This window comes from Meles meles, chromosome 5 (genome assembly GCF_922984935.1).
Source record: "Meles meles chromosome 5, mMelMel3.1 paternal haplotype, whole genome shotgun sequence".
Classification (NCBI taxonomy): Eukaryota; Metazoa; Chordata; class Mammalia; order Carnivora; family Mustelidae; genus Meles; species Meles meles.
This window is the reverse complement of record NC_060070.1, coordinates 97,869,869-97,941,957: the sequence shown is the minus strand read 5'-3', so window position 1 is coordinate 97,941,957 and position 72,089 is coordinate 97,869,869. Positions and strand designations below refer to the sequence as shown.

Sequence of the window (72,089 nt, the reverse complement as noted above, 5' to 3'; positions counted from 1 at the left end):
TTTTTTGTTCTGGAGGATAAAATTACCTTTTGAGATTGCCATTACCTTTATAATTTTTTGAGAATGGAGGCTTCCATTGTCTGTGAAAAATAAATTTCTCATTAAAATATTCACAGGCTCGGCCCCTTGAGGTTAATAATTTCTTTTAAACATCACCACGTAAGTGTGAGCATGGTTTTTAATGTAGAAATACCTGAAACTAATGTAATATTGTGTAGCAAGTATACCTCAGGAAAAATTGGATTTTTTACAGTATTTATAATATTTAATGCTTGAGTGTAGAAATTCAAGAAAATATAAAATTATCTCTGCACCTTCCTTTTGGTGTCTTAATTAAAGAAGGCTTTTCCTTATACCTATAATTTAGATTACCCTTTTGCAGAGTCCTTAGAGGTGCTACATCTTGAAACAATTCACCATTCAAGATGTACAAGAGACACTTTGTAGAAACTTAAGGAAGGCAAATCAGCACAAAGTTTCAATCAACACAAAATCAGCAAGAATCTGTAGATACAGTCTCAGAAAGATCATTTTTAGGAAAGAGTACACACATGGCATTGGAGGATTCCCATAAAACTACATGGATCTACACTTCTCTCAAAACTATTCATCTAGTCCTGTTACATTCACTACATTTTGGAAAACACCATTGTCAGTGGTCCAAACTGATCTATTTCTGTTTCATACATGTGATTATATCCACATGTGCATCAGTGAATGTTAACAAACCACTTATTTAGCTACAAGAATTTAGATTCAGAAATGAATGAAGAATGGCAGAGGAAAAAAACTATTTAGCAAACAGAACAGTCTTAGATTTAGTGCTCAGTGAGGAAACTGAAGATCTATAGGACATGAGAAATTAGAATTGTTCCCTTCAAACTGACATAAACTATGCCTATGAATTTTTTGGAGTGCTAAAATATCCAAAATAAATAACTAGTTGTCCTCTAGGAGTGTGTCCTGTGGTTCTAAGAAGTTCATGATGATTGAGGTTTCCTAGGTTGGAAAGAACATTGTAACTAGTACAGACTTGATTACATGCTTAGGAGGATTAAGAATTTCAAATCTGGGGGAGTCAAGATGGCGGGGAAGTAGGAGGAGGCACCATTTCAACCTGTACCCTAAAGTGAGCTGATTACCTACCAAAGAACTCCGACCACCCATGAAATCAGCCTGAGATCAGAATTATACACGTCTGGATCTCTACTGGAGCAGAAGACGACAGTGGCAGGTAAAGCAGACTGGGAGCATCGGACTGATATCGGAAGATAAACAAAAGGGGGAGGGAGCCACCAGAGGTGACCGATTGGAAAGTAACACCCCAACACGAGAGTGCTCTGCATCTGGGGACCAGCATTAACTTGGAGTCTGGTTGAAAGCACTCAAAAAACAAACAGCAAAGGATCGCGGGGGGTAATAGTGGGAACCTGGGCAGTTAGGATCAGGGACCTAAGTCCCCGGACCCAGGACAGCCTCCCCTGGCACTGAGCCAGAGAGAGTGCGGCGGAGAAATCAGGTCTCCGTCCCTGAGCCGCCAGTGCACCTGAATGCCAGCGCGCCCGAGAACGAGTGGGGTCTGGCTCCCGTGAGGGGCTGGGAGCCCGGCCAGACGGCAATCCTGAAACGCGCGCGTCCCACACCCTCCCTTGGGATAGGTGCTCATAGGCGCTAGCCTGGAGCTCTGGCAGCCGGAAAAACCAGACATTCCCAGCCCGGGACAGCGGGAAAATCTCAGTGTGCGATCTCTGCTCAGAACATCTCTGGCGGTCTGGAGCTGCCTAGACAGCCACCGCTGCCCTGGTTTTGGGTACAACGAGGAGCTCCTGCATCCCCAGGGACAGTGACTCAGAACCGACTCTGCCAGCAGCTTTTGCAAAACAGTCTGAGGCTTCTCTCTGAGAGGGAGGTTGGGGTGCTGTTTGCTCTCCTCTAAACATCCAAAAACCATCAAAAGCTGTCAAGGTGAGAGAAAGCAGATGAAAGAACATAAAAACCCCCAGAGAACAAAAGGCTGAAAAAAACAGTTTCCTGAAAAAAAAAAAAAAAAAAAAAAAAAGAGCTCACCCCCTTGAGGGGAGCAGGAGGACCTAACTCAGGGAACATCATTGTCTGAAAACCCACGTGGCAGGTCCCTCCCCCAGAAAACCAACCAGGAAGGAAGAAGAAAAAAAAAAAAAAAAAAGACTACAAGAGAACAATCACCACTACTTCATAAATACAACTTTTATTTTTAACTCTTTACCAATATTCTGGTTCTTTTTTTATATACATACAGATAATTTTTTAACCTATTTACCATCACACTGAGATGTCCAGTACATCAAATTCTTTAATAACCTTCTAACCTGAACTTTTTGATACATACACCCGTGTTTTTTTTTTTCTATTTTTTTAATTCTTTTTTAATTTTAACTTAGTTTAGTCTAGTTTATTCTTTTTTTAATTTTTATTTTCTATTATACATATAGAGTTAAACTTCAAGGTAATCCCCTTTCCCCAATCAATGCTACCCCTATAGGCAAACCAGTTTCTAATACCCCTGTAACTTAGGAAAGTTGAGTCCCTTAACAAAAACATCAAGATACCTTCAGGAAGAATCAAAATAACCTTCCTCACCCACACTGAGAATCTATAACCATTCTCCCAATTTTTCCTTCTGTCAGTGTTTCTGTGAATTTGTGTTTGTCCTGATAATATATAAATCTTATACTTGGGGTTCTTTCTGATGAGGTTCTTCCCTTTTTTTTTTTTTGCTTATATATACATATTTTTTTCTCTTGTCATATACTTTTATCATTCTTTTTGTCTGTCTGTTTTTGTTTGTATACTCCACAAATCTTACCTTGTGGCCCATTTGGGCTGAGCCTTCTCTTTTATCTTCCCTTTTTTTCCTATCTCTCTCTCTCTTTTTTTTTTCCTTTTTTCTTTCCCCTTTTTTTTTCTTTCTTCTTCTCTATTTCTTTTTCTTTTCCTTTTTCTCTCATTTGGGTGGGGAATCCTGATTGCACAGAAGCGTTCCAGGGTGCACATTGACTGCACCACAATCGATAAGTCCAGCTGCATCTGTTTAGTCATCTCTTACCAAAATGACTAGGAGGAGGAATACCCAACAGAAGAAAAATACAGAGGATGGGCCTTCTGCAACAGAGCTAATGGCTATCGACATAGACAATATGTCAGAAAAGGAATTCAGACTAACAATTATCCAGGCAATAGCTAGGTTGGAGAAAGCCATGGATGACCAAACAATTGATTAGGGCAGAACTGAAAGCCACCAGGGATGATGTTCACAATGTTAGGGCAGAACTGAAAGCCACCAGGGATGATGCTCAAAATGCTCTCAATGAGTTCCAATCCAATCTAAATTCTCTAAAAGCTAGGGTAACTGAGACAGAAGATAGAATTAGTGATCTGGAGGACAAACAGATAGAGAGAAAGGATCAGGAGGAAGCCTGGAACAAACAGCTCAGAAGCCACGAAAACAGAATCAGGGAAATAAACGATGCCATGAAACGTTCCAACGTCAGAATTATTGGAATCCCTGAAGGGGAAGAAAAAGAAAGAAGTCTAGAAGATATAGTGGAAGAGGTTGTCTATGAAAAATTTCCCAATCTCACGAAAGGAAACAACGTTCATGTACTAGAGGCAGAAAGATTTCCTCCCAAGATTTTAGATTCTCAAAAGTCCTCACAGCACCTTATAGTTAGAATGGGGAATTATGTTTCAAGAGAGACCCTCTTAAAAGCAGCTAGGACAAAGAAGCTTCTTACATACAGAGGAAAGCCCATTAGAATAACGTCAGACCTTTCCACAGAGACCTGGAAAGCCAGGAAGGGCTGGCAAAATATATTCAGAGTACTAAATGAGAAGAACATGCAACCAAGAATACTCTATTCAGCAAGACTGACATTTAAAATGGATGGAGAGATAAAGAGTTTCCAAGACCGGCAAGGCTTAAAAGACTATGCAACCACCAAGCCGACACTGCAGGAAATATTAAGGGGGGTCCTATAAAAGAGAAAAAATCCTAAGAATATCATTGAACTGAAATATAAAAACAATCTATAGACAGAAAGACTTCAAAGGCAGCACGATGTCAATAAAAACCTATCTCTCAATAATCACTCTCAATGTGAATGGCCTAAATGTGCCCATAAAACGACACAGGGTTGCAGATTGGATAAAACGAGAGGACCCATCCATATGTTGTCTACAAGAGACCCATTTTGAACCTAAGGATACACCCAGACTGAAAGTGAAGGGATGGAGAAGCATCTTTCATGCCAATGGGCCTCAAAAGAAGGCCGGGGTAGCGATTCTCATATCAGATAAATTAGATTTTAAACTAAAGACTGTAGTCAGAGATACAGAAGGACACTACATAATTCTTAAAGGGACTATACGCCAAGACGATCTAACAATTGTGAATATCTATGCCCCCAATATGGGAGCACCCAATTACATAAGAAAACTATTAATCAAGATAAAGAGTCATATTGATATGAATACAATAATAGTAGGAGATCTTAATATGCCTCTCTCAGAAATAGACAGATCATCGAAGCAGAAAATTAATAAAGAAATAAGAGCATTGAATGAAACATTGGACCAGATGGACCTCATCGACGTATACAGAACATTCCACCCTAAAACAACAGAATACTCATTCTTCTCAAGTGCACATGGAACCTTCTCCAGAATAGACCACATACTGCGTCACAAAGCAGGACTCAACCGATACCAAAAGACTGACATTATTCCCTGCATATTCTCCGATCACAATGCTTTGAAACTGGAGCTCAATCACAAGGAAAAGTTCAGAAGGAACTCAAACACCTGGAAGCTAAAGACAACCTTGCTTAAGAATGCTTGGATCAACCAGGAGATCAAAGACGAACTTAAACAATTCATGGAAACCAATGAGAATGAAGACACCTCGGTCCAAAACCTATGGGATACACCAAAGGCGGTTCTAAGGGGGAAATACATAGCCATCCAAGCCTCCCTCAAAAACATTGAAAAATCCAGAATACACCAGCTGTCTCTACACCTTAAAGAACTGGAGAATCAACAACAAATCAAACCAACTCCACATGCAAAAAGGGAAATAATCAAGATTAGAGCAGAGATCAATGAGGTAGAAACGAGAGATACAGTAGAACGTATCAATGAAACTAGAAGCTGGTTTTTTGAAAGAATCAATAAGATCGATAAACCATTGGCCACACTAATCCAAAAGAAAAGAGAGAAAGCCCAAATTAATAAAATTATGAATGAAAAGGGAGAGATCACAACTAACACCAAGGAAATAGAAACAATCATCAGAAATTATTACCAACAGTTATATGCCAATAAGCTAAGCAACCTAGATGAAATGGATGCATTCCTGGAAAGCTACAAACTCCCAAAATTGAATCAGGAAGAAATTGACAACCTGAATAAACCGATATCTAGTAATGAGATTGAAGCAATGATCAAAAACCTCCCAAAAAACAAGAGCCCAGGACCTGACAGATTCCCTGGGGAATTCTACCAAACTTTCAAAGAAGAATTAACACCAATTCTCCTGAAGCTGTTCCAAAAAATTGAAGCAGAAGGAAAACTTCCAGATTCTTTTTATGAAGCCAGTGTTACCCTGATCCCCAAACCAGACAAAGACCCTACCAAAAAGGAGAATTTCAGACCAATATCACTGATGAATATGGATGCAAAGATTCTCAACAAGATCCTAGCACACAGGATCCAGCAGCACATTAAAAAGATTATCCACCATGACCAGGTGGGATTCATCCCTGGGTTGCAAGGTTGGTTCAACATTCGCAAATCAATCAGTGTGATAGAACACATCAATAAGAGAAGAGAGAAGAACCACATGGTCCTCTCAATTGATGCAGAAAAAGCATTTGACAAAATCCAGCATCCGTTCCTGATGAAAACGCTTCAAAGTATAGGGATAGAGGGAATATTCCTGAACTTCATAAAATCTATCTATGAAAGACCCACAGCAAATATCATCTTCAATGGGAAAAAGCTTGCAGCCTTCCCGTTGAGATCAGGAACACAAGGATGCCCACTCTCACCACTCTTGTTCAACATAGTATTAGAAGTTCTAGCAAGGGCAATCAGACAACAAAGAGAAATAAAAGGTATCCAAATTGGCAAGGAAGAAGTCAAACTCTCTCTCTTCGCAGATGACATGATTCTTTATATGGAAAACCCCAAAGACTCCACCCCCAAACTACTAGAACTCATACAGCAATTCAGTAACGTGGCAGGATACAAAGTCAATGTACAGAAATCAGTGGCTTTCTTATACAGCAACAATGAAAATACAGAAAGGGAAATTAGAGAATCGATTCCATTTACTATAGCACCAAGAACCATAAGATACCTGGGCATAAACCTAACCAAAGAGGTAAAGGACCTGTACTCGAGGAACTACAGAACACTCATGAAAGAAATTGAAGAAGACACAAAAAGATGGAAGACTGTTCCATGCTCTTGGATTGGAAGAATAAACATTGTTAAAATGTCTATACGGCCTAGAGCAATCTATACTTTTAATGCCATTCCGATCAAAATTCCACCGGTATTTTTCAAAGAGCTGGAGCAAATAATCCTAAAATTTGTATGGAGTCAGAAGAGACCCCGAATTGCTAAGGAAATGTTGAAAAACAAAAACAAAACTGGCGGCATCACGTTACCCGATTTCAAGCTTTACTACAAAGCTGTGATCACCAAGACAGCGTGGTACTGGCATAAAAACAGACACATAGACCAGTGGAACAGAGTGGAGAGCCCAGATATGGACCCTCAACTCTATGGTCAAATAATCTTCGACAAAACAGGAAAAAATATTCAGTGGAAAAAAGACAGTCTCTTCAATAAATGGTGCTGGGAAAACTGGACAGCGATACGTAGAAGAATGAAACTCGACCATTCTCTTATACCATACACAAAGATAAACTCGAAATGGATAAAAGACCTCAACGTGAGACAGGAATCTATCAGAATCCTAGAGGAGAACATAGGCAGTAACCTCTTCGATATCAGCCACAGCAACTTCTTTCAAGATATGTCTCCAAAGGCCAAGGAAACAAAAGCAAAAATGAACTTTTGGGACTTCATCAAGATCAAAAGCTTCTGCACAGCAAAGGAAACAGTCAACAAAACAAAGAGGCAACCGACGGAATGGGAGAAGATATTTGCAAATGACAGTACAGACAAAAGGTTGATATCCAGGATCTCTAAAGAACTCCTCAAACTCAACACACACAAAACAGAGAATCATATCAAAAAATGGGCAGAAGATATGAACAGACACTTCTCCAATGAAGACATACAAATGGCTATCAGACACATGAAAAAATGTTCATCATCACTAGCCATCAGGGAGATTCAAATTAAAACAACATTGAGATACCACCTAACACCAGTTAGAATGGCCAAAATTAGCAAGACAGGAAACAACGTGTGTTGGAGAGGATGTGGAGAAAGGGGAACCCTCTTACACTGTTGGTGGGAATGCAAGTTAGTGCAGCCACTTTGGAGAACAGTGTGGAGATTCCTGAAGAAATCAAGAATATAGCTTCCCTATGACCCTGCAATTGCACTGCTGGGTATTTACCCCAAAGATACAGATGTAGTGAAAAGAAGGGCCATTTGTACCCCAATGTTTATTGCAGCAATGGCTACGGTCGCCAAACTGTGGAAAGAACCAAGATGCCCTTCAATGGATAAGGAAGATGTGGTCCATATACACAATGGAGTATTATGCCTCCATCAGAAAGGACGAATACCCAACTTTTGTAGCAACATGGACGAGACTGGAAGAAATTATGCTGAGCGAAATAAGTCAAGCAGAGAGAGTCAAGTGTCATATGGTCTCACTTATTTGTGGAGCATAACAAATAACATGGAGGACATGGGGAGATGGAGAGGAGAGGGAGTTGAGGGAAACTGGAAGGGGAGATGAACCATGAGAGACTATGGACTCTGAAAAACAACCAGAGGGTTATGAAGGGGCGGCGGGGGGGTGGGGGGGGTGGGAGGTTGAGGAACCAGGTGGTGGGTAATAGGGAGGGCACGTACTGCATGGAGCACTGGGTGTGATGCCAAAACAATGAACACTGTTATGCTGTAAATAAACAAATAAAAATAAATAAATAAATAAAAAGAAGTTCAAATCTGAAGGTGATACTCAGCAGAAAATCTTGCCAACAAGACAGAAATAATTTGAAAGGAGGTGATCTAGAGTTATTATTTTGCAGGAGATATTCCAAACAGAAATCCACACTTCCACTATCCTACTTGGAGCAGGGTGAAACTGAGAAGGTAAGCCAAACTTCGTTAAATATACCAAGATTCTGCAGACAGAGCCAAGACTACAGTGGGAACAAGATAAAAAATAACTGAGAGGCTTGAATGATACTAAAAATGAATTTAGAGCATTTAGAACATTTACTCCTAACGTGTTGATATTTGGGTTGTGAACATCTTGGAGGCACCCAGTGGTGTTTCAGAACTCAATCTTGCAATCACTTATAATAATATAAGAAATTGTTTCTTAGTTTATATTCTGAACTCTTGATACATGCTTACACATTACACTATAATGACAGTATTACATGTGTATAAATCATTAATGTTGGTGTCATTTCATCTCATTTCTTAGGTATGGAGATACTCTCTATTTCAGCAGTGGACTCCAAGTGGAACTAACTAAAAAAAACACTGTCTTCCTTCCTGAGTCAACCACACTGTTTAAGTACTAGTATAATGATTTTATAGGACCACAGTATTACACACATCTGAAAACATGTTTATGCTAAACTATGAAGTACCATTTATACCTCCTTTCCTTCTTTCTGTATGATTTGCATTATATAACCGAGGCTGGAATGCACTAGATGGTATAGTATAAGGTCAATTATATAGTTTGAGGCAACATTTCTGTCTGCAGAAACTTATAAGTGTTTGTACCTCCCACATTTCTATCTAAACAGGAACAAAATATTCTGAAGAGTAATGCCAGTAGTTCTTTAGAAGATATACCAAACTTGGAAAGTCCCAAAATAATGGCAAAATTCAGCCAGATTCACTAAACACATGGGAAAGGCCAGAAAATTTTATAAAAGTGTATTTTTTGCAAGAATATGACATACTATTTTACCTGATCAATGATTAATGATAATTGTTCAAAGAATCACAAGGCTTCTAAGCTCAAGGCCATTTTCTACAACTGGGACAAGAAAGAGACTAAAGAGAGAATCAAATCAGACAATTATTTGTCTAGATCTTCAGATTCACATATATAAAGAACAGTTTATTTCATTTATTTCCACAAAGAATTTTCAATAACTGGAAATTATCCTTATCTAAAAGTAGAATAATTAATATCATGAAGAACATCATATCCTGAAGACAAAACAAATCTTCATTATTTTTCTTTTGTGTTTTACCACCAGTTCTTAAAAATATTTTCATTTGAATAAAAACAAATTATGCAAATAACATTTTTTTATGATTTTAAAAATAATGCATAGTTTCTTATCATGTGCAATGAGTACTGTATGCTAGTAATAAGCTAGCAATTAAATAATTTTCAGGAAAGCTCAGGGTTTAAAAGTTAATAGACTATCTGTGAGTTAGGCATCCCTTAGCTGAATCTCTGATTCTACTGTCTATACAAGACCAGAATGAACAAGAAAACTGGGAGATATTTGAACCTTTGTCCCATACCACCTCTTTTAAAATTTTTAATCATTAGCCCCTGTCAACTTTCTAATAATACAATACAGACTGTCTTGCTAGAGTTGGAGATCATACTCAATCTTATTTGGATACCATCTCAAGCGAAGTGTCACACAAATTCTCCATAGCCACCTGAATTACTGTTTATTTTTCTAACCTATCCTACAGTCCCCATTACCTCTTCAAGAATAAGGTTTACAAGGTTGTTTAAAATACCAGAGACTCTGTGAAGTGGATAAACCTGGCAATTCACAGACCTGTATCCCTGGGGCTAATAATACATTATATGTTAATTAAAAAAAAAAAAAAAAACAAACCACCAGAGACTGAGATTGTGCCTGGACATGTGCTGGAATTCCAAGATAACAGGTAAAAGTATTGGGATGCTTCCTCAATTCCATTCCATATGTAAAGGGTGGGGAAACCACCAAAAGCAGAGAATGGGAACTGGGCCCATAAAGAAACTGGTTTGGCTTGAGCACTCTTCCAAAGTGGTACTGAAGACCATTCCAGGAACAGGAAGGAGCCTTAGAATTTTCACTTCAAAGCACAGTGGTACCCTGAGACTTATGTCATAGCACAGTTATTTTAACAATGCATTTATAAATAATGCTGAGTTCACGTATAAGAAATTCTTATTTTTCATTTCTTCAGTTTGCCAGTCTTTAATTTGTCTTGCCACATAATCATAAATTCATTAAGTTTATTTACCTCTTTCTTTGATCATATACTGATATATCAGGTTCCTTATTAACTATTCCAACTATATTTTGTTTTGGTGTCCATCTATACAACTGTTCTTTCATTTCCTATACTCTTTGTACTGAATGGCTGATGATGTTCTTATTCTTTTAACTCCAAATGTATTCCTCAAAAGAGGCTGAGATCATCTGACAATTTCATTAAGTCTTCTGGTATAGCCACACATCAAAATTTTTGTATTGAAATATGTGTAATTTATTATGAATAATTTTATTTTCCTGTTACATTATACATAGGCATTATTAATAACAATCTCCTAAAACATTATGCCTAGAAATATGGTTGATACTATTTTTAGACATGGGCTGGCAGGGTTCCTGCCCCATGGATGTATTTTAATTGGGTCTCAAGGGTGCTCCTGTGGTATAGAGTAACACCCTTGAAAATATCTAAGTCTCCCAGAAGTGTGGGCCCTACTACTTATTACTCCCCTATGAGCTGTAATGCTTCATTACAGGCAATTTCCAATGCTCAGCCCCATACATGGGGTATAGGTGCCCCCTAAAGAAACACAACTGAACACGTAGGGTGCCTCATGCTCCATGGCAAGGCCTTAGTTCCAGGTGAGCTGTCTGGTGAATAGATAGCTCCCACCAGTCAGTGTAGTTTTTTTTTTTTTTTTTTTTTTTTTACAGGATCAAATGATATTGGGCCAATAGAATGGTGTTTACATGCTGATTTTAGGTGAGCTGAATGGTTTATGTAGAAAGGGGTCCCACACAAAGTATTTTCTCAGGGCTTCGCATACTCTAGGGGAAACCCTCCCTGAATATGTTATTCCCTGAATTTCTTTTAAAATAATAAAGGAGATGTTTAAAAAAAAAAGACTTTGTGATAAAAGGGAAGCATTGGAAATAAAGAGAACATATTTCTAGTTATAAAATAAGTAAGTAAAGGAAATATAATGTACAAAAAAAATAAACAAAATGGGAGCATTGGTTCCAATAGGGTTAAGAACCACTGTATCAGACTATGCATTACTGAAATTTCTGTAGGAAGATTTTGCTTCTTATTTATTCAGTCTTTTTTTCTCCAACCCCCAAAGTGGTCAAATTGTGCATTTTTTTGTTTTATTTTATTTATTTTCAGTATTCCAGAATTCACTGTTTATGCACCATACCCAGTGCCCCATGCAATATGTGCCCTTCATAATTCCCACCAAGAGGCTCACCGAACCCCCATCCCCTTCCCCTCCAAAACCCTCAGTTTGTTTCTCAGAGTTCAGTCTCTCATGGTTTGTCTCCCCCTCCGATTTCTCACAACTTACTTCTCCTCACCATCTCCCAATGTCCTCCGTGTTTTTCCTTATCCTCTACAAGTAAGTGAAACCATATGATAATTGACTCCCTCTGCTTGACTTATTTTACTCAGCAGAATCTCTTCTAGTCCAGTCTATGTTGATATAAAAGTTGGGTATTCATCCTTTCAGATGGAGGCATAATACTCCATTGGATATATTGACCATATCTTCTTTATCCATTCGTCCGTTGAAGGGCATCTTGGTTCTTTCCACAGTTTGGTGACTTTGGCCATTGCTGCTATGAACATTGGGATACAGGTGGCCCTTCTTTTCACTACATCAGTATCTTTGGGGCAAATACCCAGTAGTGAAATTGCAGGGTCATAGGGAAGCTCTATTTTTTTATTTCTTAAGGAATATCCACACTGTTCTCCAAAGTGGCAGCATCAACTTGCATTCCCACCAACAGTGTAAGAGGGTTCCCCTTTCTCCACATCCTCTCCAACACTTGTTTATTGTCTCGTTAATTTTGTCCATTCTAAGTGGTGTAAGGTGGTGCCTCAATGTGTTTTTTTTCTAATTTTATTTTATTTTATTTATTTTATTTGTTTATTTTCAGCGTAACAGTGTTCATTGTTTTTGCACCACACCCAGTGCGCCATGCAGTACATGCCCTCCCTATTACCCACCACCTGGTTCCTCAACCTCCCACCCCCCCGCCACTTCAAAACCCTCTGGTTGTTTTTCAGAGTCCATAGTCTCTCATGGTTCATCTCCCCTTCCAGTTTCCCTCAGCTCCCTCTCCTCTCCATCTCCCCATGTCCACCGTGTTCTTTGTTATGCTCCACAAATAAGTGAGACCATATGATACTTGACTCTCTCTGCTTGACTTATTTCGCTTAGCATAATCTCTTCCAGTCCCGTCCATGTTGCTACAAAAGTTGGGTATTCATCCTTTCTGATGGAGGCATAATACTCCATTGTGTATATGTACCACATCTACCTTATCCATTCATCCGTTGAAGGGCATCTTGGTTCTTTCCACAGTTTGGCGACCGTGGCCATTGCTGCAATAAACATTGGGGTACAGATGGCTCTTCTTTTCACTACATCTGTATCTTTGGGGTAAATACCCAGCAGTGCAATTGCAGGGTCATAGGGAAGCTCTATTCTTAATTTCTTGAGGAATCTCCACACTGTTCTCCAAAGTGGCTGCACCAACTTGCATTCCCACCAACAGTGGAAGAGGATTCCCGTTTCTCCACAACCTCTCCAACACACGTTGTTTCCTGTCTTGCTACTTTTGGCCATTCTAACTGGTGTCAGGTGGTATCTCAATGTAGTTTTAATTTGAATCTCCCTGATGGCTAGTGATGATGAACATTTTTTCATGTGTCTGATAGCCATTTGTATGTCTTCATTGGAGAAGTGTCTGTTCAAATCGTCTGCCCATTTTTTGATATGATTCTCTGTTTTGTGTGTGTTGAGTTTGAGGAGTTCTTTAGAGATCCTGGATATCAACCTTTTGTCTGTACTGTCATTTGCAAATATCTTCTCCCATTCCGTGGGTTGCCTCTTTGTTTTGTTGACTGTTTCCTTTGCTGTGCAGAAGCTTTTGATCTTGATGAAGTCCCAAAAGTTCATTTTCGCTTTTGTTTCCTTGGCCTTTGGAGACATATCTTGAAAGAGGTTGCTGTGGTTGATATCGAAGAGGTTACTGCCTATGTTCTCCTCAAGGATTCTGATGGATTCCTGTCTCACATTGAGGTCTTTTATCCATTTCGAGTTTATCTTTGTGTATGGTGTAAGAGAATGTTCGAGTTTCATTCTTCTACATATCGCTGTCCAGTTTTCCCAGCACCATTTATTGAAGAGACTGTCTTTTTTCCATTGTATATTTTTTCCTGTTTTGTCGAAGATTATTTGACCATAGAGTTGAGGGTCCATATCTGGGCTCTCCACTCTGTTCCACTGGTCAATGTGTCTTTTTTATGCCAGTACCACACTGTCTTGGTGATCACAGCTTTGTAGTAAAGCTTGAAATCGGGTAACGTGATGCCGCCAGTTTTGTTTTTGTTTTTCAACATTTCCTTAGCAATTCGGGGTCTCTTCTGATTCCATACAAATTTTAGGATTATTTGCTCCAGCTCTTTGAAAAATACCGGTGGAATTTTGATCAGAATGGCATTAAAAGTATAGATTGCTCTAGGCAGTATAGACATTTTAACAATGTTTATTCTTCCAATCCAAGAGCATGGAACGGTCTTCCATCTTTTTGTGTCTTCTTCAATTTCTTTCATGAGTGTTCTGTAGTTCCTCGAGTACAGGTCCTTTACCTCTTTGGTTAGGTTTATGCCCAGGTATCTTATGGTTCTTGGTGCTATAGTAAATGGAATCGATTCTCTAATTTCCCTTTCTGTATTTTCATTGTTAGTGTATAAGAAAGCAATGGATTTCTGTGCATTGACTTTGTATCCTGCCACAGTACTGAATTGCTGTATGAGTTCTAGTAGTTTGGGGGTGGAGTCTTTGGGGTTTTCTATATAAAGAATCATGTCATCTGCGAAGAGAGAGTTTGACTTCTTCCTTGCCAATTTGGATACCTTTTATTTCTCTTTGTTGTCTGATTGACATTGCTAGGACTTCTAATACTATGTTGAACAAGAGTGGTGAGAGTGGGCATCCTTGTCATGTTCCTGATCTCAACGGGAAGGCTGCAAGCTTTTCCCCATCGAGTATAATATTTGCTGTGGGTCTTTCATAGATAGATTTTATGAAGTTCAGGAATGTTCCCTCTATCCCTATAATTTGAAGCGTTTTAATCAGGAACAGATGCTGGATTTTGTCAAATGCTTTTTCTGCATCAATTGAGAGGACCATGTGTTTCTTCTCTCTTCTCTTATTGATTTGTTCTATCACATTGATTCATTCTTCTCAAGTGCACATGGAACCTTCTCCAGAATAGACCACATACTGCGTCACAAAGCAGGACTCAACCTATATCAAAAGACTGACATGATTCCCTGCATATTTTCAGATCACAATGCTTTGAAACTGGAACTCAATCACAAGGAAAAGTTCAGAAGGAACTCAAACACCTGGAAGCTAAAGACCACCTTGCTTAAGAATGCTTGGATCAACCAGGAGATCAAAGAAGAACTTAAACAATTCATGGAAACCAATGAGAATGAAGACACTTCGGTCCAAAACCTATGGGATACAGCAAAGGCGGTTCTAGGGGGGAAATACATAGCCATCCAAGCCTCCCTCAAAAAAATTGAAAAATCCAGAATACACCAGCTGTCTCTACACCTTAAAGAACTGGAGAATCAACAACAAATCAAACCAACTCCACACACAAGAAGGGAAATAATCAAGATTAGAACAGAGATCAATGAGGTAGAAACCCGAGATACAGTAGAACATATCAATGAAACTAGAAGCTGGTTTTTTGAAAGAATCAATAAGATCGATAAACCATTGGCCACACTAATCCAAACGAAAAGAGAGAAAGCCCAAATTAATAAAATTATGAATGAAAAGGGAGAGATCACAACTAACACCAAGGAAATAGAAACAATCATCAGAAATTATTACCAACAGTTATATGCCAATAAGCTAAGCAACCTAGATGAAATGGATGCATTCCTGGAAAACTATAAACTCCCAAAACTGAACCAGGAAGAAATTGACAACCTGAATAGACCGATATCTAGTAATGAGATTGAAGCAGTGATCAAAAACCTCCCAAAAGACAAGAGCCCAGGACCTGACGGATTCCCTGGGGAATTCTACCAACCTTTCAAAGAAGAAATAACACCAGTTCTCCTGAAGCTCTTCCAAAAAATTGAAGCAGAAGGAAAACTTCCAGATTCTTTTTATGAAGCCAGTGTTACCCTGATCCCCAAACCAGGCAAAGACCCTACCAAAAAGGAGAATTTCAGACCAATATCACTGATGAATATGGATGCAAAGATTCTCAACAAGATCCTAGCACACAGGATCCAGCAGCACATTAAAAAGATTATCCACCATGACCAGGTGGGATTCATCCCTGGGTTACAAGGTTGCTTCAACATTCTCAATGTGGTTTTGATTTGAATCTCCCTGATGGCTAATGATGATGAACATTTTTTCATGTGTCCGTTAGCCATTTGTATGTCTTCTTTGAAGAAGTGTCTGCTTATGCCTTCTGCCCATTTTTTGACGTGATTATTTGTTTTGTGTGTGTTGAGTTTGAGGAGTTTTTTATAGATCTTGGATCTCAGCCCTATATCTGTAGTGTCATTTGTGAATATGTTCTCCCATTCCATGATTTGCCTCATTGTTTTATTGACTGTTTCGTTTGCTGTGCAGAAGGTTTTATCTTGATGAAGTCCCAAAAGTTCATTTTTGCTTTTGTTTCCTTTGCCTTTGGAGATGTATTTTGAAAAAATTTGCTGTGGCCGATGTAGAAAAAGTTACTGTCAATGTTCTCCTCTAGGATTTTGATAGATTCCTCCCTCACATTGAGGTCTTTTGTCCATATTGAGTTTATCTTTGTGTATTGTGTAAGAGAATGGTTGGGTTTCATTCTTCTACACGTAGCTGTCCAATTTTCCCAGCACCATTTATTGAAGAGACTGTCTTTTAACCACTGTATACTTTTTCCTGCTTTGTCGAAGATTATTTGACCATAGAGTTGAGAGTCCATATCTGGGTTCTCTACTCTGTTCCACTGGCCTATGTATCTATTTTTGTGCCAGTACCATGCTGTCTTGGTGATCACAGCTTTGTAGTAAAGCTTGAAATCAGGCAACCTGATGCCCCCAGTTTTGTTTTTCTTTTTCAACATTTCCTTAGCAATTCAGCGTCTCTTCTGGATCCATACAAATTTTGGGATTGTTTTTTCCAGCTCTTTGAAAAATGCCAGTGGAATTTTGATTGGTATGGCATTGAAAGTACAGATTGCTCTAGGCAGTATAGACATTTTAACGATGTTTATTCTTCTGATTCATGAACATGGAATGCTCTTCCATCTTTTTGTGTCTTCTTCAATTTCTTTTATGAGTGTTCTGTAGTTCCTCGAGTACAGATCCTTTACCTCTTTGATTAGGTTTATTCCCAGGTATCTTATGGTTCTTGATTCTATAGTAAATGGAATCAATTCTCTAATTTCCCTTTCTATATTTTCATTGTTAGTGTATAAGAAAGCAATGGATTTCTGTACATTGATTTTGTATCCTGCCACATTACTGAATTGCTGTATGAGTTCTAGTAGTTTGGGGTGGAGTCTTTTGGGTTTTCCATATAAATTATCATTTCATCTGTGAAGAGAATGAGTTTGAGTTCTTCATTGCCAATTTGAATACCTTTTATTTCCCTTTGTTGTCTGATTGCTGTTGCTAGGACCCCTAGTACTATGCTGAACAAGAGTGGTGAGAGTGGGCAACCTCCTCATGTTCCTGATCTCAAAGGGAAGGTTGCCAGCTTTTCCCCATTGAGGATGATATTCAGTGTGGGTTTTTCATGGATAGATTTTATAAAGTTGAGGAATGTTCCCTCTATCCCTATACTTTGAATATTTTAATCAGGAACGGATGCTGTTCCTGATTCCAAATGCTTTTTCTGCATCAATTGAGAGGACCGTGTGGTTCTTCTCTCTTCTCTTATTGATTAGTTCTATATACAATCTTATTAAAGATTTCAGGGAAAGTTAGAGCATGAGGAAGAAAGTTTCTGAGTATAAAGTCTCTAAGGAGAACATAATCACTGCTCTTCCCTTCATACCAGGAATCCTAGCAATTCCCTTGCAAATAGAGCCAAACCATGGAAATGGGCCAAGAATTCTTTCTACAAGGTACAGCATTGGCATCTGCCAGTGAACTCTATTCTCCTGATTGAAGACCTCAATATTCAAAATGTAATTACATATTAGTTAAATCCATGAGCAAGATCTACTTTTTAGCAATGCGAAGAGAAAAAAGCAAACATAACCCTAGTAAAACAAATTATGAAAAGTTACAAACCCACACTGTATAGAATAGTTCTAAGTGCAGAAAATTTCTTGTCTCTGTATAAAGTGACAAGAAGGACTGTGCTTATTCATGTTAAGAACTGGGTTAGAAATCAGATGATTGGTGGCTCCTGGGTAGCTCAATTGGTTAAGCATCTGCCTTCTGCTCAGGTCATGATCTCAGGGTCCTGAGATGGAGTTCTGTATCAGACTCCCTGCTTAGTGGGGAGTCTGCTTCTCCCTCTTACTCTTCCTCTGTGCCCCCTCTTTCTCAAATAAATAAATAAATCAGATGATAGTTAATGCCCTTTTTAAAAATGCCTTTTTAATCACTGAAATATGATTTTACTTAAGTTCTGATGTATTTCACAGTGAGACCTTATTCTTTTGCAACTTAAAATTGCAAAACAAATTCAGGATCAGTTAGATGCATTCTAACACTTCTGGTTTAGGGCTGGCTGCAACCTCAGAAGAAAAGTGCCAAGGGCCACGCCATGTTCAACCAAGTGTCTAAAGATTAAAAATAAAGAAGAACTCTTCTTTCATACAATTAATGATGGAAGGCCCGAAAAATTAATTACAGAGAAAACTGTCACATATATTGTACTTTTAGTGTTTTCTCAAGAGGAAGGAAAATCTTTATTAAACATATACAATTATACTTATAACAATGATGACAATAATCATAAGAGTTTTCATGTCTTAAACTATGTTCTGAAAAAGATTTACATGTATAGACTAGTTTAATTCTCACAACACCCCATGAAATATGTACATAATTAACCCCAGTTAGAGAAAAAAAAAAAAAACTGAAGCATGGAGTTAGCAGTTGGTGGTCGAACTGAGAAGAGGCTACACAGAGTTGCATGGAAGGCTGAACATTTGGTGTCTTGCAGCAGGAAAGGAATTTGAATATCCATCCATGAAAATGTGCAACTGTGAGAATTACCATTCACCTAATGTTGCTGATATTTTACCTATAGATCACACAACTTAAGTCAGGGGACTCCAATATGTCACAGAAGACATTAAATTTGGAGATGAGAGTATGCTTCAACATCCAACTTTTTTTATTTATTACTGTATGATCTTAATACTTTATTTTACTTTTCTGAGCCTCCATTTTTTTATGAAATGGAGAGAGCAACACTTTTCCATCATGGAGGTTCAAAAATTCAGATGATGTATGCATGTAGGGTGCTTTGTGAACTGTTAAGTGCTAAACAAAGGTGGAAAATCAATATGTATTTCTGACCTTCTCATCTCATCCACACATTTCCAGTACTTTCAACATCTTTCCATTTTCTCAAATATGACATTTTTAATACCAGATTTGACTAGTCGCTTATCCAACAAATTTATATTTAGCCTGTATGTGCAGAAGAGTCTACAGGAGTCAATAAAGGCCTTTCTAAAAAACTAATATTTGAGCTAAAAGCTGAAAGACAGGAGGCAGCTAGTCATGAAGCTATGACTAGGGGGTAGGACCAGGCCAGAGCAATCCAAGCAGAGAGCCCAGAAGGCGTAAAGTGTCTAGTGTGGAAATGAACTTTTATCCTGAAGTGTTAGGAACTCTCATGTGGCTGGAGCATCACCACGAGAGGGAGTGTGATTTTCGTGGGAATCACATGTGCTGTTAGTAGAAGAGAAGCCTTCTGAGTTTGGGGTTAATGGAGGGAAAGTCTGGAAAAAAAATCGGATTAGGCAATAAAATGAAGAGGAGCAATGGGTAATTTAAAAGTTGGCTCAGAACTAATCTTGAGAAACATGGGTAGTAAAGTCGTGTCCTACTCAATCTTTCCCTAGGCTTGGGGTGGGGATGGAGGTAGTATCCTTCAAGCAGTAAAAGCACATGGATAAATAACTAAGAATAGCTGGAGACCCAACTCAAGACAGAGGGAAATCCAGAATACTAGAGAACAGCATGTGGTAATTATATCTATAAACTTGTCCTGCAGGCAGAACAGAAGTGTCCTTACCCCAGGTCAGAAGGAAATTTGTCTAGGACAGTATCACTTGAGTAAATAACATAATCTGAATCCACTCAAAGGGATTAGTATTAATTATTCATATGAGTAAACCTATAATTATAGTTTGTTTTCTAATCCCAGTCTAGGATCCCATATGCTTAAAAACTTTTGCTTTTGCTTAAGATGAAATGAAATGAGCATAGGTCCTTACAATTTTGTATAACTAGGGAGAAAAAATAAAATTTCGGACTAGAATTTATTTAACCTGATCAAGACTGGATTGCTTTCACTCTGAGTATTCTAGAGACAATTTCTAACCTTAGAAAGGTAGAAATAATAATATAGACAACTGCAATTATTCTATAAGCTTCATATTAAAAGCAGATGAGGTATTTTCCTGAATGAGAGAATCAGAAATATGGTTTTGTAATCGTAAGAACTGGGTTCTGCTGAGTCACAGGTGATCTTTAAACACCAGTGAATTATTAAACCTAGCATAGAAAGGTCACATGGCAAAGAGCAAGAAACTGTGCCAGGGGTAGCAAATCCACATAAGTCACTAAATGGATTTCTTTATTCCTTGGGCCTTAATTTAGAGGGATTAACATTTGACAAAGAACCATTTGCTTAAGGAACAATAAACCAGCAGGCCCAAGCAGCCATCAGTTGACCTTTGAGTGAATATAATGAACTCAAAGAGTTCATTATGAGTGCACAGAAAGATTAGTTAATACTTAACACGGATTTGCATCCTTTTGGGACACAGATGATGACATTGTATGGTCTTGGAACCAAGCCCCAGAGAAGAATAAACTTCCAATTGTTACAAATCCAAGTCTATTGTGAGGAGATAAAGCTTTTGGATTTACTGGTTCTAGTAGTATGGCTCTAAACTCCTCAAACTGACATACAATGTTTTGAGATAATTCTCTTCCTTCTCTACCATTTGCTTACTAACCCAGTGTTGCCATTCTCCACTCACCTATGTCCTCATTTCTCTTCCTGTGCTTTGCTTTTGTTGGTCGCCTCATTGGGAACATGAATCACCCTCATCTCCAGCCCTTCATATCCCTTACTCCTTCAAAGTTCAGCTCAAAATGCATCACATTCATGAAAACCTCACTGACAAATCTTAACCAACTTTTAAAAAAAAATTGTGTATTCTTTCCAATAAACATTCTTTATTTATTAATTCTTTATTATTATTTTTTTGGTCAATATATGGTGACATATACTACATGCAGTAAAAGAGCTAAGAACTGGGGACAAATATATTTGAAAATCCAAGGGTCAAGATTATTACTGTTTAGAAAGGAAATGAACATTTATATAAAAAGCCACATTTAAAAATTATTGAGTTAGAGGTATGTACAAAATAAGATGGGAGCATAGGATACATTTGAAATATGCCTACAGGACCTACTGAAGACCATCACACACACACACACACACACACACAAAATTAAGCTAGGATACAAACAATAAGTAAGAGTTTGGGAAGAATGTAAGTAGGGAAAGAGAGTGGTCCACAAAGCAGGTGCACAAGCATGAAGACTTGGGAGAAGATGTGGCTTTTCAGAGCAGTGAAGCAGACTGGGAGAGTTGGACCCTCAAGCACATGAGGTATGAAGGAGCCAAATCATGAAGAACTGTATATCATGAAAAGATTGTTCTAAGTGTATCACACAGGCACTGACCTATTAGAGCTCTTTGAGGCTATAACAGGGGAGCCGGATCCAAGAAGACATTGCCATGCCATGCCAGGCCTAGCCTTGTTTATCACCAGATTGTGGGAATGTCCACATGGGCTCTGAAGGCAGATGTTAAGAAAGTTCTGCAGTGGAGCAAGGAGCACTTGAAAGAGTAAGAGGAGTGGTAATTTGCTAACTGGTATGTCAAGTTTTGGTTTACAATGGCTAAATAAGTGTTCCCTTTAACACTGCATAATTTCTTGTTCATGTCAAAATTATTATGGCATGTATTTTATTTTTTAGTCTGTTTATTATTATAGTTTAGATCGTATAGAAACATGAACAAATTCCAAGCATGATAATAAAATAATCATTTATGCATCTTTATTGTGACATCAGATGGGAAGACAGAATGGAAGAAAGACAAACATGGAGAGCGAGAGCAGTTATAAGGCCAAAACCATGATCTAGAAGCTAAATGAAGGCTTGATCTAGAAGCTAAATGAGGGCTTGATCTAGAATAGTGGTACTGGGAATGCAGTTGATGATCTGGGAGTAGCAATAGCTGGGAGGGGAAATATGCTGTTCTAACTCGATACGAGTCAGGATAATATGGAGCTAACAGTTTAGGATACATTTCAAAATTTTTAATCTGTCCTGGATTTTATATTCAAAACATGTGCCTTAGTATTCAGCTCTTACTAGAACAATAGTACTTCTTGGTCTAGGAAGTCCCTGATATACATAGCTTGCCCTGAACAAATATTTTTAATATTGTCCTCTTTTAGCTTCAAAGTATCATAAATTATATGATTCTAACCAGCTTTAGAAAACTTTTCAAGTGACTCCCCATATGTATGGACTTTGAAAGAGTTCCTAAAATGTAAGAATCACTTAGGAAGCTTATCAAAAATGCTGAACTATGAACTCCACTTCCAGAGATTCTGATTCTGTATGTTGAGGATGAAATAAAGCAAAACAAAACATACAACAGTACACAAATGTATAAGCTTTTTTCAAAAAAAAAATCAGTGTCCTTGTTAATTGTGATTATATCATTAGGAACACTGGATGAATATGTCCAAATGGATTGTCTACTATCTTTTCTCTTTCACCCCACAGAAGATGGAATAACTTATACCTACAATAGGTGCTCACTATATCATATATTGCTTTTATTGCTTAGGTATTTGTGCATGTATTGAACAAAATAACCAAGAATTGAAGTGTCCCTGGGGAAATAATTATGACCTGACCATTTGTGTCATGCCACATAGAAAGCTTCAAGGACATTGTAATTATTCTCTTGCAGCTTGGGAAGTTAAGTGAGGACAACAGGAAGAATGACAAGATGGAGTGGGGGGAACTCAAGGAGATGAAGAGATTTAGTGAGTAATGTGTGAATTGCAGACAATTCCACATGCCTTTTTTTTTTTTAGCCGACTTATAGAAACTGGCTAGAAAACAAAATCTTCCTTGAGAAATTGTTTGAAATTACTTTTGTGTAATTGTCATAGTAATCTACATGGCTATGACTGTTCATTAAACTGTACCACTACCTGTGGTGACCAAATGGACTGGTACCATTGGAAAGAACATAAGATGTCAGGTCACCTGAGCATATTCTGAACATGACCACTCTTCCTCAGGAAATGTAATGAAGTGACATATGTCAGAGTCAAAGGACCCAAGCAGGGAAAAAGCAGAATGTGGACTGTCCTTGACTGAAATGATTGAGGAGGCTCTAATGACACCAAGGCAGTGTCAGAGTTTTCAGAAATATTCCAGACGACTCTGGGAACTATTACTTACTGCAGTGGAAAATCCTCTATCCTAACTAAGCACTCTGCTTTGAATGACTTGGATTTAACTACATCTAAGAAGGACAGGATGAGCATAAATGTGGTGTTTTTCAGGCAGAAGTAGCTGAAAGAGCAAACTGTCATGTCAGGATTGCACATATTTTAATATGTACAAAAAGAATGACCTGTAGAGAAAAGATTACTGTCTATGGCGGTGCCTTTTCCCTTTGAGGGAAAAAAATTAAGTATCTGTAATTTTAATCTGATGGACTAGTTTCTTATTGTGTAACACTGCCCAGTAACATCTACCTTTTCTAATCTGAAATTATAGTTTTATGAAATAACTACTTTCACACATCTTTTTTCTTAGTGTAATAACCTGAGAAATTAGGAATACTATTCATAGTACAATTCATAGATAAGTGACTTAATAGTCAAAATTAAAAAAAAAACCATGGTTTTAAATCCAAACATTTTGACCCAATTACCCCTCAGTGCATCTTTGTCATCCATGCTCCACGACTCTGTCCCCAATGGACGATGAACAGTTGTGCTCTCTTTTAAGGGACTTTCAAACGTAAAGTATGTCAAGCATCTATAAGTTAATATGTTAGATACTATGGAGGCCCACTTAGCTTTTCTAAGCACTTCTGAAATCTCAAAATACAAAAAGTTTACTATGAAATTACTAATGTATAATCATGAAAGTCTTTTTAAATTGTTTGACTGCTATGACCTATGACTTTTTATGAAAAGAAGTATGTGCTCAGCAATGGGAAGCCCATATATGCTAGTGAAGAGGATAGAGGATGAACAAGCTATCCCCCCCACACTCTCTTAGTCTTCCTGTACACCAGAAAAACCTTCCCTGTATTTAGGTTGTTTATTTATCTTCCTCAACATCTTCTAAGACAAAGGAAAGTCTAAGGAAAGGAAACTTCTAAGACAAAGTCACTACAGGTGATTATTTGCAACATGTCTCTATTTATTAAATAATGCTAATTTTAAAATGCACCTATGTCTATGGCCCTCAGTTTCTTAGCAAGAACACAGAGATGATCATTCATTTTCTTAATGGTCTCTAATAGAATTGGGCCATAAACACTTGAACTTCTTACTAAATTATACAGATTCTTTCCTATGACATCTAAAAGAAGAAACTGTTCTTATAAATACCCCTGCATTAACTGTTCAACCAAATGAAATGCATTTATGGAAATATTTTATGTGTTCAGTAAATATTTTATGTGGTCAGCAAATATCACACTTGAGAGAAGATAATAAATATGTTTATTTGTTAAGTATTACATGTCAGGGATTGTCTTAAAAGTTTTATGTACAATAAATTTTTTAATCATCAAAGCAACCTATCATATGAAAATCTACATTTTACAGAAGAGAAAAACTGAGGCTTGGAGATTTCTTAAAGCTGACAGTTTCTAAAGATTCTGCTTTCAGTCAGTAAGCTATAGGTAGTTGTTTACTGAGATGTGAAAGTCATAGAGAGTTGGCCCAGGAGAGGTCATCTTTCAGGTAGGAATCCTATTCATCTTTCCAGTGGTTAGTTAGTTTCTGTGATAAGCACAGAAATGACAATGCAGTTGTCATTGTGACTAAGATGAAAGGAGGGCTGGTCAGGGATGGAGGGAAGCTCTGCTTTATTTATTTTATGTTACAGCCAATCCAGTTAGAGTATACTGAGTAAAACCCAAGAATAGAAGATTAATTTTAAGGAGTAAGAAATGCAACATTCTCTAAACAAGATGTAGTGTTTAATAGCAATGGTCACTAAGATACTCTATTGCAAGTTCCAGTAAAATCATTGGAATGGATTTGAAATATAGAAACAGGAGCAAATTACTTCCTCTTTTAACATAAAGTTTGTATATGCAAATAAGAACAAGATGAAAGGTGCTCACTGATAAAGTTGGGAGGGATGGGTCATAAAGGACCAACAATGACAATGGTGGATATCAGTATAGAAAAAGACAAACTAATCATGGCAGATGAGGGAACAAAGGTGGTTGCAAACAAACATTTTGGAAGATTAAGGTCAAACTGCCAATCCAATATAGAAAATGGGTGCACAGATGTTTCCAAGGTGATTTTATCCAAGTGGCTGATTCAGCTATGCTCTCATCTCACCTCACATTTATATAAAAATAAAATACATTTTAGGAACTAACTGGACACCTGGCAGCTGGTTAGTAGGGTTTGATTATTATTTTACTTTATTTAATTTAATTTTATTATTTTATTTTATTTTATGGTGCAATCTGTCTTGAGTTCTAAGTTCTCTTATAAAGAACATCTAGAGTAATATTCAATTATGTAACTTAATGATGAACTGTAATTAAGTGTTATATCTGTTGGGCAGGCACTAGTCAGTTCTAATACATTTTAACCACATAACTCATAAAGCTAGCATACACATGAATATGAACAGAAATTACTGAATTACTCACCACATTGTGCAATCTACATACTAACATGAGCATTCAGAAATGCCGGTCAGTGCTACGAATGTGTTATGTGATTTAGAAATTCATATTCCCTCATTTATAAAACTCAATATTTGGAATCATGACATTTTGGAGGTAGAGAGAGCTGGAAATTATTAGTCTAACTCTCTTCATTTTTGAGATATAGAAGTAAGTCTAGAAGAGTTAAGTAAAACCCTCCACAGATGAACAGAAACAAATGATGATAATTTAGTATGTAATGTAGATCATTGTTATATACTGAATTTTATACCAACAGAAAGTAAAAATTTAATATCATAAGAACTTGGAACTTAAAAATACTAATGAGTTTTGGGGTCTTTTATCATTATGTTATGAAAGGCCCTATGTACTTCCATTTACAAAGATAAAAGACCAAAATATTCTCCAAAATAAGGTCCAATAGATTACTACTTATTTTAGATCTCTATAGTTCACAAATGTAAGCTTAGCTTTACTCTTACAGAAGTAATCTTGAAAACTCTAAAGTTGTACAGAGAATACTTTGGTTAAGAATTGTCAAAGTATTTCATCATGGTTTTTAGTTGTATTTCCCTGATGGCTGGTGATGTTCAACATTTTTTCATGTGTCTGTGAGCCATTCGTATGTCTTGTTTGGAGAATATCTGTATTGATTGTCAAAAATGTAGATAGATTCTAAGAGTAAAAGGGCTCTAAAGAATAAATATACAATAGTTAAATTTGAAATGACAATTCTATTTAAAGTCACGTACACAATTTGAATAGTCTTGTGAAAACACCTCGTACACAGAAAGTGTGTCTTTCCCATCAGAAGGAGGACTCCACAGGCATGGACCTCTCTGGGTTTAACCATGGCAACAGATGTGCTGAAAGGAAGCTCACAAACCAATGGGAAACTGATTTCCCCATTGGTTTGTGAGCTCTTCTTTCCCCTCCTAGGCTGGTTGGTCACATGTGGACTTGGACCCTCTTACCTGGCCCAGGTCTGGCCAGAAGCAGCATGCGTAAGAAATTTTTCAATTCATTCTCCTGGGAAATTAGAGAACATCATCTTCAAAAGGACCCTACTCTTGGCAGCAGGATTCCAGTGGCCTCGATTAGTCACAGAGTTGCCTCTGTTGAAACCTCTGGTTACCATGGGAAGGGGACCTAACTGATAAGTGTAGATAGAACTCAGGCAGCTATCAGGAAAGAATGCTATCCCTGGTCCCATGCACTCTACCATGTGACCTTGGACAAGTCCTATAACTCCATGTGCCTTTGTTTCTCATCTGTAAAATGAAGTAACAGGAGCACTCATCTCATGTGGTTGTTAAGAGGGCTTCCTGAGTCATTCCACATACAAATTTATGACTATCACCAAAGTTCTAGGAACATTTTAAATACGGAGAGAACAGTTTCAAAGTTTGTATTCCAAATATTTCTATAGAAAAGGGGCAATCCTATGAAGCCTACAAAAACACCACTCTCCCCAAACAAACAGAGCCACATGGACAGTTTCTACTCTACCTGAATCTTACATTAAAGAAGGATCCACTTTTGGAGAAAGGAAAGCTATGAAAAAGTTTAGATGATAGATTCCCAAAGCCTAGGTTATGACCTAACAACCCTGGAAGAGAAGGAAACATGGTCAATGATCTGCTTCAACCACGTGTCACCTTGAACCAATCCCTTGTTTTAACATTCCAGAAACTCTCAACCTTGTTGTACCTGAACTTAAATGCATACAACTTACTTATAGTACATACGTTATAACAAGCTACAAGTACAGTGAACATATTGTGATGGTTTATCTCAAATTGCTTGGTGAGCCTTGAGAGTGAGCAAATCCTAGGCCCAAAGAGCCAACTTCTCCATTGGTCCCATTAACTACACATAATACCTGAAGCTACCAGCTCCCCATCACGAATGCAGAAGAAAGGGAGGATTTTCCCAAAAACCATATTCCTAAACAGTGCTGAACCACTGGGCAGGTGTGGCCCAAGCAGTGAGGAACATTGGTGTATACACCTGGTCCAGAAGCCCTGACTTACCACTGACCATCTGAACCGTTGCTCAAGACGCGCTGGCTGGTAGTCCTTCTGCTGGGTGCCTCATATCACCACATGCTTTATCAGGACTCTTAATATTATCTGCTAAGAAGAAATCCAGAACCTGAAAATCAGGAAATCAGGAATGAGGTTTAAAAAATGTTTTGGAGCCAAACCCTCCTAAGGAGATGCAAAGAAGTGGGAACACCCACACAGCATCTACATGTAACACACATACTAACAACTAAATTCATTTTTTGAAAGCAGCAAGTCTATCCAGTTAGAATCAGAATGCAGGGGCGCCTGGGTGGCTCAGTGGGTTAAGCCGCTGCCTTCGGCTCAGGTCATGATCTCAGGGTCCTGGGATCGAGTCCCGCATCGGGCTCTCTGCTCAGCAGGGAGCCTGCTTCCCTCTCTCTCTCTCTGCCTGCCTCTCTATCTACTTGTGATGTCTCTCTGTCAAATAAATAAATAAAATCTTTAAAAAAAAAAAAAGAATCAGAATGCATTGCATTCTCTATTTTAAAGGCCTTAAAATTTTCACAGGAAGGAGATAAAATCTTTCTGCCTTAAAATTATCCAAGTCAGAAAAGTACAAACTCAATATGAAAAGTTAGGTTAATGTTGTCATAACTTCATGTTGCAGGGCCAAGCCTGAAAGAATGCCAAAGTAGGTGCAGTTTGCTTTAGAACACAGTAAAATGGGGTCACGTGTGTGCATCAGTCAGTTAAGCATCTCGCTTTGGCCCAGGTCATGATCCCAGGGTCCTGGGATCCAGTCCCGCATCCAGCTCCCTGCTTGTTTGGGAACCTGTGTCTCTCTTTCCTCCTGGGTTATGCTCTCTCTCTCTCTCACTGTCTAACTCTGTCTCTCTTTTGCAAATAAATAAATTAAAATTAAAAAAAAAAAGAAAAAGAAAGAAAGGAACACAGTAAAATAGGCCTGTGTGAGATGCACCCCAACCCCTGCCTGCATTCCTTAAATCAAGGTTTCTAGGTTATTCTTTCCATTAGAAAATGGACCAAATTCCAATATAAACAAATACATTTAAAAGTCTAAAAATAAGTACAGTAAATTTAACATTAATTTTAGATACCTTGTACAAATCAAGTCCTGTTACAATAAAGAATGACCACACAGCATGCACACTGAACCAAAGTTAGTTTTACTTGCAGAAATGCATGCATACAAACAAGTGTCTACATTTAGTGTCTGTGAGATTTTCCACAGTACTGGCCATGTCAGAGCTCCCAGTAAGTAAATAAATGTGTCAATTTATGGGCTCATTCTGCATCCTGGGAAATATTCAGAAGAAAGGCATTTGCTTTAAATGAGGAAACATCTTTCCCAGCTCCACAGGAGGAAAAGCTCTGCACACAGTCTTCTACCTGCCTTCCTCTGGATGCAGGAAACATTAAATACGCTCCACCCAAGGTCTGCAGAGAATTCAGTTCTAGGAACCAATGGAGCACTTGAGAATAAATGCACAGCAAAGGGGACATCTAAGGACATCACTTGGGCTGAAGAAACGCCATTGAAAAAAAAAAAAACAACACGTGGAGAATCACAAGATATTGCCAAAACTGCGGTTAGACAATCAGCAATGAGACTATTGGTATGACAAATCCTGTTTCAGACCTGTTGACTTAGATTTACTTGCACAACCATAATTGGCCAAAAACAGGAAATAAGGGCAATATATATATACTGCTCTAACCTGTTATCTCTCCACCTTCCTTCTTCCTACAGATAAAGCCGATTCTTCACCTGGCTCTGAGAATCAACAGTAAGTAATGTATTTTTTAAGGTGAACATTTTATGTGCAAATATTATTTATGCTTTTTTGGTGGCAAATGATATATTGTATAAGAATCTATGATTTTCAAAACTCTGTTAATAACCTTTACTGAAAGTAATGAACTTAACTTTTATACTCTTTTTAAGCTCAGAAAGTAACGTGCAGCTCTACTATTCCAAACACACTTTTAGCTAATTTAATATTTAAATTAAATTTCATTTATCATTGTAAAATAAGTAATATAATTTCCATATCTATGACTTTTGCAAACAATTATACTAGAACTGCCTTTAATAGAAAAATGAAAAACTAAGGGTATATGTGTCACATATTTCTATTTTAATAATTTTACTAATATTCACATATATAGATATGTGTTGATACAGACATTAAAATAAGGAGCAGAAGCTATTGCTAATAATTTTCAATCTATCAAAACAAAATGATAGCACAGACCTAGAGATTTAAAAAAAAATTCCATTAGCAATTATCAGCATAATAAAATTTCCCTCATGAAATTCACTCAAAACAAAAATAAGACAGAAGGCTTAGAAGTTTTCCGATCAAAAGTTCATCACAGAAGCAGCTACATTTATATGAAGATTTGAATATAATTATCTACTGAGGATAAGGAAGTAATTGCCACAAAGAACTGTTTTTTTTTTTTGTTTTTTTTTTTTTGTTTTTTTTTTTTTGGCAAATAAGAAGTGATACCTAGTGACAACGTACAAGGAGTTATTTACCCTGAAGAGGGAGGATTTGACTTTTAAAATATTTTATTAATGTTCTTCTCTATGGCTAACTGCCATCCAAGAAGCTTAGGGAGGATTTTACTGTGCCAGAGAAGATCTGGTGTTGTGTCTTTTGCCAGTTAAAACCAAAGCCTACATCTGCTTGAATGACTCACCCTCTGGAGGATCATCAAAGAAATTAAAGCAATGACAAGTTGCAAAGCCAGGAACTACTCTGTAATGTGGGGTGGGAAGGTCAGTTTGTGCCCCTGAACCGAGGTCAGATTTGTAAGGGGAAGAAGTAAATTAGGAGGAAGAGTGTCAGCCCTCTAAAGCAAGATCTAAATTAGATACTGCTAATAATTCTAATAATGCCATTTAGTAAATTCAAGTAAGGAGCAGAAAATCATATGTAGAAATGAAAAAAAAAAACCAAAACAAAAAAAACCCTTGCTTTTGGGAACTGTCAAGGTGGCTACTATTACTTAGGTATCTTTACAGACGTCCTAGGTGGTGAAGTCTAGAAGTTTGGCAAACTCTGTATGGTGTCATCAGCTGCTTCCTGTAGTATAGACAAGGGGTTGAGATGAAAGAAAGTGACCAAAAGGAAGATTAATATAACATATAAGGTTGAAAAGATTGCATCAAATACTTTTCTGTGCTGATTGATTGATACATAGATGTCTGACTACCCATAATGCACACATTATATACATTTGTGTTGATGCTTTTATTTTTTAAAGATTTAATTAATTAATTAATTGAGAGAGAGAGGGAGAGAGTGGGAGGAGGGGGTGAGGGAGAGGGAGAGACTCTCAAGCAGACTCTGGGCTGAGCCCAGAGCTGATGGGGGTCGGGGAGTGGGCTGGATCCTACTACCCTGCCGTCATGACCCCAGCCAAATTCAAGAGTAGGACAGTTAATTGACTGAGCCACCCAGCTGTCCCTGTGCTGATGTTTTTAATGGTATTTTTTCTGTTCGAATTGTTTGAAACATTTCCATCCCCTCCTTACAGGAGCTAGGGCTTTAAGGCCAAACTGTCTGGGTTTATCCCCAGGTTCTTCTGCATGCAACCACATGACATTGCATTATTAAAAATCTGATCTTGGGACTGCAGATCTATAAACTGGGGTATTGAGTAATATTATGTACTCTCTAGATTGTTAGGAGTTTTTTTTTTTTAAGATTTTATTTGTTTATTTGACAGACAGAGATCACAAGTAGGCAGAGAGAGAGAAGGAGAAGCAGGCTCCCTACTGAGCAGAGAGCCCGATGCGGGGCTCGATCCCAGGACCCTGGGATCATGACCTGAGCCGAAGGCAGAGGCTTTAACTGAGCCACCCAGGCACCCCCCTCAAAAAGATTTTTTATTCCTGGTTATTTCATAAAATACCTTTTTTGTACTATTGTGAGTTGTATGTTTTCTTTTAAATTTTATTTTCTACTTGAGTGTTGTTAACATATGGCAATGGTATTTTTATTGGTTGATATTACATCTTGCAAACTTTTGATTATGATGTATTCTTTATGTAAATGGCCATATCATTTTTAAACAATACTAATATTAGCTCTTCCTTTACAAGACTTACAAATGTGTGTTTTTTTCCATACGGCTTCAACCAGGACCTCTCCACTATGATGCTGAACAGTACTAGTAACATTGCTCACTCTTTTTTTGGTCTCAATATTAAATGAATTCACCTAGAGTTTCTCTAATAACTATATCTGCTAGAGATATTTGGTTATATTTCCATTATCAAATTAATAATGTCTACCTTCCTTCTTCTTATTTTTAACTATAATAGGGGTTAAATTTCACAACATATTTTGTCACATGATTTTTATTTAGTACAGTAATGTGATGAATTGGACCAATATATTTCTAGTTTGAATTATTCTTTTTTAAATTTTTGATTTATTCTTACAGTTCTGATATAAAATTTATTTGATCATAAAAATCTTTGTTTCCATAAAGCAGATTTCTCAGGCAAGGTATGCCTGTATAATTTTTTAAAATATATGTTTTTTATTAATTAATAAGCAGTGATATGATGTCACTAGAGAGAACAACTCATTTATTTCCAAGTGAGTGTTTCAAACTTATGGTAGTCCTAACATTAATGTAAAGAAGCAGCAATATGCTATAATTTAATTGTATGTGTAAGTTAATGCTTCAGAAAGATGCAATTTTCCCCTGCTGTCTGTAATTAGCATTAAACCATCAACACTTAGAATTGTAAATCTTTGAAATGTCTTTGACTTTTCTCTAGTCACACTTATGAGTAATTACTGATCTCTTGAAAAAGAGAAAATTATGAATGGCAGAGCAGAAAAACTATACAAAAGAAGAGAGTTGGTGACATGCATGTAGCAAAATAACTCTTTTTAGGGAAATGATTTAGAAAGAATCAAAGTTTGCTCCTAAGGAAATAACAGAGGAGATATATAACGATACACATTTAGAAATTGTCTACATGTAAGTAAATGACAGGAAAAGGCAGTTACTTTCCTAATTCGTCCTAATGCTTTCTCTGTAACTCTACCAAATGGATGTGCAAATAAAACATATCCTATCTACACTTGTTATTTAGGGAGTTCCCTGGGGGAGAGACATGAGGTAGAACTAAATGCATTGCTCTTACAGCTGATAACAGGTTTTTATCATATTTACTGTATCTGAAATATTTACTTCCAGAGCCTTGCTTTATCCTGGGTCCTTCCCTGTCCTTCTCCAAAGTCCCAGAATGGATCAAGGCAAAAGAAGATAAAACTTTACATTTTACTTTTTCAGAAATGGGAAAATCCAACAAGCTCACAGTGTGGGCACTAGAATGATGGGCTCCCCTAATGATATGCCAAGACAGAGGATGGGCAGAAATCCTGTCATATTCACTTGACCATGCTCAATAATATCAAGCATGCTATCATGGATAAAGTGTGGAAAACCTGATGGATGCCCATTAAAGGAAAGAACAGTACCTGACTGACACTGACTTAACAAAAAAAGGGGAGGATCCTTTTTTCTCTTTTGCTCTCACATTTTCTAGGAGGCCCACTTGAAGCCATGGCAGGGGGATGTGCATGCCCAAGGTGACTAGTATAAGAGAGAGTCCCATGGAGACTTTGTACTGTCACTCCATCACTGAGCAAGTACAGAGTGAGATGTCTTCGGCCATAGCTACTCACAATGTAGTTCAGAAAAAAAATCAAATGTAAAGAAATTGAGGGAAATAAGACCATGAATATGAATCAGAAAAATTGAATAAAATCAAAATTTCCTGGGTGGGCTTTAAATGTTCCTACCCAGAGACAAGGTTAGTGTTTTTGGAGTTAGCCTGTGACTTTCTTTAGAGAGGGGACTCAGAAATGTTCACGGTCTTGAAGGATGTGGCTAAAATCCAGGTTAAGGATTAACATGATCAAAGGCATAAAGGGCATATGCTCAAAGGATAATGAGGTTATTAATGAGGAGCCCATCCTGACTAGAGTTATGGGGAAAAAAAGATTATCTAATGAATAATGTACCAGGGTGTGTTCCACAGGTAACAAAATCTGAGACACAGGAAGTTGAAGAATATGGGATAAATTCCCTAGGACGGAAGGAAAGAGAACCAAGTTACTTTAAGGTGAGGTGAAGCTGTGATATAGTCTTATGGGAAGCTTCAGTCAATCAGCTGAAGTGCTGAGAGATTTCTGCTGTCAACGCTCCCAGCTGAGGGCACAAGCATCCCAAATGGTAACACTAATGTTAATGCTAAGACAGTATGTCTTATATATGTATATGGTGATTTTTTAAATATTTTCAAATTACTCTAACATTACTTATCTCATTCTCAAGAATATATGAAGTGATCCTATGTCACCATAGTCTAACTTGATAAAGATTTTCAATTTCATATAGTTAGTTGAGGAGGAGCTGGGTAAAATAGAATTAATGCCAAGAACAAAAACCCAGGCCTCTTAACACCTATAGTGCCATCTTTCCATTCTCACATACCAGGCACCAAGGTTAGGTGTTCAGGTTTGCTCAGTATGGGACCAGGTATTTCTGAGAAACAAAAATGCCTTCTGTGGACACTAGGTTTATGTATTTGTTTTATACAGAATTAAGTTAATTTTTCTTTCTGTATTCTTTCGTTTCTGTCTTTAGTTTTTCATTTTATTCTCCCACCTCTTCCTCTGTTCTACCTAAAAATTACAGTATAAACAAAATCAACTTTTTATTGTTATAAATGATATTATAATGATATAGAAGAGTTTAAATTTCCAAAGCATTGTAGAAACTCCTGCATAATTTGTATCCCTTATGAGACCCTTATAGGAATATGTTGCCAATTTTGTGATTTTCATTCCAATTATTTCCCTTCCTATTCTAGTTATTAAATGGACAAAAATACCTCATGCCAATAAAATTCTCCATTATATCAACAAAACTACATATATAAAGAATAACAGAGAAAGATTGACTTAATTATTAATATTGTGTTTTTTTCTAATTTTTTCTAATTTCTAATTTTGTCAAATGTGTTTAGTAATCTACTAAATGTGTTTAGTAAACCAGCTATGTAAATAAATAGCCACGAAAATATTTAGAACAATGTAAGCCTTTTTTGTCAAGGCAGTGCATTCATTAAATTCTTTCATTCTTACTTGGAACTCCATGCCCCAAAAAGTATAATACAATTTGGTGGGAACTGCATTTTGAGGTTAAGAGAAACTTGGGTTTTGTCCTAGCAATATGCTATCTAGCAATGATACCGTCAGGAGGTGACTTAATACCTCTGTGCCTCTGTTCTTCTCTTACACAATCACCATAATGCCTAAACTTTTGACTACACCAGGTTGCAAAAAAGCAACTAATACGTTTGACAAAGTCAGAGGTACTTTCCCAAGAGTTGGTCATCTTTTTGTATATCTCCCAACACATGAAGGTTGTCAATATCACTATGCAATAAAATTTCTTTTGTTATCTTAAAACTCATATCAGGAAAGAAATGGCAAATGATCATTAGTGATTTGAAAAGATCTTATTTATAAGATTTATAATTATTTATAATTATTTATAATTATTATTTATAATTAGTGATTTGAAAAGATCTTATTTATAAAGGATTAAGAAGGGTTTAAGGAAACCAGCAAGACCTAATACAATAGTACCCCGTATTACTAATGGTTGGGAGCTATTACTTCTGAGTGTGCAGTGTGAAGAAGCCATTCCTAGAACCAGAGAGTAGCTACACAGGCAAGAGTGTGGAACTAGGGTGAAATGGGCAGTATATACTTGACATTTATATGTTGTACGTCAAAGGCTTCAATCAAGTACTTCCTTTTGTTCTTTAGTCCCCATTGGAAGTTTGCTTCTGGGTGAATTCATTATCATTCTAGTGACATCATGTAACACATCTCCTCTGGCTATATTACTAATGAATTTGGAACAACTGAAATCACTACCTTGTTTTGTTTTGGTTTCCCCCTGTATTCCTCAGTAGTTCATACACTAAACAATCCAATGCAGGTCTTTGTTCCCTTTGTTTTGTTTTCCCAGCAATGGTCTTATTCCTGGAGTTGCTGTTCCTGGCTGTTGTGCTGCTTCCATTCTTTCCTGCAAATGGACAGGTATGGTCAAGGTTGAAATATTTTCAGAATAATTGAAGCAACTTATACACAGAAAGCTATTAGACCAATTTCCATAAGTGAAAAGGAGTATAGAGTCTGGTACATGACAAAGTACTCACTGGTTGCTCAAGTACATAACACAACTAAGTCTAAAGCTGTGGTGACCAATCTTGTAGCCTCTAGCCACATGAGGGTGTTGAACACTGGAAATACAGATTTTTGGAACTGAGATCTGCATATATACATTCCAGAATTCAAGACTTAGTAAAGAAGGAAGGTAAGATATTTCATTAATAATTTTAATATTGATTGCATGATGAAAACATATTTTGAATCCATTAGATAAATAAGTATATAATAAATATCAATTCAATCTGTTTATTTTTTTCTTTTTCAAAGTGGCCACTCAGAAATTAGAATTACATTTGATGCTATCATTATATTTCTATCACCTTGTCCAGAGATGTTCTTTGATTTCCTTTTATTTAATTCATTACAATGTGATCCTCATAGAAAATTAATAATATATTTATATAATTTATTAAAATTAGAAAACCTTCTTCACATATATCACACTTATTTTCATAGTCATTGTATAAGAATAATTATACCTATTTTTTTTCCATTTTATTTATTTTTTCAGCGTAACAGTATTCATTCTTTTTGCACAACACCCAGTGCTCCATGCAAAACGTGCCCTCCCCATTACCCACCACCTGTTCCCCCAACCTCCCCCCCCTGACCCTTCAAAACCCTCAGGTTGTTTTTCAGAGTCCATAGTCTCTTATGGTTCGCCTCCCCTCCCCAATGTCCATAGCCCGCTCCCCCTCTCCCAATCCCACCTCCCCCCAGCAACCCCCAGTTTGTTTTGTGAGATTAAGAGTCATTTATGGTTTGTCTCCCTCCCAATCCCATCTTGTTTCATTTATTCTTATTTTTTAAATTAAAAAAATGAACTTTAGTAAGGGGATTAAGTATTTGGATTTTTTTCATAGTCTTACAATTAGTATATAAAGAATAAAATGATCTAATTATTTCTAATACGCTGCTTCACTTTAATAATGTTAAGAATAAGATTAACCTTTCTCTCTCTTTTTTTAAGATTTTTATTTATTTATTTGATATACAGAGAGAGATCACAAGTAGTCAGAGAGGCAGGCAGAGAGAGAGGGAAGCAGGCTCCCTTCTGAGCAGAGAGCCCAATGCAGGGCTCGATCCCAGGACCCTGGGATCATGACCTGAGCCAAAGGCAGAGGCTTAACCCACTGAGCCACCCAGGTGCCCCAGATTAACCTTTCTCTTAAATGTTTGGTGGGTAGGTGTCTATATAAAGTGTCTGTCTTCTGATCAGAAAAACTCTGAATGTGAAGTTTGGTCATTGCTGTCTGTTCCCTTATTATTCCTTAACTCTGAGCTAACAAGAATAGCTAAGACTCCACAGATCAGACTTTAGACTAGGCCAATACTCAGGTGGTATTCAGAAATATAGTCATTTTGTTATTATAATTATTTTTCAATCTGAAGACAATTTATGCATCACTTACATCTTCATTCAAAAAGTTTGCCACCTTCCCAATCTCTTTCCTAGAGATTTTTTTAAAAAGATTTTATTTATTTATTTGACAGAGAGATAGAGAGTACAAGCAGTGGGAGGGGTAGAGGGAGAGGGAGAAACTGAGCAGGAACCTAACTTCAGGAGAGATCAATCCTAGGACCCTGGGATCATGACCTGAGCCAAAGGCAGACACTTAACAGACTGAGCCACACAGGTGCCCCCTAAAGATTTTTCTTCATGGTCCTTTCCAATCCCCTGTTATCTCTCTGGTCCATCTCCTGGTCTTCATTTATAAAATCATTTAAAATATAGATATATTTTTCTCTTTTGCACTGCCAAATATTTGCTAATCATATTCTCTACATACCTTCTGCCCTGTATGTTTTTTTTTTTTTTCTGAACCTTCTTTTCCTTCTTTTAAAGATTTTATTTATTTGTTTGACAGAGAGAGAGATCACAAAGAGGCAGAGAGGAAGGCAGAGAGCAGGGGAAGCAGGCTCCCTGCTGAGCAGAGAGCCTGATGGATGGGGGACTCCATCCCAGGACTCTGGGATCATGACCTGAGCCCAAGGCAGAGGCTTAACTCACTGAGCCACCCAGGTGCCCCAATTTTCTGTACCTTCTTTTTTAAAAATTATTTTTATTAACATATGATGTATTATTTGTCCCAGGGATACAGGTCTGTGAATTGTCAGGCTTACACATTTCACAGCACTCACCATAGTCCATACCCTCGTCAGTGTCCATAACCCAAACACCCTATCTCTACTCCTCCTCCCCAGCAACCCTCTGTTTGTTTTGTGAAATTAAGAGTCTCTTATGGTTTGTCTCCCTCCCAATCCTATCTCGTATCATTTTTTTTTCTTCCCTAGCCCTACAACCCCCCACCCTGCCTCTCAAAGTCTTCATATCAGAGAGATCATATGATAACTGTCTTTCTCTGATTGACTTATTTTGCTCAGCATAATACCCTCTAGTTCCATCCATGTCATTGCAAATGGCAAGATTTCATTTCTTTTGATGGCTGCATAGTATTCCATTGTGTATATATACCACATCTTTATCCATTCATCTATTAATGGACATCTAGATGCTTTCCATAGTTTGGCTATTGTAGACACTGCTGCTATAAACACTCAGGTGCATGTGTCCCTTCGGATCACTACATTTGTATCTTTAGGGTAAATACCCAGTAGTGTGGTTGCTGGGTCATATGGTGGCTCTATTTTCAACTTTTTGAGGAACTTCCATACTGTTTTCCAGAGTGGCTACACAGCTTCTGCACCTTCTTACTAGAAAACACTATTCATCCTTTATAACCTCAATTCAGACCATCTTTTACAAAGCTTTCCTAACCTGAATCAAGAATTGATCCCTTGTTTTTTATGTATCTAGCAGAATCCACCTATCACTTCAGTTATCGTGTGATATTTTAATTATTATTCATGTCATATAGTCTATTGAAATAAATTCTTTTTTTAGATTTTTTCTAATCATTTTAGAGAGAGAGAGAGTGACACTGCAGAACAGAGATGGGCAGAGAAAGTGGGAGAAAGAATCAAAATAAATTCTCTAGGAATAGATATCGGGATGCCTGGGTGGCTCAGTCAGTTAAGCATCTGCCTTCAGGCCAGGTCATATCCCAGGTTTCTGGAATTGAGTTCCATGTTGGATTCCTCGCTCAGTTGGGAGTTTGCTTCTCCCTCTGGCTGCTCTTCTCCCTGCTTGTGCTGTCTCTCTGACATAGTAAATAAATAAAACCTTTTTTTAAAAAAAAAAAAAGGTAGATACCTTATTAGATCCCTTTAATGCTCAACATTTTTCATATTCCCTGTAGCCCAATAAAAACTTTGTTGAAACTCATTTAAAAACAATAGACATGTCTTCAGTAGGATTTGTATCTACAAAATAAGATAGAAGGAGGAAATAATTACTTCTTTATCAGGGACCAAATTTTGGAATGTTTTGAAATGAAATTCTATTAAGGAGATTTTTGAGGGTCAATGGGAAATATCCAAGGATATTATTTTATGCTTTAGTGTAAAGCAGATGGGTCACTGCTAATATTTCACATGTGTATCCTTTCTAGCTTAAGAGTTAGTAGCTGTGAATGTGCCAGATCTGTGAGTACAATGAAATTCAAGTTAAAAAAAAAAATTCACCATTGGTCCCTGTCCTTAGGAACATACAAGCAAGTAGGAGAAATGAAGGGCCCTGTCTGTCTAGACTTAGACTTTAAACTCTTGGTCATGTTCATATTACATAACACTCATGTGTAATTTTAAGTTATCAAATATCTTAGACTTTGTGGAAACAGATGAGATTGGGCGCATTCAGGGTGGTATGGCTGTAGACAATCTTGAGGGAAAATTTCACACATCCTGCCCTACCTCCAGGCTAGACACCTCCCCCCTCCACCACATGCACAATGATAAAATATACCAAAATTTCAGCAGCTGATTTTTTAAAAAAGATTTTATTTATTTATTCAAGAGATAGAGAGAGATCACAAGTAGGCAGAGAGGCAGTCATAGAGAGAGGGGAAGCAGGCTCCCCACTGTGCAGAGAGCTGGATGTGGGGCTCAATCCCAGGACCCTGAGATCATGACCTGAGCCGAAGGCAAAGGCTTAACCCACTGAGCCACCCAGATGCCCCAGCAGCTGATTTAATAGTTTATGCTGTTACTAAAAAAGGAACAGAGTCAACAATGGCCCATTAATTGGGTGATTTTGTTCCTTCTAAATGGCCTTGGAATTTTTTAATATTGCAAAATTACCTTTTGAATGACCCCATGAAATCAGATCATAATAAAATAGATCATTAAATCTACCATAATAGGAAGAATAATTTTATGAATACTAAATACACTTTGAACTTGAACATCCCTTCCCTAAATACATTATTCCTCTAAATACAGACCATATCAGGTCAAAGTTTCCTTAACATGTAGGATGAATCTTGAGGTCTACTCTCGTCCCATCTGCTGCAGCCTGTGAATTTGAATGAATATCTTAATGTTTCTATGTGTTCCTTTATGATTATAAAATATTATCTCTCATATGGCTAGAAAAGTTACAGTAAGAATTCCCTTGAAACTAGAAATTTGGCATTGGTGGCCTCAGGGGAGATTTCAAGTTGTCATGCCATGAACTCTATCTTCATTCTCAAAACTTCAAATTACTTCTTTCCTACTTGTCATAGCTTCGGCTCAGGTTCATTGGCAATACTTAACAACTAATATTGACTTGAATGCTTTCTAAATCATCCTTGGCTCCCTCGAGTTCACTTATGCACTCTTAAATGCAATTTTAACAAATGTTAAAAAGATAACCTTAATTTTATCTCCCTTTAGGATCCATCCTTTACAACTTTGTTAACCACTCAAAAGCGAGTCCAAGAAAAGATTGTAAATAAACACAATGAACTAAGGAAATCAGTCTCTCCACCTGCCAGCAACATGCTAAAGATGGTAAGAGGTAGTGATAAAGGCTAGTGGTGTGAATCAGCAGTGATTAGAGCAGGCAGCTGATAACTGGCATCTCTTAAGAACTTTGTGCTTACAAAGTTTTGCTTCCATTCTGCTATTTCCTCCCCTCCCCAGTGTCCATAGCCCGCTCCCCCTCTCCCAATCCCACCTCCCCCCAGCAACCCCCAGTTTGTTTTGTGAGATTAAGAGTCATTTATGGTTTGTCTCCCTCCCAATCCCATCTTGTTTCATTTATTCTTGCTATTTCATTTGAACTGTATTATGGGCAGGGCAAAAATTAATTTTTCTTTATAATGGTTAAGTAATTGTCAAGTTTAAAGGGCTATTAAGTCAGGAAGGCAAAATTAGAAGACAGATCTTCAGACATCAAATGTGAAGTCATTGCACTTTTTGTTACTATCTGTCCTATCTACTTTCTTTCAAAATCAGTGTCATTTGGGGTAAATAATAGTCCACTTTCCAAGACACAATCTATAAATACTAGATGTCTCCCTTTTGAATGCAATAGGCTATAAGTGGAATTGGGAGTAATCTGGGCCAGTTTATTACTATTACTATTACTATTACTATTACTATTACTATTTAAAGACTTCACATATTGATGAGTATTTAGACTAGAACTATTCCTAAAAATCCTAGGTGTGGCTCCTGTACTATCATAAATTGTCAGATATTGTATTAGATGTTTCTCTCAGTAGACACATCATTTATGAACTTCTGTTCATGTGCAAATGGGCATTGGAGAAGATAAACACACACATACCTCCCTAACAAAAAGATTTCATCATACCAACGACAATTAATATATCTAAAGAAGTTTTAAAGTAGTGCAAATCAACCTACCAATCAGATTATAAAGCATATGTTTCATTGGAGTTGAAGCTTTAAGTGTATTTTTTTTTCTTTTGGCATTTAGGAATGGAGCGCAGAAGCAGCAGCAAATGCCCAAAAGTGGGCAAACAAGTGCACTTTAGAACACAGTGTGCCAGAGGACCGAAAAACCAGTATGTAGATGAGTAAATATTTGTTGAATAAATGAACAAATAAAATAACATTGGAAAAATCAAATAGAATGGAACATTCTGGGATGTTGTAAGAAGAGTAGTAAATAAATGTTGCTTATACTGCTTGCTTTAAAAATCGGACTATCTGTAGAGAGAGAGAGAATTATAAGTATTTTGGGCTTCTTGACTGTTTACATTATGCAAATAATTTCTGAAGCTATACTTCATTTGTTCCTCTCAATGAGCTCATGAGTTAACGAGTCATGTAGCATCATTTCTCCAGCTTCAAAGCTTAGGGACATGGGGGAAAAGACCAAGGAGCACATCCTGAAGTTGTGTCATGTACTGGAAAGTTAACCAGGTTTATTGATTTCTTTTTTAAAATATTTTATTTAAATGCAATTTAATTAACAGATACTGTATTATTAATTTCAGAGGTAGAATTCAGTGATTTGTCAGTTGCATACAAACCCAGTGCTCATTATATCAGGTGCCCTCCTTAATGCCCATCACCCAGTTACCCCAACCCCCCCACCTCTCTGCCAGCAGCCCTGAGTTTGTTTCCTATAGTCAAGAGTCTCTTATGGTTTGCCACCCTCTCTGTCTTCATCTTATTTTATTTTTCCTTCCCTTTACCTATGTTTGCCTGTTTTATTTCTTAAATTCCACATATGAGTCTTTGAATGAGTGAATGGAATGAAAAGAATGAAATCTTGCTGTTTACAATGATGTGGATGGAACTAGAGAGTATTATGCTAGGTGAAATAACTCAGTCAGAGAAAGACAGGCTTATTGATTTCTAACCCACTGCCTTTTTGCAAATTTAGCTGCTTGGTGTTTAAATATCTCCTTATTTTGTATTCATAAATATACTGAATTACGAGACTAGTTCCTGAATTTTGTTGTAAAAATACTTAAACTTTTAATATCATCATGAATATGTTCATTCAGTTTTTACTCTTTGATAATAGTGAAGTAGTTTGCATAGACTGTGTACCAAGAATATTTTATATTCTCTTTAAGCAGCATCTAGACATTATATTTCAAGCCACCAAAATGTAAATACTAAGTGAGAGCTGAAAAGAGGCAAATGAATCTGAGCTGCAAAATATTTCATTATTTTTTATTACTTTTATTGTAGCAACAATGCTTTTTTAAAAAATTCTATTGTAGTGAGAATACTTAACATGAGACCTACACTTTTGACCAATTTTTAAAATTACTATATTGGAACAATGTTGTACAGCAGATACCTAGAACTTATTTACCTTGCTTACCTGAAATTCATTGATTAGTAAGTCCCATTTCTCCTTTCCCTCATCCTCAGCCACCACCATTGCACTCTGATTCTGTGAATTTTACTCTTAGATATTTCATATAAATGGACTCGTGCAGTAATCTCTCTGTGACTGGTATATTTCCCTTAGCATCATGCCCTCAAATTTCAGCCATGTTATCACATATTGCAAAACTTCCTCCTTTCTTTTAAAGATGAATGATATTCCATTGTGTGTGTGTGTGTGTGTGTGTGTGTGTGTGTGTGTGTGTGTGTGTGAGTGATCTTGTCATCCACTCACTTGTCCATGGACATTTAAGTTGTTTCCAAATATTGCCTATTTTGACTACTGCTGCAATGAACGTGAGTGTGCCAATATCTCTTAAAGATGCTGATTTCAATTCTTTTGGATAAATACTCAGAAGTGGTATTGCTGGATCATTTTGTAGTTCTACTTCTAATTTTTTGAGGAAATTCCATACTGCTTTCCATGGTAGCTACACTTATTTTTTTATTCTCACCAACAGTGTACATGATTCTGATTTCTCTACATCCTCACCATCACACTTGTCTCTTTTTTCTTTTTTCTTTTTTTCATAATAGACATCACAGTAGGTGTAAGGTGATATCTCATTGTGACTTTGATGTACATTTCTCTGATGATGATTAGTAATGTTGAGCATCTTTTCAAATACATGTTGGTTATCTGTATGTCTTCTTTGGAAAAATACCTGTTTATGTCTTCTGATCAAAAAATAGGCAGAAGATTTGAACAGGCATTTTTCCAAAGAAGACCTACAGGTGGCCAGCCATGACATGAAAAGATGCTCAACATCACTCATCATGGAAATGCAGTCAAAACCACAGTGAGGTGTATCATCTCACACCTACCAGAATGGCTAAAATAAAAAACACAATAAACAACAACTGTTGGAGAGGATGTGGGAAAAAATTAACCCTCATGCACCGTTCATGGGAGTGCAAACTGATGCCACAACTGTGGAAGAGAATGGAGTTTCTTCAAAAAGTTAAAAATAGTACTATCTTGCAATCCAGTAATTGTGCTACTGGGTATTTACCCTAAAATATCAAAAATACTAATTCAAAGGGATACATGCACCCCTATGTTTATAGCAGCATTATTTTATAATAGCCAAATTATGGAAGCAACCCAACTGTCCATTGAAAGGACAGAATGAATAAAGATGTATATATACATATGCAAACATATGATACAATATTATTCGGCCATAAAAAAAGAAATTTTGCCATTTGGAACAACATGGAGCTAGAGAGTATAATGCTAAGCAAAATCACTCAGAGAAAGATAAATACTATATGATTTCACTCATATTTGGAATTTAAGGAACAAAATAAATAAGCAAAGGAAAAGAAGAGGGACAAATCAAGAAAATGACTCAACTATAGAGAACAAACTGATGGTTACCAGAGGGGAAGTGGGTGGGAGGATGAGTGAAATAGGTGATGGGGATTAAGGAGTGCATTTGTGATGAGCACAGAGTGATGTAGAAAATTGTTGAATCACTATAGTGTACACCTGAAATTAATATAACACTGTATGTTAACTACATTGGAAATAATAAAATAAAATTAAATAAAAGTAAAATGCTAAATAAAAAGTGGTAAATAAAAAATAGGGAAAATAAACAAAAAAAAAACTGCCCATTTTAAAATGGGGTTAATTTTTGCTATTGGGTTATATGAGTTCTTTTTGTATTTTGAAAATTAACTCTTTATCAATTATATGCTATGTAAATGTTTTCATCCATTCCATATGTTACCTTTCCATTTTCTTGATATTTTCTTTTGTTGTGCAGAAACTTTTTAATTTTATTCAGGCCCACTTATTTATTTTTGCTTTTCTTACTTGTACATTTGTGTCCTATCCAGGAAAGAATTGCCAAGGCCAATGTCAAAGAGGTTTTTCCCTATATTTTCTTCTAGGAGGTTGACAGTTTCAAGTTCTACGTTTAAATCTTTAATCTGTTTTGAGTTAATTTTTGTGAGTTCTCTAAAATAGAGGTCCAAATTTACTCTTCTGCATGTATCTGTCCAATTCTCTCATCACCACTTATTGAAGAAAGTATTTTTTGCCCATTGAGAAGAACCAATTTTGTAAAATGTCCATGTTACCCAAAGCCATTTATATACCTGTTGTCAAGTTGTACATCTTCCTTGAAGAAATATCTATTCAAGCTCATTGTGATCAGAAAAGATCTATAGTCAGTTCCTTGAGAAGCCCCCTGAAAAAGATGGATCTTTGGGCATTTCATTCAACTCTTTTCCTGCTCAGGAAGAGGATGAAAATTGGGTTTTTTATCTGCTCATTCTGCTGAACTAGAAAGGGAACCTGAGGCAACTGTGAACCCAAATCTTTCTCTTCTTATTTGCTCCAGGCAACCAGATTATGCTAGATCTGATTAGCGTTCTCAGAGAGGCAAGGATTGTTTTTGGCAGTCTTTGGGGTAGCCTCTGGAAAATTTGTAGCATCGGATGCATAGACCAAATCTGCTCCACTCTAGGGAGAAACAGGAAGCAGTGGTGTTAGTTGGCTTGCTCTATACTGAGCTAGAGAGAAGAGCTATGGCATCTACCAATTCAAACTACCATCTCTGCTCTCCCTCAGGGAGCAACACTGTGCAAAAAACTTCAGAGCTCCAAGACTGGCAAGACAGATGTCAGTTCTTTGGGCAGCATTAGAGAAATTAGAGGACCGGACCCACCAATCAACTCTTTGCTTCCCCAGGAGGAAGCTGAGAACTAAGATTATTCATTTGCTTGCTCTGTGCTGAGCCAAGGGGAAGAGATATGGTACCTACCAGCTCAAGCCATCATCTCCATTCTTCTCCAGGTAGGGTAACCTGTGCCAGACTGTCAGAGTTCTAAAATTATCAAGACAGAAGCAAGCCATCTGGGGAGTTTCCTTAGGGAAGGTTGGAATGTTGGACACTGGAATCAACTCCTTCCTTCCCCCTGAGAGAAGTTGGGAGCTAGGGGACCTCTTCCTGATCATAAGGGAAGCACTGTGCTGAGGGTAGGCATTCTAGCAAAAGGGTGTCCCTATAGACTTCAGTGAGTCTGGGTTCATATTCTCCCATGGTTAAGGAGTCTTTCAGTTAGTTTTCCCACAAAAAGCAATTTGTTTGGAAACTGTTGCTGAATCAGTGTGTTTGTTAGGGAAATGAGAGTCCAGAGCTCCCTACTCCCCCATCTTGGTGATGTCACCTTCTGCAAGGCTCTTCTTGGCTAATTCTCTGAGGAAAATTGACCTTATGACATTCTGATTTAGTGATTAAGAAGAATCCAAAAGCTTTGAAATCTGCCATCCCTCTTGATGTCAGTTGCCTGTTAATTGGGGCTCTTATAGACTGCCTGTAGAACTCTTTTTCGAAGGTCACATAAAAATCATAATTATAAACATTTACACAGAGTCCAATATGTGAAAAATCTCTGATGAGGGTGAACAAGAGGTGGAGAAAAAGAATGAAAGTTGGTCACTGTCTTTTGAGAATTTACAGTATAAGGCTGAGAGCATAGGCATCATTACAATGTGGAGAAGTTGCCTTCTTTTTTTTTTAAATAATATTTTTGAATAATAATGTCTTTGTAACCAATGTAAACTTTTGCATGTTGATGCCTGTCTCTGCATCCTAGACCAATCTTTTTTTTTCTTTTTTTTTTTTTTTTAAGATTTATTTATTTTAGGGACACTTGGGTGACTCATTTGGTTAAGGGTCTACCTTCAGCTCAGGTCATGATCCCAGGGTCCTGGGATCAAATCTGGCATCAGGCTCCCTGCTCAACAGTCAGCTTACTACTCCCTCTGCCTGCAGTTCCCCCTGCTTGTGCTCCCACTCTCTCTCACAAATATATAAATAAAATCTTTTTTAAAAGATTTATTTATTTTAGAGAAAGAGATAAGAGTGTGTGCAGGAGGAGGGGCAGAGGGGGAGAGAGAAAGAGAGAGAGAGAACCCCAAGCAGACTCCCTGCTGAGTGGGGAGCCTGATGCAGGGCTTGACCTCATTATCTGAGATCATGATCTGAGCTGAAATAAAGACTCAGCCTCTTAAGCTACTAGATTATCAAGGTACCTTTAGACAGATCTGTCTTCCATTCAGCTTTAGAGCAGAGAAGGACAGAAGCCCTTTTAATTATGTATTACAATTATAAATATAGACAGTGTGTTTGAAGGGCAACATCCTTGTGTACATATAGTTGATTTCTTTTTTTTTTAATTTTATGTTAGTCACCATAGAGTACATCATTCATTTTTGATGTAGTGTTCCATGATTCATTATCTGCGTATGACATCCAGTGTACATTGCAACATATGCCCTCTTTAACACCCATCACTGGGCTACCCCATCTCCAACCCCCTTCCCTTCTGAAACCCTCAGATTGTTTCCTGGAGTCCATAATGTCTCATGGTTCATCTCCCCCTCTGATTCTCTGGCCCCCCTTCAGTTTTCCCTTCCTTCCACTCTGGTCTTCCGTGTTATTCCTTATGTTTCACATATGAGTGAAACCATGTAGTTGATTTCTTTTACCATTGCATGTTTTATTGCTTCCTCAAGAATAATCCATTTATCTTTAGATACAAAATGTGGTGAGAATCTCTTTATGTCAAGTTACCCTGCTTCCTGGTCAGATGCAATCCAAACCTGGTATGATGAGCACCATGATTTTGTCTATGGTGTAGGACCTAAGAGTTCCAATGCAGTTATTGGACATTACACCCAGGTAAGACAAAGAAATGAAAATACTTTGACCACAAATACTCTAACATGAAAGCATCTAAATTATGACCAAATCCAATGTTCAATTTGGGTAAGAGCATGAATAAATATGATAATTCTGGCATTGCTGGTACTTCATCTAGAGTTGTCTTTTTTTTTTTTTTCCATCACTTGCAAAACTCTTGGTAAGGAAGCATATTCCATACTTTTTCAAAATTAGAAATGGATAAAATAGTAAAGATACATTAAGATTTAATATTTTAAAATTTGTGATTTTTTTAAATAATTGAATTAAATATTTTCAAATGGTACTTGGCTACAAACTATGATAGTATCATTTTTTCAGTGTTACAGTTGCTACTATTTTTTGCAGTATTTTCCCTCTTCTTTAATGCACTCTCCTATATTCCTTTTTGGAATTGTAGGTTGTTTGGTACTCTTCTTACCGTGTTGGATGTGGGGTTGCCTATTGTCACAATCAAAAGACTCTAAAATACTATTATGTTTGCCAATATTGTCCTGCGTAAGTATATACTTTAGAGTTTCATGCAATAATCTTACGTGCAATTTAATATTTTAAAAATTCTTGTATGGTAGACAAACTAGAATATAAAACATTTCAGTAATGGAAAGGAATAAATGCTTTTTTCATTTTTTTAAAAATGATGTATAGTTCATACACAATGTCATATTATTTTAGGTGTATGACATAATGCTAGGTCTATACTTTATGCTATGCTCACCACAACTGTAGCTATCACCAGTCACCATACAATGCTATTATAACTATTATAATATTATTGAGTATAGTCCTTATGCTGTACTTTTTATTCCCATGACTAACTTTTTCCATAACTATAAGCCTGTACTTCCCACTCCCCTTCAACTATTTTTAAAATTTTTTTAAGATATTTTATTTATTTCGCAGAGAGAGAGAGAGATCACAAGTAGGCAGAGAGGCGGGCAGAAAGAGAGGGGGAAGCAGGCTACCCACTGAGCAGAGAGCTCAATGCGTGGCTCGATCCCAGACCTTGAGATCATGATCTGAGCTGAAGGCAGAGACTTTAACCCACTGAGCCACCCAGGTGCCCCTCCCCTTCAACTATTTTGCCCCCCCCATTTCCACCCCTCTGTCAAACATCAGTTTGTTCTTGTACTTATATTTGTGCTTTTATTTATTTATTTATTTATTTTTTAGAATCCCTATATAAGTGAGATCAAATGGTATTTGTCTTTATCTGTCTAACTTATTTCACTTAGCATGATACCTTCTGGGTCCATCCAGAAGGAATACATCTTTGGAAATGACTTTTAAGTTGAGATACATTCAGCTTCTCAGGGAAGAGACCAGGTTCTCAATTCCAAGTATAAAATCTGAAACTCTCTTTTCTCAGTTACAAAGTGGCATCTTTTCTATCAGTTGCCTTTCCCTTGAGCCCACAGCTATTCCATGAGCAATACTCTAGATTTGATATCATCACACCTCAATAACTTCACACTTTAGAATGGTGGCAGCTTGATGGTTAAGAAGTGATGGTAGTGGAGTGGCAAGTAGGGGATGGCAGATTGAGATTTTAGCTTCTCCTGCTAAAATATCCCTTGTCCCATTTATCTAAAAAATCACCCACATTATTACCTCACAGATTATTCATTCTTTTACAGCTCAAAGGTTTTTCAAGAGATCCTTAATGTACTTCAGGGTCTAGAAAAGAACAAAGTCTTTTCTTTATTTTTCAGAAGTTTTCACAAAATCTCTATAATGAACCATCCTTTGAGGTCTTGACCTATAGCAGGAAATATGTTATTTCATCAAGGATTATGTCTGAACTTACCCTCAATAAATTCTGTGGATATACTGAAGATCTAATCTCAATATCTCTGTTAGCATTAATTTCTTTTAATGTTTGGCGTTTCTTGCCAATGGAGACAGGAGGACCCCTAGAACCAAGACTCCTACAGGATTTATTTGAGACTGTAGATAACCTGAGCATGTGGATATCCAGGGTGAAAAGTATGACCTCCAACATCATTTTCCTGCAAGCACTTATTAAGGTTTACTAGAAAGAATTGAGAGGTCTGGACACCTGAGTGGCCCAGTGGGTTAAAGCCTCTGCCTTCAGCTCAGATCATGGTCCCAGGATCCTGGAATTGAGCCCCACATCAAGCTCTCTGCTTGGCGGGGAACTTGCCTCCTCCTCTCTCTCTCTGCCTCCCTCTCTGCCTGCTGGTGATCTCTGTCTGTCAAATAAATTAAAAATAAATAAATAAATAAATAAATAAAAATAAACTTTAAATAAATAAATAAATAAAAGAAAACAAAAGAAAAGAAAAAGAACAGAGAGGTCCTAGGAGAATGCACCCAAACTCACTGGTTGGCTCTAGGAGAGGAGGGTCTGGGGCTAGGCATCTGAAGTGAGTGTTGGAGTGAATAACGCGGAAAAGCAGGAATGAGAGAAATTCCAGAACATGTTTGTGTCTTATTTCACATTTTTCCAGGGACTCACACATGGTTATTATATTCTGTGCAGGGAGTGAGATTCAGGTGTGTGGCTTTGTATTTTTGGCCCACTTGGTACTATTGAGACTTTGACTCTCTTGAATAATATTCATCAATGAGATGTAAGTTAGTTATTGTAGGATCAATATACCTTAGTGATTAGTGTTAATAAAACTGTTTTTTCTAACATTCCCATTTTTTATAAACATTAAAATCTCACACACAAATCCTCTAGACATTCAAAAACCTTTAAGCATCCCTACTACTAAAAACACACATCAAAAACTACTTTAAAATCTTCTTATTAATGGGGCGCCTGGGTGGCTTAGTGGATTAAGCCACTGCCTTTGGCTCAGGTCATGATCTCAGGGTCCTGGGATGGAGCCCCGCATCGGGCTCTCTGCTCTGCAGGGAGCCTGCTTCCTCCTCTCTCTCTGCCTGCCTCTCTGCCTACTTGTGATCTCTCTCTCTGTCAAATAAATAAATAAAAACTTAAAAAAAAAATCTTCTTGTTAAGATTTTATTTATTTGAGAGAGTGATTGAGAGAGAACAAGAAGTGAGGAAGGACAAGCAGATTCCCCATGGTGCAGGGAGCCTGATATGTGGCTTGACCCCAGGACCTTGGAATCATGACCTAAGCTGAAGGCAGACAACTTACTGAGCTACCTTGGTGCCCCAAATAAATACCTCCATCTTTAAAAAAAAATTATTTATTTATTTGACACAGAAATAGATCACAAGTAGACAGAGCAGTAGGCAGAGAGAGGGGGGAAGCAGGCTCCCTGCTGAGCAGAGAACCTAATGCAGAGCTCAATCTCAGGACCCTGAGATCATGACCTGAGCCAAAGGCAGAGGCTTAACCCAATGATGCATCCAGGTGTCCTCAATGCCACCATCTTGAAGCCAAAATTATCCAGGGGCTTTACCTTCCCTAGCTTATAGCATAGAAATTATCATTTTTAATATAAAATTATATGTAACTTTAAGCATTTACATACTGCAACCCTTTTGCTCCCAAGTTGTGCAGACTCTCTAAAGGATATGTTTTATCACTATCCAGCAACTTGGGGTTCACTAATTTAGCAATCTGACCACATCTTTTGGGGAAGAAAAAATGTCATGTTAAAATGGATTCTGAATATTTTAGACCCTATTAATCCCATTTCAGTTGTTCAGGCTGTGAAATTATGGTCAAAGATATGAGTGAATATGTAAGTTGTTTTCTTTACACTGATACCTGAGTACGTGTTGAGAATTTTAGTTTTTCAGTTATTCGATATGATGAAAAACATTGACCAAATATTCAGGTATACATGGTGATAGATGCTACCCTGGAAGTATAAACTAAACTGAAAAATGAAAAATGTTTGACATTTTGTATTTCAAATTTCAGTGGTAATCTTATTAGCAAGATACATACTCCTTACCTGAAAGGAAAAACTTGTGCCAGCTGTCCTCATCACTGTGTCAATGGACTATGCAGTAAGTTTGATGTCATTTGTTTGTTGATACATATAATAAAATAACCTGACTCCTTTTTTCTCTATGGGTACCTCTTATCTTTTAAATTATTTATTTAAAGTCAATTTAATTAACATTATATTATTTGCCTCAGGGGTAGAATTTAGTGATTCATCAGTTGCATATAGTAACCAGTGCTCATTACACTAAGTGCCCTCCTTAATGCCCATCATCTAATTACCCCATACTTGCACCCACCTCCCCTCCAGCAACCTTCAGTTTGTTTTCTAGAGTTTAGCGTCTCATGGTTTGCCCCCCTGTCTGTTTTCAACTTATTTTATTTTTCCTTCCTTTCCCTTATGTTCATCTGTTTTGTTTCTTAAATTCCACATATGAGTGAGATCATATAGTGTCTGTCTTTCTTTGATTGACTTATCTCACTTAGCATAATTCCCTCTAGTTCCAACCATGTTGTTGCAAATGGCAAGATCTTGGTTTTTTTGATGGCTGGGTAATATTCTAATATATATATATATATATATATATATATATATATATATTTCTATGGATATATATGCTACATCTTCTTTATCAGTTCACCTACCAATGGACATCTGGGCTCTTTCCATAGTTTGGCTTTTGCGGATATTGCTACTATGAACATTGTGGTTCATGTGCTCCATCGAATAGCTATGTTTGTAGACTTTGGATAAATACCTAGTAGTGCTGTTTCTGGGTCATTGGGTAGCTCTATTTTTAACTTTTTGAGGAACCTTCATATTGTCTTCCAGAGTTTGCATTCCCATCAACAGTGAAAAAGAGTTCCTGCCAACATCAGCTGTTTCCTGATTTGTTCATTCTAGCCGTTCTGACCTGTGTGAAGTGGTATCTCATTGTAGTTTTGATTTGTATTTCCCTGATGCCAAGTGATGTGGAACATTTTTTCATATGTCTGTTGGCCATTTCTATGTATTTTTGGGGTAAATATCTGTTCATGTGTTCTGCCCTTTCTTGACTGGATTTTTGGTTTTGAGGTGTTGAATTTGATAAGTTCTTTATAGATGTTGATACTAACCCTTTATCTGATAAGACATATTTCACAAATATCTTCTTCCATTCCATCGGTTGTCTTTTAGTTTTGCTGACTGTTTCCTTTGTTGTTCAGAAGATTTTGATCTTGATGAAGTCCTAATAGTTCATTTTTGTTTTTGTTTCTTTTGGCTTTAGAGATGTGTTTAGTAGGAAATTGTTGTGGCCGAGGTCGAAGAGGTTGTTGCCTATGTTCTTCTCTAGAATTTTGATGAATTCCTGTCTCAAATTTAGGTCTTTCATCCATTTTGAGTCTATTTTCGTGTATGGTATTAGAAAGTGATCCAGTTTCATTCTTCTGCATATGGCTGTTCAGTTTCCCAAACAACATTTTTTGAAGAGACTGTCTTTTTTTTCCATTGGATATTCTTTCTGCTTTGTCAAAGATCCGTTGACCATAGAGTTGAGGGTCCTTTTCTGAGGTCTCTGTTATGTTCCACTGATCTAGGTGTCTGTTTTTGTGCCAGTACCATACTGTCTTGATGACAACAGCTTTGTAATAAGACTTAAAGTCTGGCACCGTGAGGCCATCAGCTTTGGTTTTCTTTTCCAACATTTTTTTGGCTATTTTGGTCTTTTCCTGTTTCATACAAATTTTAGGATTATTTGTTTCTGCTCTGTGACCAATGTTGACAGGAATCGCATTGAATGTGTAGATTGCTCTGGGCAGCATAGACATTTTAACAATATTTGTTCTTCCAGTCCATGATCATGGGATGTTTTTCCATGCCTTTGTGTCTTCCTCAATTTCTTTCATAAGTATTCTCTAGTTTTCAGAGTACAGAGCTTTTACCTTTTGATTAGGTTTATTCTTAAATGTCTTATGGTTTTTTGGTCCAGTTGAATGGGATGAATTCCTTGATTTCTCTTTCTTCTGCCTCATTTTTAGTGCTGAGAAATAGGAATAATAAATCAACAAAATCAATATTTTATATCCTGCTAATTTGCCAAATTCCTGTATCTAACAAATTTTTGGTGGAGTCTTTTGGATTGTCTACATAGTGCATCATCTGATGAACATGGATACAAAAATTCTCACCAAGGCCTTAGCTAATAGCATCCAACAGTACATTAAAAAGATTATTCACCAGACCAAGTGAGATTTATTTCTTAGCTGCAAGGAGGGTTCAACATCTGCATATCAATCAATGTGATACATCACATTAATTAAAGAAAGGATAAAAACCATATGATCCTCTCAGTAGATGCAGAAAAAGCATTTGACAAAATACAGTATTGTTTCTTGATAAAAACTCTCTGCAGGATAGGGATAGAAGGAACATACCTCAATATCATAAAAGCCATAGACTCCTTTTTTAATTTTTTTTAAGAATTAGGAAAGCTTCTGATTGTAACCAACTCAAACAATGTCTTCATGCAAAAGACAAAAATAAAAGTATGCAATAGATGTGTCTAATCAAAAATTTTACATCGTATCTATGTATTATTTGCAATGAAATTCCTGTTACCATGTGTAACCTAAAGAAACATCTACCATCAATATATAAGCACTTGTTACATATGGGCATATATAAAAATGTTTCTGTGGAAATAATTCATTGCAATTAAATATTTTTTCTATCAAAGATAATGGAATTACATCAAAAGTGAGATTTTAAAAGAGAAAATATGTACAAGATATAACAGTGTGAGAACAGACACAGATCAGTTCAGACACCAGTCTTTATATAATTAATAAGTTTATCATTCTAAATTCTTCATTTCCCCTCAGTATGCTTAGAATAATCAAGTTTAATTTTTTTCAAGTTTAATTTAATAAGCACTCACACTTGTGTTTGCTAGCAATTTTAACATACTTTTAAAATGACAATCAAATCTGCATATAGCATTGTTAGCTCACAGAAGCCTCAAAATATTATGGCAAAAGATTAAATTTAGTGTCATATAATATATCATGTTTAGTGTTATGGAGTTAAATACAAAGAATTGGTATTTTTGTTTAGTTGTGATATGTTATTAAAATTATTAAGCCTGGTGGTGGGTGTTATGGAGGGCACGTATCACATGGAATACTGGGTATGGTGCATAAACAATGAATTTTGGAACACTGAAAAAAAATTAAATAACTTAATTAAAAAAATAAAAAACCTCATAAGCCACCAAAAGTGAATAAATCGAGTATGACTGCAATGTAAAAATACATATATGTGTAAAATTCAATGAGTTAAATAATTAAAATTAAATATTATAATATAAATAAAACTAAGGCTGACCTCAAACACAAATTAAAATGAAAAAAAATAAATTAAATTGAAATTAAATTAAAATTAAATTTAAAAATTAAATTAAATTAAATTGAAAAAAATTATTATGAACAATGCAGCTAACCCATTAACTGAAATTTTTACCTTTCAAATGCATTCACTAGATTGATCTGCACCATTCTTTCTGAGTGAATTGTATAGGCCTAATTCAGAATATTGAATGATATCAAAGCTATACATCCATTAAAGAAGAAAATATTTACTCCTCTGTTGAATACTATTTGTTAAGGTGTTTGGAATTGAACTTGTTAGCAATAAGCAACCAACTGAAAGATTTTTCAACAGAAAAGTAATGAGATCAGAATTGTGTTTTATGAAAATCTGGCAGTAGTGAATGGAAGCCAACTTGGAGACTGTTGAAAATGGGGGTTCAAAAAGCAAATAGATGTTTTTACTGCATTAGGACAAAAGTAATGAAGAGAAATGGACAGTAATGAGCAAAAGGAAGGAAGTAGCAAAACGGTGTTTGTTTCTTGTACTTGGTAAATGCTGATAAAAAGTAAAAAGCAGGGGCACCTGGGTGGCTCAGTGGGTTAAAGCCTCTGCCTTCGGCTCAGGTCATGATCCCAGGGTCCTGGGATCGAGCCCCATATCGGGCTCTCTCCTCCGTGAGGAGCCTGCTTCCTCCTCTCTCTCTGCCTGCCTCTCTGCCTAGTTGTGATTTCTCTCTGTCAAATAAATAAAATATTAAAAAAAAAAAAGTAAAAAGCAGTGAGTTCATGTTGATTCCCAGTTCCTGGTTTGAATTATTTAATAACTAGGAATTTCATTTCTCTGATACTGGGGAAATTGAGTTGGGAGTTGGAGAGTGACTCCAAAGAAACGCCACACTTGGGAGTAGAATGATGAATTTAGTTTGAGAGTTATTGAGTTTATGGCCAATGAGGAACTCCAAAGTAGAAATGTCTGATAATCATAGTGAAATTCCTTCTTGTTTTTACATTTACATTTTCTCATAATGATTTCTTACTCTTGAAAGAAAGACTAGTGTCACTAGAGTCTGGATAGAGCAACAGTGTCTAATAAAATCTTTTGCAATAATGGAAATATTCAATATTTGCCCTGTCCTATAAAGTAACCTCTAGAAAAATTGATTATTGAGTGCTTGATGTGTAACAAGTATCACCAGTGACCTGAAAATTTATTTTTTAATATTATGTAATTTTAATTAATTTAAGTTTATGTTTAGACAACCACATGGCTAGAAGCTATAATTTTGGACAGTGTAATTGTAGAGAAACTCATTTGAGTTTATTTTACTTTATTTTCTGAGAAAAGAAAGTACGTCAATTCATTTTAGAAACATTCCAGAAAGCTCAAATTTTAAAAGAAGTCATGGATTAATGTGTCTCTTTGCATCGTAGTGTTATCCCAACTTGTTTGCTCAATTGTCTTCTCTGCATTTACATTGAATTTATTGTTTGCATTGCTGCTATGGAGGAAAACAATAATGAACTGACTAATTTCTTTGTTTTTATTCCAGCCAACAGTTGTGAACATCAAAATGAATTTTCTAACTGTAATGTTTTGAAGAAAAACTATGGCTGTGACCATGATTTTGTCAAGAAAAATTGCAAGGCCTCCTGTGAATGTGAAGACAAAATTTACTAAATGCCAATACAGACTGAGCAGGGCTAAGGGAAGGAGAACCACATCATCTACTTAGATTTGACGTTAGCACAGATGTAAGCATGTTAGCTACAAATTTTATTCCAAATAAAAAGTCTTTTTCTCTTGGATCTACTTTTTATTTTACAGAAATCTCTTTCATACAAAGGATTAAAAAATAACATAATCCATGATTATCTGTTGCTCATGTAAAAATCATGAGCAATAAGGAAATTCTGAGAAAGCATTACAAGCCAGAAGAGATTAAGAAAACATGAGAACTAAATGGAGTGTGGCCTCCTGGATCAGATCCTTGAACACAAAAAGGTCATTAGTGGAAAAAAATGGTGAGATCTGAATAGAGTCTGAATTGGTTTTGATAGTAACACCCATTACTTAGCCTTGACAAATGTACCAGAGTAATGCAAGATCATGGTTATTAGGGGAAACTAACGCTGGGTGAAGGGTATATGGGAATTCTCTGTACTATCTTAGCAAAGTTTCTGTAAATCTAAAAGTATTCCAAAATGAAAAATGCATTTAAAACTACATCAAGAACACTTTTTTTTTCTTGACTCTATAATGCTTGGAAAATTTTTCTCCTGATTATCTGGTTATTCTTTCTCAGCCACTCCCTTACCCAGTGTCAATTCCTTTATTTCATTGCTAAATATTTGATTTTATCTTTTTCATAGACCTTTCAGATATACCAATAATTGGTTTTGTCATATTAGATTCACATCCTTATGCAGTGTCAGGATTCACAAATTATTTCAAGGACAGGTATAGTCATGGGGTAAAGGGAAAGCAAGGAGAGGTTGAAGGTCACCAATGTAGCTCCTGGATGTTATTTTTGGAGCACATTTCTTATCCTCTAAAGAGAAATGCTTATTAATTAGTCTACTTTCAAAACCTTTCTGTCGACTTCTTAAGTATTTAGATAATATTCACGCTCTTACACCAATCTGCAAGAAGTTGAATGATTTTTTATATGCTCCTTTCTAATCCCACTTCACTCCACTCTCTTTTAGTTCTTATGCTCTAATAATAACCAATGACCTTATTTAATTCTCTCAAGTTCCTTAAGATTTTCCTTACCTAGGACATTTGTGTTTGCTATTAGCTCTGTCTGGACAAGTCATTCTTTTATTATTTGCTAGAATAACTTCTTCACATTAAATGTCATTTTATCCAAGAGATTCCTCTGTGCATTTAATCTGAAGAATTCACCCCATTCTCTCTCATAGCTCCTTGTATTATCTTTTATAATGCTCTTCACAATGTAATGCATTTCATTCCTGCATTCAACAAGTATTTATTGAAAAGTGGTGTTTAATTAGGGACCTTGAAATAGGGTAATTAACAGAAGAGACCAAGTTCTGAACTCCATGGAGTTCACACTTTCATAAGGGAAATAGGAAGGAAGTTATTTTGCAAATAAATATTTAAGATAATAGTGGAAGCAGTAAGTGCTATGAACTAAAATGGGCAACAGAATAGAGAATAGTGAGGATAGACTGGGAAAATGTTAATAAGAATGTCAGGTACATCCTCTCTAAGGATGGGTTAGAATCACACTAGGAGTTAAGAGAATAATGGATAAGATGATTTAAAGGAGAAAACAGAGAATAGTGAATACAAAGTTATTGAGGTAGGAATAAAGTTGGCATATTTGAGGAAAGGCAAGAACCATAGAATGACTGGAGGAGAATGAGCAAGGTAAAGATCATTTTGAAAGCAGGCCAGAGAGTTAAGCAGAAACTTAGTCACATGCTGTGCTCTAGGGTACATAAAGAATTGGGATATTGTTATAAGTAGGATAACAAGCCATGAGAACGTATTAAAGAAGATAGTGATATGATGAGGTATAAATTGTAAAAGAACAAGAGTGCAAGGAAGCAACCAGTTAAGACACTATTGAGTAGAATAGAGGTTGACTTAAATTTCTCTAGATTATGGATGTACCTTAAATATAAAATACATATTGTGCAATCTCAGGATAATATTTCTTTACATCATGACAGAAAGCAGGAGAACTATTTCCCAACTCAGGGTAGCATTAACTTATGCCATAGCCAGACAAAGATATCACAAGAAAAGGAAACTACAGACTGCTATTTCTCATGAACATTGATCCAACATATGAAAAAGATTATACACCATGACAAAGTGAGGTTATTGCAGGAATGAAATGTTTCAATATTCAAAAATCAATTAATGTATATACCATATCAAAATAGATATAATGTGGTCATCAAAAAAGATACAAAAAATGCACTTGATAAAAACCAATACCTTTAGTGAAAATAATTTTCAAAAAACTAGGAATAGAAGGTAACTTCTTCATCTTAATGAGAAATATTTTAAAAAGTTCTCCAGCTAACTCTTTACTTAGTAATGAATGACTGAATGCTTTCTCTTTATGTTATAGGGGAAAAGAGTATTATAGTATTTTTCCAATCTGGAATCTCCTCTCAGGAAGAAAGCAAAACTCTCAGTTTGTGCCACTTTGTTCACATTTTAAGTATACTGCCAGTGCAGTGGGGGAAAAAAGGGGAGAAGAAAATAAAAACATTTAGTGTGGAAAAGGGCACTGGATAGGTATTCAGAGACCTAACTTCCAGTCTTGCTCCCCACTGGACTGCTTGCATCTAACCCTGGGGTAAGAGGGCAGGGTACGAGGAGCACAAGTTTGGCTTAGATATAACGCATATACAACTAGGTAACATTCCCACTAGCGTAAATAACCCAGAAAATGATCCAAAGATGGGCAGAACAAACTCCACAACTAAAGATGAAGCCACATCAAAGAAGGTAAGACTTGTGAAGACATGGTTTGTGAATGAAATGGGCCATGGCTGGCCACAGTGGAGAGGGAGTCAGTGACATGAAGAAAGGCAAAAAAAACATTTCATACTGGGGAAGTCATGAATACAGAGAACAAATCCCCATAGCATTTGCCTTTGAAATCAAGAGGGGCTGATTTCATGAACTCTTACAAGCTGCAGGACTGTTTTAAGTGTGGAATTTTTAGAAATCAGTGGTCTCTGTCTCTGGTAAAGCCCAGAGGTAGGATCCTGAGTCTTTGGCCTTAAAAAAGCACAACAAACAGCCCATGCTGTTTGACATGGTGTCTTTAGGTCTGAAATCAGTCTCTTGTAGGCAGCATATAGATGTTTTTTTTTGTTTGTTTGTTTTGTTTTTTGTCCACTTTTTCATCTTCTTGGGATCATGACCTAAGCTAAAGGCAGACTTGTAACTGACTGAGGCACCCAGGCACCCCAACAGAATGTACTTTCTTTTTGTTTTTCTTTTTAAAAATTCTTTATTTTTTTATTTTAAAGATTTTATTTATTTGACAGACAGAGATCACAAGTAGGCAGAGAGGTAGGCAGAGAGAGAGAGGGGAGGAAGCAGGCTCCCTGCTGAGCAGAGAGCCTATTGCGGGGCTGGATCCCAGGACCCTGAGATCATGACCTTAGCTGAAAGCAGAGGCTTTAACCCACTGAGCCACCCAGGCACCCCTTTAATTCTTTATTTAAATTCATTTAGCCAACACATAGTAAGTAAATCATTAGTTTCAGGCTTGGTGTTCAAAATATATCAGTGCAAATCAGTTCAAAAATGTATCAGTTGAGAATTTCATTACATCTTATGCCCTCCTTAATACCCATTACCCAATTACCCCATCTCCCTGCCTACCTCCGCTTCAGCGACTCTCAGTTTGCTATCTATAGGTAAGAGTCTCTCATGGTTTTTCTCCCTCTATGATGACTTCCCATTCAGTTTCCCTTTCTTTATAGTATGATCCTCTGGGCTGTTTCTTATATTCCACAAATGAGTGAAACCATATGATAATTGTTTTTCTCTATTTGACTTATTTCAATGAGCATAATACCCTCCAGTTCCATCCATCTGGCTGTAAATGGTAAATATTCATCCTTTCTGATGGCTGAGTAATATTCCATTGTGCACACACACACACACACTGGAATATACACCACATCTTTATCCATTCCTCTTTCGATGGACATCTCAGCTCTTTCCACAGTTTGGCTATTGTGGACTTTGCTGCTATGAATATTGGGGTGCAGGTGCCCCTTAGGATCACTATATCTGTATCTTTGGGATACTCCACATCTTTGCCAATATTTGCTATTTCCTATCTTGTTAATTTTAGCCATTCTGGCCTGTGTGAGATGGTATCTCATTGTAGATATGATTTGTATTTCCCTGATGCCAAGTGATGTGGGACATTTTTTCATATGTCTGTTGGCCGTTTGAATGTCTTCTTTGGAGAAATGCCTGTTCATGTGTTCTGCCCTTTCTTGACTGGATTTTTTGGTTTTGAGGTGTTGAGTTTGATAAGTTCTTTATAAAAGTTGATATTGACCCTTTATCTGATAAGGTATTTGCAAATATCTTCTCCCATTCCATAGATTACCTTTTAGTTTTGCTGTTTCCTTTGTTGTGCAAAAGCTTTTGATCTTGATGAAGTTCCAATAATTCACTTTTGCTGTTTGCCCTTGCCTTTAGAGATGTATGTAACAAGAAGTTACTGCAGCTGAAGCTCACAGAGGTTGCTGCCTGTGTTTGCTAGGATTTTTTTTTTTTTTTTTGAAATTCAATCCCTTTAGTTCAGTATATTGTTCTCTAGGATTTTTTTTAATTTAAAATTTTTTATTTATTTATTTTCAGCATAACAGTATTCATTGTTTTTGCACCACACCCAGTGCTCCATGCAATACGTACCCTACCTATTATCTACCACCTGGTTCCCCAACCTCCCACCCTCCACCCCTTCAAAACCGTTAGGTTCTTTTTCAGAGTCCATAGTCTATCATGGTTCATCTCCCCTTCCAATTTCCCTCAACTCCCTCTCCTCTCCATCTCCCCATGTCCTCCATGTTATTTGTTATGCTCCACAACTAAGTGAAGCCATATGATAATTAACTCTCTCTGCTTGACTTATTTTGCTCAGCATAATCTCTTCCAGTCCCATCCATGTTGCTACAAAAGTTGGGTATTCATCCTTTCTGATGGAGTCATAATACTCCATCATGTATATGGACCACATCTTCCTTATCCATTCGTCCATTGAAGGGCATCTTTTTTCTTTCCACAGTTTGGCGACCGTGGCCATTGCTGCCAAGAACATTGGGGTACAGATGGCCCTTCTTTTCACTACATCTGTATCTTTGGGGTAAATACCCAGCAGTGCAATTGCAGGGTCATAGGGAAGCTCTATTTTTAAATTCTTAAGGAATCTCCACACTGTTCTCCAAAGTGGCTGCACCAACTTGCATTCCCACCAATAGCGTAAGAGGGTTCCACTTTCTCCACATCCTCTCCAACACACGTTGTTTCCTGTCTTGCTAATTTTGGCCATTCTAACTGGTGTCAGGTGGTATCTCAATGTGGTTTTAATTTGAATTTCCCTGATGGCTAGTGATGATGTACATTTTTTCATGTGTCTGATAGCCATTTGTATGTCTTCATTAGAGAAGTGTCTGTTCATGTCTTCTGCCCATTTTTTGACATGATTATCTGTTTTGTGTGTGTTGAGTTTAAGAAGTTCTTTGTAGATCCTGGATATCAACCTTTTATCTGTACTGTCATTTGTGAATATCTTCTCCCATTCTGTGGCATTCTTTATAAGATACTGTACTTAGTGCCTTTCTTCCCCCATTATTCTAACTATTCCCAAGTGCTTTTGCACACAACCACTAGGTACTCAACACTCCCACTAGTGATTTTCCTTGTCATGTAACAAAAGGAGGAGATAACTCCTCCTTTTCTTCCAGCCATCTATGAAAATGATTGAGTTATGAAAGATACCATTTATTTCTCTTTGTGGTCTGATTGCTGTTGCTAGGACTTCTAATACTATGTTGAAGAAGAGTGGTGATATTGGGCATCCTTGTCGTGTTGCTGATCTCACCGGGAAGGCTGCAAGCTTTTTCCCATTGAGGATGATATTTGCTATGGGTCTTTCATAGATAGATTTTATGAAGTTCAGGAATGTTCCCTCTATCCCTATACTTTTAAGCGTTTTAATCAGGAATGGATGCTGGATTTTGTCAAATGCTTTTTCTGCATCAATTGAGAGGACCATGTGGTTCTTCTCTCTTCTCTTATTGATTTGTTCTATCACATTGATTGATTTGCGAATGTTGAACCATCCTTGTAACCCAGGGATGAATCCCATCTGGTCATGGTGGATAATCTTTTTAATGTGCTGCTGGATCCTGTTTGCTAGGATCTTGTTGAGAATCTTTGCATCCATATTCATCAGTGATATTGGTCTGAAATTCTCCTTTTTGGTAGGATCTTTGCCTGCTTTGGGTATCAGGGTAATGCTGGCTTCATAAAAAGAGTGTGGAAGTTTTCATTCTGCTTCAATTTTTTGAAACAGCTTCAGGATAATTGGTGTTATTTCTTCTTTGAAAGTTTGGTAGAATCCCCAAGGAATCTGTCAGGTCCTGGGCTCTTGTTTTTTGGGAGGTTTTTGATCACTGCTTCAATCTCGTTACTAGATATTGGTCTATTCAGGTTGTCAATTTCTTCCTGGTTCAATTTTGGGAGTTTATAGTTTTCCAGGAATGCATTCATTTCATCTAGGTTGCTTAGCTTATTGGCATATAACTGTTGGTAATATTTTCTGATGATTGTTTCTATTTCCTTGGTGTTAGTTGTGATCTCTCCCTTTTCATTCATAATTTTATTAATTTGGGCTTTCTCTCTTTTCGTTTGGATTAGTGTGGCCAATGGCTTATCGATCTTATTGATTCTTTCAAAAAACCAGCTTCTAGTTTCATGGATACATTCTACTGTATCTCTGGTTTCTACCTCATTGATCTCTGTTCTAATCTTGATTATTTCCCTTCTTGTGTGTGGAGTTGGTTTGATTTATGTTGATTCTCCAGTTCTTTAAGGTATAGAGACAGCTGGTGTATTCTGGATGTTTCAATTTTTTTGAGGGAGGCTTGGATGGCTATGTATTTCCCCCTTAGAACTGCCTTTGCTGTATCCCATAGGTTTTGGACTGAGGTGTCTTCATTCTCATTGGTTTCCATGAATTGTTTAAGTTCTTCTTTGATCTCCTGGTTGATCCAAGCATTCTTAAGCAAGGTGGACTTTAGCTTCCAGGTGTTTGAATTCCTTCCAAACTTTTCCTTGTGATTGTTCTCCAGTTTCAAAGCATCGTGATATGAGAATATGCATGGAATAATGTCAGTCCTTTGGTATCAGTTGAGTCCTGCTTTGTGACCCAGTATGTGGTCTATTCTGGACAAGGTTCCATGTGCACTTGAGAAGAATGAGTATTCTGTTGTTTTAGGGTGGAATGTTCTGTGTATGTCTATGAGGTCCATCTGGTCCAATGTTTCATTCAATGCTCTTATTTCTTTATTGATTTTCTGCTTCAATGATCTGTCTATTACTGAGAGAGGTGTATTAAGATCTCCTACTATTAATGTATTCATATCAATATGACTCCTTATCTTGATTAATAGTTTTCTTATGTAATTGGCTGCTCCCATATTGGGGGCTTAGATATTTACAATTGTTAGATCATCTTGGTGGATAGTCCCTTTAAGAATTATGTAGTGTCCTTCTGTATTTCTGACTACAGTCTTTAGTTTAAAATCTAATTTTTCTGATATGAGAATTGCTACCCCGGCCTTCTTTTGAGGTCCATTGGCATGAAAGATGCTTCTCCATCCCTTCACTTTCAGTCTGGGTGTATCTTTAGGTTCAAAATGGGTCTCTTGTAGACAACATATGGATGGACCCTGTCATTTTATCCAATCTGCAACCTGTGTTGTTTTATTGGCGCATTTAGGCCATTCACATTGAGAGTGATTATTAATAGATACGTTTTTATTGACATCGTGTTACCTTTGATGTCTTTCTGTCTGTAGATTATCTCTATATTTCTGTTCAATAACATTCTTAGGATTTTTTCTCTTTTACAGGACCCCCCCTTAATATTTCCTGCAGTGTTGGCTTGGTGGTTGCATAGTCTTTTAAGCCTTGCCGGTCTTAGAAACTCTTTATCTCTCCATCCAATTTGAATGTCAGTCTTGCTGGATAAAGTATTCTTGGCTGCATGTTCTTCTCATTTAGTACTCTGAATATTTTTTTCCAGCCCTTCCTGGCTTGCCAGGTCTCTGTGGACAGGTCTGATGTTATTCTAATGGGTTTTCCTCTGTATATAAGGAGCCTCTTTGTCCTAGCTGCTTTTAAGAGGGTCTGTCTAGAATTGTAATTCTTCATTTTAACTATCAGGTGTCGCGAGGACTTTCGAGAATCTAAAATCTTGGGGGGAAAACCGCCTTGCCTCCAGTACATGAACGTTGTTTCCATTCGTGAGATTGGGAAAATTTTCATAGACAACTTGTTCCACTATATCTTCTAGACTTCTTTCTTTTTCCTCCCCTTCAGGGATTCCAATAATTCTGACATTGGAATGCTTCATGGCATCCTTTATTTCCCTGATTCTGTTTTTGCAGCTTCTGAGCTGTTTGTTCCAGGCTTCTTCCTGATCTTTTCTCTCTATCTGTTTGTCCTCCAGATCACTAATTCTATCTTCTCTCTCAGTTACCCTAGCTTTTAGATAATTTAGATTAGATTGGAACTCATTGAGAGCATTTTGAGCATCATCCCTGGTGGCTTTCAGTTCTGCCCTAACATTGTGAACATCTTCCCTGGTGGCTTTCAGTTCTGCCCTAATAAATTCCATTTGGTCATCCATGGCTTTCTCCAACCTAGCTATTGCCTGGATAATTGTTAGCCTGAATTCCTCTTCTGACATATTGTCTATGTCGATAGCCATTAGCTCTGTTGCAGAAGGTCCATCCTCTGTATTTTTCTTCTGTTGGACATTCCTCCTCCTAGTCATTTTGGTAAGAGATGACTGAACGGATGCAGCTGGATATATTGACTGTGGTGCAGTCAAGGTGCACCCTGGAACGCTTCAGTGCAATCAGGATTCCCCACCCAAATGAGATAAAAAAGAAAAGAAGAAGAAATAGAGAAAAAAAAAAAAGAAAAGAGAGAGAGAGAGAGACAGAGAGAGACAGAGAGAGGGAAAAAGAAAAAAAGAGAAGATAAAAGAGAAGGTTCAGCCCAAATGGGCCCCAAGGTAAGATTTATGAGGTATACAAACAAACAAACAAACAAAAAAAAAAAAAACAAAAAAAAACCCCAGACAAACAAAAAGACTGATAAAAGTATATGACAGGAGGAAAAAAAATATATATAAAAACAAAAAAAAAGAAGAACCTCATCAAAAAGAACCCCAAGTATAAGATTTATATACTATCAGGACAAACACAAATACACAGAAACACTGGCAGAAGGAAAAGATGGGAGAGTGGTTATAAATTCTCAGTATGGGCGAGGAAGGTTATTTTGATTCTTCCTGGATGTATCTTAATGTCTTTGTTAAGGGACTCAACTTTCCTAAGATAAAGGGGGATTAAAAATTGGTTTGCCTATAGAGGTAGCATTGATTGGGGAAAGGGGATTACCTTGAAGTTTAACTCTAGATGTATATTAGAAAATAAAAATTAAAAAAGAATAAATTAGACTAAACTAAATTAAAATTTAAAAAAATAGAAAAGCAAAAGAAAAACACAGGTGTATGTATCAAAAAGTTCATGTTAAGAGGTTATTAAGGAATTTGATGTACAGGACATCTCACTGTGATGGTAAATAGGTTAAAAAATTATCTATATGTATAAAAAAAATGAACCAGAATAGTGGTAAAGAGTTAAAAATAAAAGTTGTATTTATGAAGTAGTGATGGTTGTTCTCTTGTCATCTTTTTTTTTTTTTTTTCTTCCTTCCTGGTTGGTTTTCTGGGGGAGAGCCCTGCCATGTGGGTTTTCAGTCAATGATGTTCCCTGAGTTAGGTCCTCCCTCCCGCCTCAAGGGGATGGGATCTGTGGAAACCATTTTTTTTTTTTTCAGGCTTTTGTTCTCTGGAGGGTTTTATGTTTATTTATCTGTTTTCTCTGGCCTTGACAGCTTTTGATGGTTTTTGGAGGTTTAGAGGAGAGCAAACTGCACCCAGACCTCCCTCTCAGAGAGAAGCCTCAGAATGCTCGGCAGAGCTGCTGGCAGAGTAGGTTCTGAGTCACGGTCCCCGGGGATGCAGGATCTCCTCCTTGTACCAAAAACCACGTCAGCGACGTTGTCTTGGCAGCTCCAGACTGCCAGAGAGGTTCCAAGCAGAGATCTCACACTGAGATTTTCCCGCTGGCCCAGGTTGGGAATGCCTGGTTTTTCCAGGTGCCAGAGCTTCCGGCTAGCGCCTGTGAGCACCTCTCCCAGGGGAGGGTGTGGGATGAGCATGTTTCAGGAATGCGGTCTGGCAAGGCTCCCAGCCCCTCACAGCAGCTGGACTGCATGCATTCTCGGGCGCGCTGGCCACTCCAGCGGGCTGGCAGCTCAGGGACCAAGACCTGGTTTCTCCGCTGCATTTTCTCTGGCTCAGCGCCAGGGGAGGCTGTCCTGGGTCCAGGGACTTAAGCCCTGTCCTTAACCACCCCGATTCCCACAATTTCCCCCCGCGACCCTTTGCTCTTTTTTTTTTTTTTTTTTTTTTGAGTGCTTTCAACCAGACTCCAAACTAATGCTGGTCCCCAGACGCAGGGCACTCTCGTATTGGGGTATTATTTTCCAATCAGTCACCTCTGGTGGCTCCCTCCGCCTTTTGTTTATCTTCCAATATCAGTCCAATGTTCCCACTCCGCTTTACTTGCCCACTGGCGTCTTCTGCTCCTGTAGAGATCCAGATGTGTATAATTCTGATCTCAGGCTGATTTCATGGGTGATCAGAGTTGTTTGGTAGGTAATCAGCTCATTTTAGGGTACAGGGTGAAACGGTGCCTCCTCCTACTTCCCGCTATCTTGACTACCCCCTGTTCTCTAGGATTTTGATGGATTCCTGTCTCACATTTAGGTCTTTCACCCATTTTAGGTCTATTTTTGTGTATGGTGAAAGGAGTTAGTCCAGTTTCATCCTTCCAAATGTAGCTGTCCAGTTATCCCAGCACCATTTCTTGAAGATACTGTCTTTTTTTCCATTGGATATTCTTTACTGCTTTGTCAAAGATCAGTTAACCATAGAGTAGAGGGTCCATTTCTGGGTTGTTTATTCAGTTTCATTGATCTAGGTGTCTGTTTCAGTGCCAGTATCATACTGTCTTGATGATTATAGCTTTGTAATAGACCTTGAAGTCTGCCACCGTGATGCCACCAGCTTTGGTTTTCTTTTTCAACATTTTTTGTTATTGTTGTTAATCAGGGCCTAGGGGGACACCTGGGTGTCTCAGTGGGTTAAGCCTCTGCCTTCAGCTCAGGTCATGATCTCAGGTTCCTGGGATTGAGTGCCACATTGGGCTCTCTGCTCGGCAGGGAGCCTGCTTCCTCCTCCTCTCTCTCTCTCTCTCTCTGCCTGCCTCTCTGCCTATGTGTGATCTCTCTCTGTCAAATAAATAACATTTAAAAAAAAAAAGAAAAAAAAATCAGGGACTTTTCTGGTTCCATACAAATTTTAAGATTATTTGTTCCAGCTCTGTGAACAATGTTGATAGTGTTTTCATAGGGATTGCATTGAATGTGTAGATTGCTCTGGGCAGTATAAACATTTTAATGATATTTGTTTTTCCAATCCATGAGCACGGATTTTCTTTCATAAGTGTTATGTAGTTTTTAGGTTACAGAAACTTTACGTCTTCAGTTAGGTTTATTCCCATGTGTCTTATGGTTTTTGATGCAATTTTAAGTGAGATTGATTCCTTAATTTCTCTTTCTTCTCTCTCATTGTTATTGTATAAACATGCATCTTATTTCTGTGCATTGATTTTATATCCTGCCACTTTGCTGAATTCTTGTATAAGTTCTGACAATTTTAGGGTGGAGTCTTTTGGAGATTCTACATAAAGTGTTACATCATCTGCAAAAAGTGAGAGTTTAACTTCTCCTTTGCCAATTTGGATGACTTTTATTTCTCTTTGTTGTCTGATTGCTGAGGGTAGGACTTCTAGTATTATGTTGATGGCATGTGGTGGCAGTGGACATGGCATCCCCGTCAGTTTTTGTTGTCAGTTTTTGCCCATTGAGCATGATATTCACTGTGAGCTTTTTGTAGATGGCTTTTATGACATTGAGGTATGTGCTCTCTATCCCTACACTGTGGGGAGTTTTATTCAGGGAAGTATGCTGTATTTTATCAAATGTTTTTCAACATGCATTGTATCAAAATGGTTTTTGTCCTTTCTTTTATTAATGTGATGTGTTGTTTATTAATGTTGATTGATCTGTGAATGTTGAACCATCCTGGCAGCCAGGAATAAATCTCATTTGATCTTGATGAATAATACTTTTAATGTACTGGTGGATCCTATTGGCTACTCTTTTGGTGAGTATTTTGGCATTTATGTTCATCAGGGTTATTGGTCTGTAATTCTTCTTTTTGATGGGACCCATCTGGTTTTGGGATCACAGTGATGCTGGCTTCATAGAACGAGTTTGTTAACTTTCCCTTCCATTTCTCTTTTTTTGAAATAGCTTCAGAAGAATAGGTATTAGTTCTTCTTTAAATGTTTGGTAGAATTCCCCTGGAAAGACATTTGGCCCTGGATTATTGTTTTTAGGGCAGTTTATGATTACTGTTTCACTTTCCTTGCTTGTCATGAGTCTGTTCAGATTTTTTGTTTCTTCCTCTTCCAGTTTTGGTAGATTACACGTTTCCAGGCATGCATCCATTTCTTGCTGACATACAGTTGTTCATAACATGTTCTTAAAATTATTTATATTTTGTTTATAACTCTCCTTTTTCATTCATGATTTTATTGATTTGGGTCCTTTCTCTTTTCTTTTTCACAAGTCTGGACAGGGATTTATTGATCTTATTAATTCTTTCAAAGAACCAGCTCCTAGTTTCATTGATCTGTTCTACTGTACTTCTGATTTCTATTTCATTGATTTCTGTTCTAATCTTCATTATTTCTCTTCACCTGCTTGGCTTGGGCTTTACTTGCTCTTCTTTCTCCAGCTCCTTTAGGTGTAAGGTTAGGTTGTATATTTGAGATTTTTCTAATTTTTTGAGAGAGGTTTGTATTGCAATGTACTTCCCTCTTAGGACCACCTTTGCTGTATCCTAAAGGTTTTCAACAGTTGTGTTTTCATTTTCATTACTTTCCATGAATTTTTAAATTCTTTATTTTCCTGATTAACCCATTCATTCTTTAGTGGGATGCTTTTTAACTCCAAGTGTTTGAGTTCTTTCCAAATTTCCTCTTGTGACTGAGTTCAAGTTTCAAAGTATTGCAGTCTGGAAATATGCAGGGAATAATCCCAATCTTTTGGTATTGGTTGAGACCTGATTTGAAACCCAGTATATGATCTATTCTGGGGAAAGTTTGAAGTGCACCCAAGAAGAATATGTATTCTGTTGCTTTCTGATGGAATGCTCTATATATATCTGTGAAGTCCTTCTGGTCCAGTGTGTTATTCAAAGACCTTGTTTTCTTATTGATCTTCTGCTTAGCTGATCTGTCCATTGGTGTGATTGGGGTTTTGAAGTCCCCTACTATTATTGTATTTTTATCAATATGTTTCTTTAATTTGGTTATTAATTGGTTGAAATAATTGGCTGCTCCCAAAATAGGAGCATAAATACTTATAATTGTTAGATCCTCTAGTTGGGTAGACCCTTTAAGTACGATACAGTGTCCCTCTTCATTCCTTACTATAGTTTTTGGTTTAAAGTCTCCCATCCAAGTACTAACCAGACCCGACTCTGCTTAGCTTCCGAGATCAGATGAGATTGGGCGCATTCAGGGTGGTATGGCTGTAGACTGGTTTAAAGTCTAATTTGTCTGATATAAGGATTTCTTTTTTTTAAGATTTTATTTATTTATTGTACAGACAGAGATCACAAGTAGGCAGAGAGGCAGGTGCAGGAGGCCGGTGGTTAAGCAGGCTCCCCGCTGAGCAGAAAAGCTGACGTGGGGCTCAATCCCAGGACCTTGAGATCATGACCCAAATGGAAGGCAGAGGCTTAACCCACTGAGCCACTTAGGCATCTCTGATATAAGGATTTCTACCCCAGCTTTCTTTTGATGTCCATTAGCATAATAAATATTTCCCCACCACCATTTTCAGTCTGCAGATATCTTTAAGTCTAAAATGAGTCTCCTGAGAGTGCATATGGATAGTCTTCCTTTTTTAACCAATCTGATATCCTGTGTCTTTTGGTTGGAACATTTAGTCAATTTACATTTAGAGTAACTGTAGGAAGATATGAATTTAGTGCCGTTGTATTACCTGTAATGTCCCTTTTTCTATAGATTATCTGTTTCTTTCTGCTCTATGTTACTCTTGGGCTTTCCCTTTGCTTGCAGGACTCCCTTTATATTTTTTCCAAGTTCGGCATGGTGGTTGTATATTCTTTCAGGTATTCTGGTAGCTCTTTATCTCTCCTTCCATTCTGAATGACAACCTTGCAGGATAAAGTATTCTTGGCTGCATATTTTTCTTATTTAATACCCTGAATATATCATGCCAGCCCTTTTTGGCCTGCCAGGTCTCTGTGGATAGGTCCGATGTTAGTCTGATGTTCCTGCCCCTGAAGGTTAGGAATATCTTGTCTCAAGGTACTTTCAGGATTTTCTCTTTCTCTTTGAAATTTTCAAAATTCACTAATATATGTCAGTAAATTGATCAATTTTTATTGATTTGGAGACAAATTCTCTCTATCTCTTGGATGTGAATACCTGTTTCCTTCCCCAGATTAGGGATATTCTCAGCTATGATTTTCTCCAATCTACCTTATGGCTCTCTAAACTTTCTTTTCCTTGGGTACCCCAATAATTCTGGTATTGTTTTGTTTTATAGCATCACTGATTTCTCAAAACATCCCCTAATGAACAATTAGTATTTTTTCTCTTTTCTCAGTTTCCTTCCTTTCCATCAACTTGTCTTGTCACTTACTCTCTCTTTGCCTCATTTACCTGAGCTGTTAGAGCATCCAATTTAGACTGCATCTCAGAGCAGTTTTAATTTTGACCTGATTAGATCTCATTTTCACACTAGGAGATTCTCTAGTATCTTTTATGCTTTTTTCAAGACCAGCTACTAACTTTATAATTGTTATCCTGAATTCCAGCTCTGACAT

General features: G+C 37.2%; 1 protein-coding gene across 1 annotated transcript; it reads left to right on the top strand.

Moving 5' to 3' along the window:
- The first annotated feature begins 29,492 nt into the window (after positions 1-29,492).
- On the top strand, positions 29,493-56,902 carry LOC123942068 (cysteine-rich secretory protein 2-like). Its single transcript, XM_046006023.1, has 8 exons — positions 29,493-29,516; positions 35,806-35,876; positions 40,785-40,901; positions 41,836-41,923; positions 47,817-47,962; positions 48,384-48,481; positions 51,850-51,938; positions 56,775-56,902. The coding sequence occupies exons 2-8, from the start codon at positions 35,808-35,810 to the stop codon at positions 56,900-56,902; spliced, it is 735 nt and encodes a 244-aa protein (XP_045861979.1). The 5' UTR covers positions 29,493-29,516; positions 35,806-35,807.
- Positions 56,903-72,089: the final 15,187 nt, after the last annotated feature.

Bases quoted from the DNA above. Each gene is read 5' to 3' on its own strand.
- LOC123942068 (XM_046006023.1), top strand. From the start codon at position 35,808: ATGGTCTTATTCCTGGAGTTGCTGTTCCTGGCTGTTGTGCTGCTTCCA. The intron at 40,902-41,835 runs GTAAGAGGTAGT...TTTGGCATTTAG, and splicing joins CCAGCAACATGCTAAAGATG to GAATGGAGCGCAGAAGCAGC. The intron at 48,482-51,849 runs GTAAGTATATAC...TTCAAATTTCAG, and splicing joins GTTTGCCAATATTGTCCTGC to TGGTAATCTTATTAGCAAGA.